The sequence below is a fragment of the Papaver somniferum genome, chromosome 5 (assembly GCF_003573695.1).
Source record: "Papaver somniferum cultivar HN1 chromosome 5, ASM357369v1, whole genome shotgun sequence".
Lineage (NCBI taxonomy): Eukaryota > Viridiplantae > Streptophyta > Magnoliopsida > Ranunculales > Papaveraceae > Papaver > Papaver somniferum.
The window spans coordinates 76,855,237-76,927,325 of record NC_039362.1 but is presented as its reverse complement, the minus strand read 5'-3'; the positions used below and the strand labels follow the sequence as shown (position 1 = coordinate 76,927,325).

At 36.3% G+C, this 72,089-nt stretch overlaps 2 protein-coding genes across 2 annotated transcripts; one reads left to right on the top strand and one right to left on the bottom strand.

Moving 5' to 3' along the window:
- The first annotated feature begins 34,317 nt into the window (after positions 1–34,317).
- On the top strand, positions 34,318–37,087 carry LOC113277552 (cytokinin hydroxylase-like). The gene is made up of 5 exons (XM_026526617.1): positions 34,318–34,703; positions 34,803–35,032; positions 35,165–35,418; positions 35,712–36,099; positions 36,511–37,087. The coding sequence occupies exons 1-5, from the start codon at positions 34,427–34,429 to the stop codon at positions 36,931–36,933; spliced, it is 1,572 nt and encodes a 523-aa protein (XP_026382402.1). The 5' UTR covers positions 34,318–34,426; the 3' UTR covers positions 36,934–37,087.
- Positions 37,088–44,314: 7,227 nt separating this feature from the next.
- Positions 44,315–45,160, bottom strand: LOC113279206. The gene has a single exon (XM_026527907.1). It carries the CDS (start codon positions 45,158–45,160, stop codon positions 44,315–44,317), a length of 846 nt encoding a protein of 281 aa, XP_026383692.1.
- Between the last annotated feature and the right edge of the window lie 26,929 nt (positions 45,161–72,089).

The window sequence follows — 72,089 nt, the reverse complement described above, 5'->3', positions numbered from 1 at the left end:
TAACAATTTTTGCAAAAATACTTCCTATCCCTTTTCTCTTTCAGGACAGTTAAGGTATAATCTTACAAGTCCTACTACATGGGCTATCCGTGACTATCAAACTTTCAAGCTATATACATTTTTCAAGCTATATAAATATAAGGTGTAGGTATTGGATATTTTTACCTCAATTATACTAATGATTGCAATTAATTTATTTATTCACACCCATCTAATAACTAGTACTAGTCTACATACCTAGCTAACTTTAACTCCCTAGTGTTTTTTTTTGATGGATAAAAAAAATAGATTGATCAAAAAAGAGGGGTATAGAGGCTATACCACCCTCGACAAAAACAAAAACAAAAAAAAAAAACTCAAAGTAAGAAGGTGACAGGCTGCCAACTCAGTGAGGTTCAAACTTCAAAGTACAATTTGTTCCAGTCTGTCAATTACATCAACAGAGCTAAGGGAATCAATATCTTTGAGAACAAGAACCCAAGTAAACAAGCTGTAAATTGCTTTCTTAACCACAGCCTTTAGCCCACTAGACTAGGATACCATTATGTGCTTTTTCTTTCTATTTCAAAGATCTTTTTTATTTTTTTTCTGTTTACAACCTCAGCTTTTTGCCATGATTTAATCCCATCTCCCAATTTGAACCCTCGGGCCAAGCGTTATGGTGAAGGATTTCGGTTAGTTATATGGCTTATTTGAAGCCAAGGGACATGGGTATCAGGCCAACCTCTTTATAGCGCAACACCATCCCTTAGCTAAACAATTTTTGTGTAATAGTACCAAACAGAAACTCAGTGTGGATTTTTTTTCAGTTTTATTTCACGGATTTAGATAAATATTATTTATGGGTTGAAAAAGTTTTAAGAGAAAAGAATAGAGATATAACAGGGAAAAAAGAATTTTAGTGAGATAAAAGAGTTAAAAGTGAAAAATAAAAAGTAAAATTGAAAATTCCCAAACGGATGTTAAGTATCCAATGAAAATCGCACGGAAACTGAGTTTTCCGTAAAGTAGTTTTTCCACAGAAACTCAATTTCCGTGTGATTTCCCTGAGCTACAACCTGCATCATATCTGATCAACTTTAAAGTGTAGCTAAGCGATATCGTTACATTTAAACGACTCGGAAGACCATCATAGTCGGATTTCGCTACAATTAAGCTACATCGAAGCGAAATCGTTTATCGTAATGCTTGGCCTCACAAAACCTAGTTTGAGGGGAAACAAAATAGAATTTAAAATATAAGCACAACATACGAGATAGGTAGATAATTAGAAGTATAATAGATAACTGGTAATTACTAATTTACTATCGTACCCAACCAAAATATAATGTTTGAATTAGAAAAATCATTAGAATCATTAAATAAAAAAATTAAAAAAAAAACATATTCAAGCCGAGTTTCATAAAAATACTAAACAGACAATCACATATACTCGTTCAAGTTTAGAACCTAAGGCATTCCTATGTTATTGTTGGTGGTGGTGGTCCTGAGACTATCTTTAATTTTGACATGCCTATGAACTTGGTTGTGAAGTTAAAGCTTCCTAAGATCCATATAAATATTGATTCTATGATGGTGTATGTTAAATCGTAAAAAGTCTAAGTCTATCTGAAGTATGATGCATTTGCGGAGGAAGATTAATAAGTTAAGAAGGAAGTCTAGAAGAATGGTGTTTTCTCATTGTACAAAGAAATTAATACGATAGTTGATTTGGTTTCTGCAATTCATCTTAGAGAGTTGTTATTCAGATCGACTCAGGAGACTTCATTGATTAGTTGATTCTGCGTTTTTTTTTTTGGTTGGGATCTTACGGAAGTTTAACATTCCTCATAAGGTGAGTTTTATTCTCTGGGATAGTTTTCACAATTGTCTCCCAAATAGGGATATGCTGAGCTACAGGGGTGTTGAAATCGAGAGTGAACAATGCGTTCTTTGTCATTCTGCCAGAGAGACAACATATCACATGTTTATGCACTGTACTTTCTCTTTTGAAATTTGGGATTATTTCATCAAGGATTTCAAGATTTCTTGGCCACTACCATAGACTTTGCTTCAGCTGTTTGATGCTTGGGCGTTCACTATGCCATCTGTTGGGCTATTTGGAACCAGAGAAATGGTAAAGTGTTTGGTGCAAGACTGAAGTGTGTTAATGAAATCATTGATCATGTCAAATATTTGGTTGTTTTGTGGTCTTGTGATACAAACATTTTCAAGTTTGTAAACTCGAGTAAAATCCGGAGTCATTGAGAGACTATGATGCATATGTAACTTTTTTTACCGTGTGTACATTTTTTTTCTTTTTTTTAATATAACCTTTCTTCGGGAAAAAAAAACTCTACGGATTGTTCAAAAAATAAAAAATGTTTAGAGTTGAAAATTGGAGGAACAACTTAGAAAAATAACTATGCGGATTGTTTCAAAAAAAAACAATGTTTAGAGCTCAAAGTTGGAGGAACAACTTAGAAAAATTGGAACATAAAAATAAGTTGTTTTTTTTTTGATAAACAAAAGAATCTATTCATTAATGTAAATTCTAGGTTACAATGAGTTTAAGATCGAAAACAAGAGAATACAAAGTAACAAGAACATACCGTAAAAGTACAATACCGAGAAATCCAACAAGAGAAAGAGAAGGATTACCGGAGTAAGACAAATACAAGCAAGTATGAATAAGATCCGGCTAAATCGGAAGAAGGATGGTTTTTCTCGGAATTAAATTCCAACCATTTAGTTTGTTTTTCTTCTTTAAAAAGATGTGCTCCCAAAATAAGAGTGATTTGCTCATATCTCTTGTAACTAGTGATGAAGCTTCCGTCGTCAAAAGCACCATCAATGAAGTTTCCGTCGCCATATAAGTTGATGATGAAGATTTCGTCGTTGGAGAGCATCACTATTGATCTTAAAACCCAACCCGATAACCAAGAATCGCCATTAAAACGAAGATAAACCTCAAGAGAGTAGATAAAACCACCATAACTGTGTAGATAAATAGAAAACATAATAACAACTATACTAAACTACTAATTAACCTAGAAAACAAAAACTATACTAAACTACTAATAAAAGCCCAGCTTGTTGCTAGGCTACCAGCACGCACCGTGTAATTATTGAATCGTTTCTCTTCTTTTAATAAAATCCCTCGGTGGCATCTTTAACTACTAATGATTTCATCGTCGGAGTTAACAAAGTAAAATAATGAACAAAAAATAAAAATAAGTAATATAAGGGATTTTCTCTTTTTCGGAAGCAAAATAATTTAAGGTTTTATTAAACACCCACATCATAAATATAAATATAAAAAGGAAAAATTATTTATTTTTGGTCGGTAAAGAATATGATCTCGATGAGTTTCGAACTCGAATTCAAATTACTGGTATAATTTATCTTTTGTGAATTGCTCGGGGACTAGGTATATAAAGAAAAAAAAAGGAAAAAAAGCATAATAACTCGATTGATTTTTTCATATGGCTGGCAAACTGGCCAGTCATGCATACTCGTGAAGAACTCAATCGAGTTAGTCGAGTTTAGCTATTTTACCCATGATTACAATGATTCTAAAGCAAATTACTAATTCTATGAACAACTAATCTATCTCTAAACATATTTTAAGTAGATTCTAAAGCAAATTACTAATTCTATGAATAACCAATCTATCTCTAAACATATTTTAAGTAGTTTCCTCTTGAAAGAAAACTAAAATATCTGATCGTGAAAGGATTAATTCTCTCCAATCTTAGACCCTTTAACAAAGAGATGACATATTATTTGTGCGAACAAAGAAATTATATAAGAGGAGATAATGTGGTCAACCTCCTTAGAGGTCAAACGAATATGATGCCATACAAATCAATGTTTTCTCCCAAATTAGTATTATTTCACATAAGAAAATTAGGAAATAAGCAGTCGGTTCATAACATTATAATCTCATTGCATTGTGAAATGAACAAAGGAATTAGACAGATCTTATTACAAAAAAGTAGCCAACCCAAATCCAAATTTGGTACCCAATTCTCTTTAGAGAAAAAATTAAATTTGGTGGTAATGGGATTAATTAAACTAATTAATCCTTCGAGTTATGCTCTTCTTTTGGGAGCTTTTTCTTTTATTTTTGCATCTAATTAAATTCCTTCCGTACAAGTATGATTGGCTCCACCTCCAAATACTAAGTTCACTTCATACAAACTTGACTTTCGAATCTCTCTTTAGTTTTGGTGCCCGCAAGTTTTTCAAAATACCAAGAAAAAAGTGTTGTTCTTGAGAAAGCTTGATTCTTGATTCTCCGTTAACAGACATCTTGCAAGAATCCATACTTTAAGGTCGAAAGTAAGTAACAAAAATAGTTTATCTTAAAGGTCCCATGTTTAGTTAGGACATCCTCTTGCCCCTTGAACATGGCCTTTGCGGATAGTCTTGTGATCAAAGTTCTCTTGTCCTAGTTTCAAAGGCCATTTTTTCATATCTTTTTTCTCTTCCTTTTATTGTATTTTATGAGTATAAGTGGTGTAGCTTTGTCTAAATGTTCTGCTAAACTTTGTGTTAAAGAACGTAAGTATAATTTATATATAAAGATTATGTGTGTTGGATACCCTAAGGCTTTGTTTGGCAAAATTTAGGATTATCTATTTATGATTATCTATAATCATAAATAGATAAATAATTTTGGTATAATCATTTTAAAAATAAATTATTCCAAACACTTTTTTCAAATAATTAATTATTTTAAAATGATGATCTCGAAAAGGAGAAGAAAGAATAATGATCTAGGATTTTTTTATAGTCATATGTTGTTCTTTTACCTCTCTCGTGATAGTTTAGAGAAAATAAAAAGAAAAAAATTCAATTTGAGTTTGCTAGAAAAATAATTGATTATAATAAATTTTCAAAACAACTTTTTCTTGTTTATGGAAATAATGGATTTTTTCAATTATGATTAAAATAAACAATTATTATAATGGTTACCAAACGCATATAAAATCCATTATAATCTGCATAATGGATTATGAGTTGATAATCCATTAAAATAATGGTTACTAAATAGCCCCTAAGAGCAAATGCTATGAGGTGAGAGTTCTTATTCAATATGAATGAGTTTGATCAAATTAGGTGTTATATATTACGGGATGATAATACTTACTCATTCAGCCAAACTCTTTGTCCAACAGTCGAGACTAAGAGGCTCATCATCAGTTGCTCAAGAAAAAACTCCTTAAGTGGCACATGTTCAGCCTCCTAAGGTTTTTTCTTCAGTTTTTTAATTATTTTAAATTCTTATTTCACGGGTCCCATAGTATTCTTATTATTAAAATGAAATAAAGGATAAATTTGGGAGGCAAATGTTCAGCCGCTTGGAGAGTTAATAGCCCTTAGAACACCTAATGATATTATTCTAAAAATATCTTTAAAAGATCTTCGTTCCAACTAGAGCTGGCAAACAAGCCGAAACCCGTGGATAAACCCGTAACCGACCCGTGAAAACCCTAACCCGGCTTGGCTGGATTATAAACAAGCTGGGCGCGGGTTGGAGAAATGACGGCTTGTGAGAAAACGGGTTAGCCCGTCCCGGCCCGTAAACCCGCGGGTTAAACCCGTAACCCGCCTACAGTAATAAGTTGTACTTAATTTCCACCGTCAGATTATATAGGATTGATCTCATTCGTTCGTTTAGGATTTAAAACCCAAAAAACTCTAGAGAAGGTGTCATTTTCTCCTCCTATTTTCTTCTTCTCCACTTTCTCTCTCTGTCACATACTCACAGATTAAAGTAACGTCTTCCATTCTCTTTTTTAACGAGAAGAATCCAATTATTAGTGTGTGATTGGATCAAAATCATCTCCAGAAAGTTAAACAAAAGATTCTATTTTGTACAAATCTCAGATCTGTTTTAGGTCGGCTTCTTCTTTGAAGGTGAATAATTAACCAAACCCATAATTCTCTTTACATCTTCTCGATAAATATGTTTTTGTTTTTTGTTTATTCAATTTGTTTGATGCGGAGATTTTAATTGTTTTTGATGATTTTCATGTTCAGTTGGATTTCTCCCAAATTTACAGGTGAACCAACTGTAAATCTCCATCACTTTTATGATCTCAATTTGGGGTTTGTAAAATCTTTATCTAGGGTTGTTCAAAGTACCCTGTATGCAAAAAGAAGAAAAACCCCTTGTTTAATTCATGATCATCTAAGGTTGTTCAAGTTTCCTGTATCTGTAATGGTGGTTAGGGTTTGTGTTGATTTCTAATTTGGGGGTTTCTATGATTTCTTATTACACCACAGATTCATTTTCTATTTGGTTTTTTTTATTTTGTGTTGATTATGATTTTTTTTGACCTTTTGGCTACCTGATTGATTTATTGCTCATTTTTTAGGAACATGGCTTCTCCGAGTGCTTATGGGTGTTGTGTGGTTCTGGAAAGAAATGGGAGCTATGACATTTGAGGTGTTTAATGATGTATAAATGGTCTTACAGTCTTACTGATGCTGCTATGAGTCTTAGTTTGAGCAGAGAACACAAATGTGTATGGAATTCTTGCTGCGATTGAAGATATAATCTGTACTCATTTTAGATTAACCTTGTCTTCCATTGTTGTCTTCCGTTAAAATTAAGCTTTAATTTCGATTAGACGAATGATTAGATGTTGCAAAAAGATATAATTTGTACTCATTTTATTTTCAATTTAAATTAAGCTTTAATTTTGTTTTTAATTAAACAAGCCGGGTAAACCCGTGAACCCGCAAGCTTTATCCGTTACGGACGCGGGTTGAAGAAATGACCACCCGTGAAGAACATCGACCCGCATATTTTGGCCCGTGTTAACCCGAACCCGTGTAACCCGCAACAAGCCAGCCCCGACCCGCCCGTTTTCCAGCTCTATTCCAACCTTATGTTGACTAGAGAGTGCCGGGACAATCCAAGCTAGTACCCTTAGAGCAAGGCTATGGAATGAGAGTCAGAAACATTCACTCAGTGCCAAATTGAGTGAGTGACTAGTTTGAAGAGTGAATTTCTTCCGTGGGCAAGTAAGTTGAGAGACTAAGATGCATATTCTCTCCAAGCGGCTGAACATTTGCCTTCCAAGTTTATCCTTTATTTTCACACATTAACCATGAATTTAATCTTACCACTAGCACTTCATTAGTTTAACTAATTAAATTCATTATCACAATTTTCATTATAAAAAAATATAAGGACAAAGGGGTAGTAACATTAATACTTCATGAAATCTGACAACACTTGATTCATGTGTTTTTTAAAATTTTTGAATCACCTACGGGGGAAATTCAAGAGGAACCCGGCCCCAAAATCCCACTTACGGCTTTGGATTTATCATTTTGCAGTCGTAAATGAAAATTTTCAGAGTCACTACGGTTGTGAATTCATTTTTTATCCAATCGTAAGTGAAAAATTTCGTGGTCACTACGTTTGAGAGATCATTTTCTTTTACCTGTAATGAAAAATTAAATCTAACTTACGACAGAGTGTTCTTTTTCTGCCACCCGTAGATGGCGAAATTTAGACAAATGGCAAAATTATAATTTCAAGATCAGGGATAAAACGGTAATTTCATAATTGGGCGTTGAGTCATCATTCTGAGCCAATAGTTATCTTCAAAGTTCAACGAAATTAAAATAAGCGGGAATAAAGCGCGAAAAGGGACCTTTGAAGACAAGTTTAATCCTCATCGCCAAAAAACAAGCTCAACCCCATAAGCCAATAACTCAACTCTCACGGGAGAGTCAAAGCCCTTGGTCCTCTAGGCACTAATAGCTATTATATCTAGCATACATCCCCGCGAGACACTGCTGGTCTTGATGCCATGATTCCTAGCACACTGTTAGTTATGTAGGCTCTGTAGATGCGTAAAAACGTTCTAGGGGACTAATGACCCTGAGCAGAGACATTTATGTTCCTGGTAAGTACGAATTGTCCCTATTTGAGACCAAGGACTGACTCCTGGTACATCACTACGAGATACACTAGTCACGTCTACTCTGGGGCTCGACTCGACTTACTGAAGCTTTCTAAATAATTCTCAGTACATCCCTGCGAGATACACTGGTTGTTTTACCTCAGGGCCCTTTCGAAAAATTCCTATTATATCCTCACGAGATACATTTATCATGTCCACCCCACTATGCAAAGATAATCGTAATAAACTTCTAGCAAACATCTGCAAGATACGCTGATTAAGTACGAGTGACTTCAAAGTCTCGCAGAAACGTTATTATGCATGCACGACTCTCTTCGTCTCAAATATGCCCAACGAACTCTAAAGAGACTCAATCTCATGCGCCAAGCGTCAAACAGACTTATGCTAATCCACTGAACCAACTCGTCTGATGAGTCTCGTATAAACATAATACTCAGTCACAAGCCTCACTTAGGAAACATGTCTATTTCATAGTATCTCAAACAAACTCATGGCTAGTGAATTGAGCCCTGAATTGTGCATGTTTATCCATAAACGTGGATTAACTCCCTTGAGCTCCTGATACTCAACAAAGGGACCCGCGGGAAACAATACGGCTTTCACATGACTTGTGTGACCTAATATCAACTCCTCTCATGTTTTACACGCAATCTCTGAGGCATTCTTTGCCTTTTCACGTGACCCATCCTAGTCATGTTGCAAATTAGCGAATATCTCTCTATCTTGGACAATGTTGCCTAAAGAGAATATTTTTTTCTCTCAGTACATCATCGCAAAGGTTGACTCAGTCACACACAAATGAGGGGATATCAATTAGAGTTTTTTTCTGGAGTTCTACGGCATGTATGAGAAATACACGGCCTAGACGGGGAAAGTGCTCCACACAGTAAGTAATCCCTATCTTCACCGACATGAGATTAGAGAATTCAACTATAAATAGGTCATCTATTTCTCAAGATAACACACAACTTTCTCACAAACGTACTCTCAGCAATAACTCTGATCTCTCTCTCTCTCTCTCTCTTCATCTCTGATTCCCTCCCTAAGACCGACCCTAATCTCTCATGTGACTGAAGTAATCTTTAAAAAATCATTGTGCATGGTTTAGGGCAAAGACTGTTCGTGCTGAACCTCCCTTAACTCATTTTTGAAACCATAGAATCCCACTTTTATCCTCTCACTGATTTTAGGTAACTACACCAACGTATACAATTATCTAGCCTACGACTAGAAGTTCATAAATTCCAAGCCGTAATTTGTTATTTACGGTTGGGAGTTCATCAACTCATATCCTAAATAATTTATGAAACTGAAACTTGAAATTGAATCTCGAACAATCTAAAGAAACAAAAATAACGGTTTTTTTTTTATTCATACATAATAGAAGTCATGTCGATTGATGATTCGTCATTTGAAAAAAGAATGACAGGGAGGGAAAAATAAAAATAGATGAAGAATAGGATTTAGATTTAATTATGGGTTATTTAACGTTTGGTACCCAACAAATGTCCAAAACTTAGCTTTGGTACCTAACATTTGAAATATTATCGGTCGGTATCTTGACCCGTCAAGTCAAACCATTGACTTAACAGTAGGTTACGTAAATAATTATAATTAGTAATAAATATAAATACTTAACGGTGTTAAGTTACTGTTAGTATCCGATTTCATCTTATGGTCAGAAATGAATTGATCTGATGTCTAAAATGAATTTAATCAATCAATAAATAAATACACCTCTCTACCACCATTTTATTTATAAGAAGCAGAACTCTCAAGCTTATGTTCATTCCTCTGTTTCAAAAATAAAATCAAATTAAAGCCCAGATCTAAAAATCAACGAACAAATTAAGGGGTCTTAAGGTTCTATTCGAAATTTAAATTTTTATGATAATCTACAGATTCAATTGGTTGTGATCAAATGGAGATACACCGTAATAAACACCATCAGAAAAAGACCCTTCATTATCAATCATGTTGATAACTGACCGAAATTGGTGTTCGAGAATAAGAAGAGAGAGCTAATCCAGCTTACTAGCTTAGATAGAAACAAAAGAAAACAAGGATTATAAAAGAAACGATAATGAATAATGAAGATTTGGATAACTAAAATTGATTCCGTCTCCATCTACACCAACATTTGATGCTCACGTCACAACTATTATTGCTACTACCCCTACTTAAACCAGTACTACTTGATCCATACAAAAATACTAAATTAAATCTCAGTTTCATCTCCATATCCAAATCTGTGTTAGTCATTTTCACAAACACTCGCTCAGTGTTCCCAATTGCTATCACTATACACACAAAAAAAAAATCACTATACTTGCGAACATTTCTTTCTCATGCCAAGAACCATGGTCGCATATACACGAAATAAAAAATTGAATTTCCCCAAACCAAAAACAAGGATAGAATTGAATTTCAATCACAATTAAATGTTCAAAAGAAACCCCAGACTTATCTCCTTTCGATTAATCCTGAAAAAAACCACTGCCAACGCTAAATCAAAATCAATATACATTCAGATTTAAAAAGGAAAAATACGTTGAAATGAAATCGAAGGAATTAACAGACGAAAACAAATAAAGAGGAAGTAAAGGGAAAGAAGACAAAGGTTTTCCATAATAGGTAAATATATAAATTCGATTTTTTTTTAATTGATTTTAAATATTCAAGTAACATTTTGTTAAGTCAACGGTTTCATTTGACGTTTTCTAACTGGCCAAGGTACCAACCGATAATATTTTAAATTTTGGGTACCAAAACTAGGTGTTGGACATTTGCTGGGTACCAAACGTTAAATAACCCTTTAATTATAGATTAAGATTGATTTAATCAAAGGGTATTTTTGACTTTTACTACATATTAGGTCCCTTATCCTTCGGATCATTTGAATCATATATGGCTATGAAAAACTTCCCTACTACAACCATCATAATACGATTCTTTTTTGTGCATGCTTTGGGAGGGAATAAAGTAAGTAGATACCTAGTGGGTCGTGCAGATACGTTTTGTGAAACACAAGAACACGTTTAAGTTTTTTTTTGAAATCTATGTTACGAAACAGAAAAATTAGTTGTGTAACTGGAGAGTTCAAAAAAATCATAAATGCAAAAAGTACACAACATCTTACTTAACATAATCACTTCGAAATTAGGTAAGTACAAAGTCAAACAAAGCTCGACTATAATACAACTCAATAGGTGGAAAACTAATAAGTAATAACAACTTGTAATTCTCAAAGCGTAGTAAAGAGTACAATTAAAGTATATTCCAGTAATCCAGTATTTCAGCCATTTAATTGCTGCTTCAGATTTTTAACTAAAAGGATTTCATCTCATCTACTTATTTTTCGACATATATAGTTTTTTTTGAAGGAAAGATTTGAATCTCTGTAGCTCTTTAAGATCACAAATGAAGCTTTATTAAAGAAAAAAAATCCAAATATAGATAGCTCTTTAAGATAAAAGAATTTGAACAAGGTAGCTCTTTAAAAGAAAAAATCTTAATGTAAATTGATCTTGAGAGCGAAAAAGTAAATTAAAATAGCTGTTAAATCTTCCGGACCTCAACATCTTGCTGCTCATGGTGTTTTCACGATCAAATTGAAAAGTAGTAGAATGTGTGAGACCACATATTAGATCACTACATAAAGGGACTGCGAAACTAATAGAGTACAAAAGTTATCTTCAAGCTTTACCTTATTATGATCATTCAGATGGTGATCGCAGAGTCACTAAATAATGCATTCCATTTATTTCGGAGGTGCTTACCCCGCAGCGAGGTAAAGATGATTAAGTGGCATATTATATGTTAGAGCATAGTTCGGTCGACTTCGCATGCGTTGCTATACCAAGCATGTTTGTCAATGTTAGTGATCAAAACTATGAGTCTTGATTTCTAGTCTACTATAGCTAAGTCTCGGACTAGGATAGAAAAGTGTAGTTGAGCTCAAGGATTTCATGGTGATTCATCATACAACGACGAAGATCTACTCAAGGAACCGTGGAACTTCATCAACAAAAAGGTATGTGGAGACTTGAACTTATCTATCACTCAAAAGTCTATCTATTCTATCTCCTACTTCTTATGAGACAAAAAGTCGTATGCTATATAGACTGGATCATACACATTTGACATTTCGAGCTGAGTAGTCACTACTTATCTTTTTCTCGAAATCGTGTGTTGGTAAAGCGTTCCGCTTTGATCAAGTTTATCTTCACCTAGTGACGAAAGTCATGAAAAGTTTCAATTACTTTGAGAATTGCTCTGACGTGAAACGGTCTGTGAATAACAGGTATATAACGTCCTATGATAATGTCTCAATGATTGTAATGAGAGTTTAGATTACATAACCATGTATTCCTTAATCCGAAGTTTTCTAACTTTGTTGATTGAGAAAAACCGGAGGAATTGGTTTTGCCAAGTCCGCAAACCCAGTTTGCGAACTCAGTCCGCTAACTGTCTGAAGTTCTTGTACCGAGAATTTCTGCTGGGATTCCAAATTCGTTCGAGAAGTTCAAGCCGCGAACCTAGTCCGCGAACTGGCGGAAGTCTCTTTGTCAATATTTTCTGCTGAGTTTGGAAAACTCTGCCGGTTACCTTAAGTCCGCGAACTTGTTTGTGAGCTTAAGTGGTTATGATTTAAAGATGTGCTCTGAACATGAAAGTTAAATTACTAATGAATATTTTATGCAAACCGTGACTATAAAGTTCATGAGCCGATTCAATCGAATCGAATCATCTTTGTTTCAATTGTGTTTTGTGTAGTTACATAAGATCTCATAGCAATTGAAAAACTTTCTAACTAGTTCATTTGAGTCAGTTGAACTAGTTAAGGTGAAGAAGAACTAGGTTAATATGAATTTCTCATATGGTTAACCTTTCGGGTTACTATGTTGAACCAACATACACGTACACGTTTGAGCATGGTTTTCACAGACCCAGTAAACGTCTACCCAAGTGTGTGTGACAAGCTAAGTTTTCAATCTAACGGTTGAGAAATATTAGCTTGAATCTAAATCAGGTTTTCATCTAACGGTGAATATGGATTTTTTTGTAACTAAGGCATAACCCTGATTTGAAGGCTATATAAAGGAGACATCTAGCATTGTGCAAAACTAATCCCCACACGTCTTTGTGATACTAGTGCGCTCGCTAGAGTCGATTCTCCTTTAACCTTTGGTTTTCTTCTATAAAACCAGGTTAACGACTTAAAGACTTCATTGGGATTGTGAAGACAGACTGACTATTATCGTAATTGTGTGATCTGATCTTGCATCTTCTATCGTACGAGTACAATCTTTGATTGGCTTGAGATCGTGAGAGTTTTCTGATAGGCAAGATAAAGAAGTCACAAACATCTTCGTCTCACTGTTTGTGATTCCTCGACAAACCGCGGTAGTCAAGAAGGATTGTTGAGAGGTGATTGATTAATCTAGGCTGTTCATCGGACATATAAGACCGGATTATCAATTGGTTCATGTTCACCTTGATTTTATTTCTTAAGACGGAACAAAAACTAAGGGTTTTTCTGTGGGAGACAGATTTATCCTTTGATAGACTTTTCTGTGTGAGAAAAATTTGTTTATTATCAAGTCTGCGATTTTGGGTTGCAGCAACTCTTGGTTGTGGGTGAGATCATCTAAGGGAATCATGTGCGCGATATCCTGTTGGGATCAGAGGCGTAGGAGTATAACTGTACCTTGAATCCGTAGGAGACTGATTGGGGTTCAACTATAGTCCAGTCCGAAGTTAGCTTGTAGTAGGCTAGTGTCTGTAGCGGCTTAATACAGTGTGTATTCAATCTGGACTAGGTCCCGGGGTTTTTCTGCATTTGCGGTTTCCTAGTTAACAAAACTTCTGGTGGCTGTATTATTTCTTTTCCGCATTATATTTTTATATAATTGAAATAATACAGGTTGTGCGTTAAGATCATCAATTGGAAATCCAACCTTTGGTTGTTGATTAATATTGATTGATCCTTGGATATTGGTCTTTGGTACCGTCCAACTTATTCCTTGTATTTGATAAAGACTCGCTATTGTTTTTAGCTTGAGTAAAAATCAAATCAAGCGAGAGATATTAACTCTTTGAGATACTTTAATCTAGATTGAGTCTGACTGTCTAGTTGATTCTCTAGTAAAGTATTTGGAGTTAGTCCATACAGATTGCTAAGAGAAATATTGGGCGGTGCTGTTAGACCCCACTTTTTCAATTGGTATCAGAGTAGACAAACACTTTTAAAGACCTCAAAAGTCTGTGTTTGTGGCGATATGACTATATGGACCACAAAGTCTCAACTGACGCTTCACCAGGTTTAAAAAACAACTGTAGGAAAAGGTTTGATAAACTGGTTACTCTTCAAAAGAGATTGGAAGAACAAATCCGGATCTATTCTGGTCTTGTTGCATAAATTGCAACTCTTAAGGATTTGATATCTAGTAAGAGTCTCTCATTAAATCTGAGAGAATCCAGTTGTTTCTTTCTAAAGATTTGTCACCATTAAGATAATGTTCAACAATCTCCTGTTGAGAAAACTGATGTGACTGGGAACCACTCAGACAAATGTCAGGAGTCTGGCTTATTTGGATGCTCATACGATCATCCTCAACAAGCCTGTATGTCTTCTTTAAGGAGTCTGGAGGCTGAAAGTAATACTTGCAAGTATACTTTGCAAACTTGTGTTACTTAAAAAGGACATACAATTCCTTCAGGAAATTCCAAACAGAAAAGTACTGATAATATGAGTAATCTTGCCTTGTACTCTACCTCTTCCTTTCAATGGTGTAGTGACAGTCGTTGTGGTCTTTTTCTACATGTGCTAGGCGATTCTCCACCATGTGTGTGGTCTATCGTTTCTAAAAGAGGAGTAGACTCTACAATCAGAACAAAAGGAGAACTTCCGATTGGTTGTTATTCTTCTCAATTAGAACCAGAAAATATGGATACAACTTTAAACAACCTTTCTTGGAAAAAGGCAATGGATGATGAGTTAGAACAAATTCATAGACAAGTTGTGTGGAATCTTGTACCGAACAAGTCCAAAGTCGATAATATTGGTTCTAAATGTGTTTTTAGGAATAAGTGAGATTATTTAGACAGTTTCAGAGATAATCTCAGGCTCATTCCTCAAGGACACTCACAATTTGAAGAATTTGAGTCCAAAGAGACGTTTGTTACTACGGAATGCTCCTTGTCCTTTCAACCTTCTTATATCGGTAGCAAGTCTTATGTCACAAGCACTTCCAGGAACAAAATAAGAAGAACCTCTGCTTATGTGTCTTACCTTAGAAAGTCACTGTGGGATAAACAAGGGGAGCCTTTTGGTCCCATCATTTCCACCTAACCCTAGACGTTCGCGTCCCCGTGTTTGTCTTGAGAAAATGGGGATTTGCGTCTTTTTGTCTCAAGGAGTGTATTTTTGGTTATTGTTTTGTTTTTATCTATATATATATATCTCTAAAAAAGCTTTTGTTTGTCCAGGGTTTTAGTCGTTCGCAAACGGAGAATCTCAAAAATTTCTGTTCCATGGCACTTGTTACTAGATGCAGCACAAGCAGGAACGTAACTCTGGCAGCTAACGTACGTCGGTGTACTGGGATTCCCTCCACAAGTTTGAAGAAAGTGAAGACTACAATTAATGGTAAAAATCCTTCCTTAAACTGGTTCTTGTCTTCTTATCAAAGTGATGAAAATTTCAGGAATCTGGTAAAAGATTTCATCAGCAAAAGAAACATCTTAAAATCTCGGATCGCTGCATTCTTAGATGATATAATTCACTATGAACGAATGTTGTCTCAATCTACAAACACTGTACGAAAACTAGAAAAGGAACTTAGTAAATTGACAGTGTTTTCAAAAGATTTGGAGGAGTTAAATGATCCCTTTGTCAATGGACATTTCAATAACGAGAGGGAGTTCTCTGAAGAAACTTTGGAAAAGTTCATTAATAGCTAGTACGTCTTCTTTTTGGTTTAGTTGGAAGAATAACTAGAGCTTTGAATAGCGAAGATTGTGACTACACATAGTTATTTTTATTTTCATCTTCTTATGTTTATTTTTTAGATTTATTGGTTTTTAAATTCTAAAAATATTTGGAGGATGATATTATTGCAGTATTAATCTGTTTTGAAGTATTGCAATATTTTTATGGGATATGTATTGTTTGCGTCCGCGAACTTGAAGGTCCCATATTGTGTCGAAAGTAAAGTCGTTCATAAATTGATATTTGTATTCATGAAAGAAAGAATGGACTTTTGACAATTACAAAAGTTATGCCTATGCAGTCATTTATTTGATGGAAAATAAGATGAAATCTTTTGTTTGACAAGGATATAAAGTCTATTATGTCGTTATGCAAATAGTGATGCAAAATAGAATAGATCCTTGTATGTTATCCACGGTATTGATCTTCATTGATCCATTTTGTTATGTTTTACCGTGAAGGCTCCATTGTGTATCTTATGTTGAGCACCTTACAACTATGTCGATTAATATTAGCCTTGTTGGTTGTTCCATGAGATGCTATATGTTGAGCATTCTTGAACTAAATTAATCATCTTGATTAGTTATTTAGTTATTTGCTCCGAAAGTCTTCTTTTGTCGAGCAAAATCTTTTGATAATTAAATTGATTGCTTCTGTAATTAGTTTGGTTGTGTATTCCAATTAGATTAATTATAGGTTCTCTTGTAATTAATCTAGTTGAGTCTTTCATATATTCCACAAGTTCTTGTGTTAAGTATATGAACAGCTATACTAATCATGTTCTATTGGTTGATGTAGTCGTATATTCCGTAAGGTTTTCCTTATGTTGAGTATTTGAACGATTAAGGTAGTCATCTCCGTGTGGTTATCTTAGTCGTAGCTCCGTAAGTTTACTTATGTTGAGCACAATCAATTAAATTGATCACTTTTGTGGTTTGATTTAGTTGCGTATTCCAATTAAATCAATCATGGGTTCACTTGTGATTAATTTGGTTGAGTTTTGGATATAAAAAATCATTTCCATGGTTTTTGGTGTCCAATTAAAAAATCCTTCTTTTCTTTCGAAATTAAGGTCGCTCTTGTTGTTCTTTCGGGAATGATATCTAACGGGGGAGAGTTATTTTGAACTTGTGCTTAATGGTAATATCTTGCGGGGTGTGCGGCTGTGGAATTTTATAGGGGTTATCTTGTATCTTAAAACTCCTTGATGAATGCATTTAGCTTCGGCTTTATGATTGCATCTAAATTAAGTTGGTATGTATTTTTTTCTTTTAGTCTATGAAATGTCTCTTGTGGAAATTTCATTATGATCCCGTTCTTTTACCTTTGCAAATTTTATTGACAAAAAGGGGGAGAAATAGTGTAGTTCGCACTACAAATACATATGGTTTTCGGATAATTGTGTAAGGGTGAGTGGTTTCCATGATCGAGATGGAGTATTGACTAAGGGGGAGTGATACATATCACCATAGTATTGTTGTTAAAGTCTTGATGCAATTGGACTTTGATGTTACATAATGATACTATGACACTGTATAATAATGATCGAGAATCTCGATTTCTCTCATTGTTATAGCTACGGATCTTCAACAACGGTGGTGCTAAACTTACAACCTTTGGGATCATTGGAGTACTTGGAAGGACGAAGATTTCAAGGAACGTTGAAGATTAGACTATGGAATATGAGCCACTAAAGTTTATCTTTTTTGTATTCCATATGTATTAATAGTTTTGTCACTAAAATTGACAAAGGGGGAGAGTTGACCTTGCATGTGTTGCTATATCAAGCATGTTTGTCAATGTTAGTGATCAAAACTATGAGTCTTAATTTCTAGTCTACTATATCCAAGTCTCGGACTAGGATAGAAAAGTGTAGTTGAGCTCAAGGATGTCGTGGTGATTCATCATACAACGACGAAGATCTACTCAAGGAACCATGGAACTTTATCAACAGAAAGGTATGTGGAGACTTGAACTTATCTATCACTCAAAAGTCTATCTATTTTATCTCCTACTTCTTATGAGACAAAAATTCGTATGCTATATAGACTGGATCATACACATTTGACATTTCGAGCTGAGTAGTCACTACTTATCTTTTTCTCGAAATCGTGTGTTGGTAAAGAGTTTCGCTTTGATCAAGTTTATCTTCACCTAGTGACGAAAGTCATGAAAAGTTTCAATTACTTTGAGAATTGCTCTGACGTGAAACGGTCTGTGAATAATGACTATATAACGTCCTCTGAGAATGTCTGAATGATTGGAATTAGAGTTTAGATTACATAACCATGTATTACTTAATCTGATTTTTTCGAACTTTGTTGATTGAGAGAAACCGGAGGAATTGGCTTTGCCAAGTACGCGAACCCAGTTTGCGAACTCAGTCCGCGAACTGTCGGAAGTTCTTGTACCGAGAATTTCTGCTGGGATTCCAAATTCGTTCGTGAAGTTCAAGTCCGCGAACCTAGTCCGCGAACTGGCGGAAGTCTCTTTGCCGAGATTTTCTGCGGAGCTTGGAAAACTCTGCCGGTTACCTTAAGTCCGCGAACTTTTTTGTGAGCTTAAGTGGTTATGATCTAAAGATGTGCTCTGAACATGAAACTTAAATTACTAAGGAATGCTTTATGCAAACCGTGGATATAAAGTTCATGAGCCGATTTAATCGAATCGAATCATCTTTGTTTCAATTGTATCTTGTGTAGTTACATAAGATCTCATAGAAATTGAACAACTCTCTAACTAGTTCATTTGAGTCAATTTAACTAGTTATGGTGAAGAAGAACTAGGTTAATATGAATTTCTCATATGGTTAACCTTTTGGGTTACTATGTTGAACCAACATAAACGTACACGTTTGGGCATGGTTTTCACAAACCCAATATACGTCTACTCAAGTGTGTGTGACAAGCTAAGTTTTCGATCTAACGGTTGATAAATATTAGCTTGAATCTAAATCAGGTTTTTATCTAACGGTGAATATGGATTGCTTTGTAACTAAGGCAAAACCTTGATTTGAAGGATATATAAAGGAGACATCTAGAATTGTGCAAAACTAATCCCCACACGTCTGTGTGATACTAGTGCGCTCGCTAGAGTCGATTCTCCTTTAACCTTTGGTTTTCTTCTCTAAAACCAGGTTAACGACTTAAAGACTTCATTGGGATTGTTAAGCTAGACCGATACTACTTTTATCGTAGTTGTGTGATCTGATCTTGCATCTTCTATCGTACGAGTACAATCTTTGATTGGCTTGAGATCGTGAGAGTTCTCCGATAGGCAAGATAAAGAAGTCACAAACATCTTCGTCTCACTGTTTGTGATTCCTCGACAAACCGCTTGTGTAGTCAAGAAGGATTATTGAGAGGTGATTGTTTAATCTATGTATATCTTCGGGAATATAAGACCGGATTATTAATTGGTTCCTGTTCACCTTGATTTTATATCTTAAGACGGAACAAAAACCTAGGGTTTTTCTGTGGGAGACAGATTTATCCTTTGATAGACTTTTCTGTCTGAGACAGATTTGTTTATTATCAAGTCTACGATTTTGGGTTGCAGCAACTCTTGGTTGTGGGTGAGATCAGCTAAGGGAACCAAGTGCGCAGTATCCTGCTGGGATCAGAGGCGTAGGAGTACAACTGTACCTTGAATTGGTGGGAGAATGATTGGGTTTCAACTATAGTCCAGTCCGAAGTTAGCTTGTAGTAGGCTAGTGTCTGTAGCGGCTTAATACAATGTGTATCAATCTGGACTAGGTCCCGGGATTTTTCTGCATTTCCGGTTTTCTCGTTAACAATACTTCTGGTGTATGTGTTATTTCTTTTCCGCATTATATTTTTATATAATTGAAATAATATAGGTTGTGCGTTAAGATCATCAATTGGAAATCCAACCTTTGGTTGTTGATTGATATTGATTGATCCTTAGATATTGGTCTTTGGTACCGTCCAAGTTATTCCTTATATTTGATAAAGACTCGCTATTGTTTTTGGCTTGAGTAAAAATCAAATCAAGAGAGAGATATTAACTCTTTGAGATACTTTAATCTTGATTGAGCCTGACTGTCTAGTTGATTCTCTAGCAAAGTATTTCGGAGTTAGTCCATACAGATTGCTAAGAGAAATATTGGGTGGTGTTGTTAGACCCCGCTTTTTCAATTGGTATCAGAGCATGCAAACACTTTTAAAGACCTCAAAAGTCTGTGTTTGTGGCGATATGACTATATGGACCACAAAGTCTCAACCGACTCATCACCAGGTTTAAAAAACAACCGTAGGAAAAGGTCTGATAAACTGGTTACTCTTCAAAAGAGATTGGAAGAACAAATCTGGATCTATTCTGGCCTTGTTGCAGAAATTGCAACTCTTAAGGATTTGATATCTAGTAAGAGTCTCTCATTAAATCTGAGAGAATCCAGTTGTTCCTTTCTAAATATTTGTCACCATTCATATAATGTTCAACAATCGCCTGTTGAGAAAAATGATGTGACTGGGAACCACTCAGAAAAATGTCAAGAGTCTGGCTTATATGGATGCTCATATGATCATCCTCAACAAGCCTGTATGTCTTCTTTACGGAGTCTGGAGGCTGAAAGTAATCCTTGCAAGAATACTTTTCAAATTTGTGTTACTCAAAAAGGACATACAATTCTGTCAGGAAATTCCAAACAGAAAAATACTGATAATATGAGTAATCTTGCCTTTTACTCTACCTCTTCCCTTCAATGGCGTAGTGACAGTCATTGTGGTCTTTTTCTACATGTGCTAGGCGATTCTCCACTGTGTGTGCGGTTTATCGTTTCTAAAAGAGGAGTAGACTCTACAATAAGAACAAAAGGAGAACTTCCGATTGGTTGTTTTTCTTCTCAATTAGAACCAGAAAATATTGATACAACTCTAAACAACCTCTCTTGGAAAAAGACAATGGATGATGAGTTAGATCAACTTCATAGACAAGTTATGTGGAATCTTGTACCGAAAGAGTCCAAAGTATATATTATTGGTTCTAAATATGTTTCCAGGAATAAGGGAGATTATTTAGACAGTTTCAGAGATAATCTCAGGCTCATTCCTCAAGGACACTCACAAGTTGAAGAATTTGAGTCCAAAGAGACGTTTGTTACTACGGAATGCTCCTTGTTCTTTAAACCTTCTTATATCGGTAGCAAGTCCTATGTGACAAGCACTTCCAGGAACAAAATAAGAAGAACCTCTTCTCATGTGTCTTACCTTAGAAAGTCGTTGTGGGATAAACAAGGGGAGACTTTTTTTCCATCGTTTCCATCTAACCCTAGTCGTTCGCGTCACCGTGTTTGTCTTGAGAAAATTGGGATTTGCGTCTTTTTGGCTCAAGGAGTGTCTTTTTGGTTATTGTTTTGTTTTTATCTATATATATCTCCACAAAATCTTTTGTTTGTCCAGGGTTTTAGTCGTTCGCAAACAAAGAATCTCAAAAATTTCTGTTCCATGGCACCTATTACTAGATGCAGCACAAGTAGGAACGTAACTCTGGAAGCTAACGTACATTGGTGTACTGGGATTCCCTCCACAAGTTTGAAGAAAGTTAAGACTACAATTAATGGTAAAAATCCTTCCTTAAACTGGTTCTTGTCTTCTTATCAAAGTGATGAAAATTTCAGGAATCTGGTAAAAGATTTCATCAACAAAAGAAACAGCTTAAAATCTCGGATCGCTGCATCCTTAGAGGATATAATTCACTACGAACGAATGTTGTCTCAATCTACAAACACTGTACGAAAACTAGAAAAGGAACTTAGTAAATTGACAGTTTTTTCAAAAGATTTGGAGGAGTTAAATGATCCCTTTGTCAATGGACTTTTCAATAACGAGAAGGAGTTCTCTGAAGAAACTTCGGAAAAGTTCATTAATGCCTAGTACGTCTTCTTTTTGGTTTAGTTGGAAGAATAACTAGATATTTGAATACCGAAGATTGTGACTACACATAGCTATTTTTGTTTTCATCTTCTTATGTTTATTTTTTAGGTTTATTGGTTTTTAAATTCTAAAAATATTTGGAAGATGAAATTATTGCAGTATTAATCTGTTTTGAAGTATTGCAATATTTTTATGGGATATGTATTGTTTGCGTCCGTGAACTTGAAGGTCCCATATTGTGCCAAAAGTAAAGTCGTTCATAAATTGATATTCGTATTGATGAAAAGACGAATCGACTTTTGACAATTACAAAAGTTATTCCCATGCAGTCATTTATTTGATGGAAAATAAGATGAAATCTTTTGTTTGACAAGGATAAAGTCTATTATGTCGTTATGCAAATAGTGATGGTAAAGCGTTTCGAACTGAGTAGTCGCTACTTATCTTTTTCTCTAAATCGTGTGTTGGTAAAGCGTTTCACTTTGATCAAGTTTATCTTCACCTAGTGACGTAAGTCATGAAAAGTTTCAATTAATTTGAGAATTGCTCTGACGTGAAACGGTCTGTGAATAACATGTAAATAACGTCCTATGAGAATGTCTCAATGATTGTAATGAGAGTTTAGATTACATAACCATGTATTCCTTAATCCGAATTTTCGAACTTTGTTGATTGAGAGAAACCGGAGGAATTGGCTTTGCCAAGTCCGCGAACCCAGTTTGCGAAGTCAGTCCGCGAACCCAGTTTGCGAACTCAGTCCGTGAACTGTCGGAAGTTCTTGTACCGAGAATTTCTGCTGGGATTCCAAATTCGTTCGTGAAGTTCAAGTCCGCGAACTCAGTCCGCGAACTGGCGGAAGTCTCTTTGCCGAGATTTTCTGCGGAGTTTGGAAAACTCTGCCGGTTACCTTAAGTCCGCGAACTTGTTTGTGAGCTTAAGTGGTTATGATCTAAAGATGTGCTCTGAACATGAAACTTAAATTACTAAGGAATGCTTTATGTAAACCGTGGCTATAAAGTTCGTGAGCCGATTCAATCGAATCGAATCATCTTTGTTTCAATTGTGTCTTGTGTAGTTGCATAAAATCTTATAGCAATTGAACAACTCTCTAACTAGTTTATTTGAGTCAATTGAACTAGTTATGGTGAAGAAGAACTAGGTTAATATGAATTGCTCATATGGTTAACCTTTTGGGTTACTATGTTGAACCAACATACACGTACACGTTTGAGCATGGTTTTCACAAACTCAGTAAACGTCTACCTAAGTGTGTGTGACAAGCTAAGTTTTTGATCTAACGGTTGAGAAATATTAGCTTGAACCTAAATCAGGTTTTCACCTAATGGTGAATATGGATTGCTTTGTAACTAAGGTAAAACCCTGATTTGAAGGATATATAAAGGAGACATCTAGCATTGTGCAAAACTAATCCCCACACGTCTGCGTGATACTAGTGCGCTCGCTAGAGTCGATTCTCCTTTAACCTTTGGTTTTCTTCTCTAAAACCAGGTTAACGACTTAAAGACTTCATTGAGATTGTGAAGCCAGACCGATACTACTTTTATCGTAGTTGTGTGATCTGATCTTGCATCTTCTATCGTCCGAGTACAATCTTTGATTGGATTGAGATCGTGAGAGTTCTCCGATAGGCAGGATAAAGAAGTCACAAACATCTTCGTCTCACTGTTTGTGATTCCTCGAAAAACCGCTTGTGTAGTCAAGAAGGATTGTTGAGAAGTGATTGATTAATCTAGGCTGTTCATCGTGAATATAAGACCGGATTATCAATTGGTTCCTGTTCACCTTGATTTTATATCTTAAGACGGAACAAAAACCTAGGGTTTTTTTGTGGGAGACATATTTATCCTTTGATAGACTTTTCTGTGTGAGACAAATTTGTTTATTATCAAGTCTGCGATTTTGGGTTGCAGCAACTCTTGGTTGTGGGTGAGATCAGCTAAGGGAATCAAGTGCGCAGTATCCTGCTGGGATCAGAGGCGTAGGAGTACAACTGTACCTTGAATCGGTGGGAGACTGATTTGGGTTCAACTATAGTCCAGTCCGAAGTTAGCTTGTAGTAGGCTAATGTCTGTAGCGGCTTAATACAGTGTGTATTCAATCTGGACTAGGTCCCGGAGTTTTTGTGCATTTGCGGTTTCCTCGTTAACAAAACTTCTGGTGTCTGTGTTATTTCTTTTCCGCATTATATTTTTATATAATTGAAATAATACAGGTTGTGCATTAAGATCATCAATTGGAAATCCAACCTTTGGTTGTTGATTCATATTGATTGATCCTTGGATATTGGTCTTTGGTACCGTCCAAGTTATTCCTTGTATTTGATAAAGACTCGCTATTGTTTTTAGCTTGAGTAAAAATCAAATCAAGAGAGAGATATTAACTCTTTGAGATACTTTAATCTAGATTGAGTCTGACTGTCTAGTTGATTTTCTAGCAAAGTATTTCAGAATTAGTCCATACAGATTCCTAAGAGAAATATTGGGTGGTGTTGTTAGACCCCCGCTTTTTCATTATATATGATGAAGACAACATCCTATCTTAGAGGGAGATAAGAGGAGGAATTAAGGACCAACTAAGAATACACTAGCGTATCTATAACTACATCCTCAAGATAAAGTCAAACAGGGGAATGAATGCGAGATGCCAGAAAAATAATCGGTCCGACGGAGGATAAGGATGCTTTATTACTCTTCACCTACATATATTCCATCACCAAAATTGGTAAATGCCTCCTCTCATATCCTTGCACCTATGTACGAGTCCACTCTCTTTTCATTCGAGTATACGCAAGTTAATAATTCATATATCCTACATCTAAGGGCCTTGTAACACAAGAAAGCCAATAAACTTTTCACTACGTTTTCCTCTTCCCTAGGTCGGGCCCTAAAGGTCCTTGTGTCCCAAAAAATGAGTGAACTGGAGAACACTCTTTTAAAGCAACAATTGAAACTCAATTACTCTCTATAAGCAGAAAATGAATCAAAATAGCTCTGCGGAGAAAAAATATGAACCTCAATGGCTATTCAAAATCAGAAATTGAATCAAAATAGATCTTTACTGGCCAAAGTTGAATCTGTGTAGCTCGTTAAAAAAAATGAATCGAAATAGCTCTTTAGGAGCATCAATTGAATCAAAATAGCTCATTAAAATAAAAAAAATTAAGTGAACAGGGATAACTCTTAAAGAGCAGCAATCAAAACTGGTTCTGTAAGGGCAAGCATTTGTTTCAAAATAGCTCTTTAACGCCAATAATTATATTTTTTTAATTTTTTTAGGAGCAACGATTAAACCAGAATGGCTCTTTTAAGAGTGTTATCTTAAATAGCTCTTTAGGAGCCATACTGAATAAATAATAGCATTCCTAATAGCATTATAAAAAATAACTTTCTTAAGATAAATTAGCTATCTAATATAGCTTTATAAGCTAAACGGGGTATTTCACGATCATTACCACAAACAACTTTTCAAACTAAAATAATCTCTTTTAAAAGCATCGCCTAAAGTAGCTCTTCCAAGGGAAACATCTGCATAGCTCTTTCAAGAGTGTAACTTGAAATAATCCTTTCAGGACTATCATGGGAATAGCTCTCTCGAGCAACATCAGAAATTTAATAACTCTTTCAAAAGCAACATCAATATCCGAATAACTCTCTTACACTTACAACAATAACATATTGAAGAGTAATATACCAAGATGACTTATAGTTACAACAATAGCAGATACCTAGAACACACTCTACCCGTTAGGTATCTAACTACTAGAATTTTAAAGAGCAATATAAGAAAAGAAAAAAAAAATTGCGATAACATGTTCATGTTTTCTCTTAAACCCAAAGGAATAATAATAATGTAGGCATCAAGCTGAGTCCAAGTTTATGAATACTCTAAATGTATGTTACTTAAGAATAATACTCCCATGAGGAGTATTGGATCGTTGATGAGGTGTATCCTTAAGTCTATAAATATGTAATCTTGGCCTCAAATCCAAGGACCTCAATTCGAAGATTATATCAATGAAGTGCAAGTTCTTTCTCTTATATATATTTAGTTGTATTGTATTTTAGCGTAATAATGAGTTTATCTCTACTTGCTTGTAATAATGAGTTTATTTTAGCGTAATAATGAGTTTATCTCAATTCGAAGATTATATCAATGAAGTGCAAGTTCTTTCTCTTATATATATTTAGTTGTATTGTATTTTAGCGTAATAATGAGTTTATCTCTACTTGCTTGTGGTTTTTAACTTTTTAGGAATTGCAACTATTGCACCATCAAAAGTTTAAACAAGGTCTAGTACATAATTTGGGGGAAATTGCAAATACATACTAGATGACTGCTACAACAGTGAGAGAGGGGGGTTGACCAAGAAAAAACCCTACAATACAACCACCATTATGAAAAATGGCGTAGATAACATCTTCCGTCGTACCCGTACTCGGGATTTGGAGTAAAGAGCAAGTACAGTGTTCAGCTTGACTCTGCGATTCTTCTTCTCCGAAATATTTGAAATGTGAACGCTGAATAGATTTTACACCATCGTGTAAAACAACTATAGTAGAAGGTACAGTGTAACAGTGGCATAAGAAATACAAACATTAATCTCAAGCAAGGTCTGCATAAGTTTTAGTGTGGAAATTTCGAAGTCCAATTCTTTGATATACGATATCCTTTAATGCTTCCAATCAATTGAAAGGAAAGGAGAATGAGCTCAACCAACCTATTTAAAAAATAAGAAGTAGAGGTGCAAACCTGGTCAACTGCCAGTCGTACTGGAGTTTGGGTCTCTAGTGGGGGTCTTGTAGCTTTTCGAGCTATTAAACCTATTATAAATTCCTTCAATGCCTATTTTTGAGAATGTTCCGATATATGAAATTTTTGACCGGGGAAGAAGGACTCACATGGTTAATAATGCCTGACACCGTGAAACAGAACTCATGCAAAGGATTGAGTCCAGTTTTGAACTACTAGCATGGGGTTTTTCTACAAAAGAACACAATTGGTAGCTGATAATTTGACAAAGAATACATCTTAAATAAATAAATATAGAACTACCAACTATACATCTTTACTTACTGATCTAACATCCAATATACTCTCCTAAAAAGATTCGTATTATGCACTCGTTGTGCATAATAAAAACTTAGAACTTCAACTCCAACCAACACCACTTGAAGCACCTATACAAGTACAAACGCATGAAGTTCTATATGAACCAATACCGTTCAAATTCTATGAATCAATAAAACCCAACCAAGATCTCCTTTAAACAACCAATATACTTGGTTTTTTTAGGGAATTTCACCACTTACCGGTAGCAATTGCATTTCGATTTACTTCATAGAAAAACCCAAATAGAAAATATCAACTCTATTCCCAACCATTTTTTGTTTTTTTCTTTCTTTTTTCTTTCCCAGATTTGAGTTTCTTAAAATTAACTTAATTTTGAGATATAATCTATAGAACTTGAAACTCTTTAGTATGTTTTTTGTATAAAATTGAAGTGTAAATTGTTTTAGATCGAATGAATTTGATCAAAGCAAACAACAGATAATTTTTTTTTATTTCGAACAAAATTGAAATAGTAATTGTTGTATTTAGATGAAATCATTGGAAATTGATGTCAAATTAGGGTAAAGTCGTTGCCCGATTAGAAGAATATGGAGAAAAAAATTGAAGAAAATTTATTAACATTTAAGATGGAGAAAAAAAATGGACCATGAAAGTGTGATAGACAAACTACGGTAGAGTCACCATAGAAAGCCTCCTAAAATCGGTTAATGAATAAGCCCTGAACTATAACTCATAACTCTTGAAAGCTGAGAAAGTTATATTGAGTGACATAAGAACTCTCAAAAGCTAAAAAGTTGAGAAATGCAAAAATCTAATAATTTGAAACTCTCAAATTTAAAGAAAAAAACTGAAAGATTAAAATCTCAGCATCTAATTAAAACTCTCAAAAACTTAAAAGTTGAAGAAAAAAAAATACTAGTTTTTGCAAATATCTAACAAGAAGTGATTGAATTAAATTGCTAGACACTGGGTGCAAATTCAGGATCTCCAAAAGGAAAATATTATAGATATCTACAACATTTGATGACATCCACAAGCTGTAAATAACCAAAAATCCTGAAAAGGATCTCAAACGAAGAACACTATTGGCTTAATCCCTAATAGGGTGTGCAGGAAATCACTTTAATGATGTAGCTATATCTTTCTAAAAGTCCCGAATTTTTGTAAAAACTAACACCTAGGATATATTGTCTCGTTATTTAGGTATTACATTTATCAAGGTACCTTAACTAACACACCAACTACATAAGCTACCCCAGTTAACACCCCTTTAAATATGACGTCGTTGCCAGGAGTCGTGGTAATTATTTTTTATTTATTTTTAGCTTTTTTTTGGTAGTTTTAAAACCTTTTTATGTGTTTTTTTTAGTTTTTTTAGGTTGTACGCAATGTTTAAAAACTCAGTTAGTGATATTCGTCTTCTGACAGAAGCAGGAGGTAAGTTCCTAAAAACAAGTTATATACACCCCTTTGCTTTTGTTTTATATTTTAAGTTATATTTTTATTTTGCTTGTATTGTCGTCAGGTTTATTTTCGGAGAAAAATGTACACTTCACCACATCATATAAATACTAATTGAAATTATCATACATACTATCAACCTTTTGGTTATCTGAGTAAACTATCACGATACTGATCTGAAATGACGAGGGTACCAAATAAGTACAACACAATCTTTTCGATATCAATATATATGACAGATTCCTTGCGTGATATAATACATACAGAGTCTATCAAGAATATATAAACAAAAATGTATACACTTGGTACATAGTATAATCCGAAGATGATCCTAACTATAGAGATCAACCCCAAGTGTTTTGATTAACATACAAGTGTATTTACTTTAAAGACAAGCTAAATAATGCGAAAATAACGTAAATAACACAATATAAGATTTTGTTAACGAGGAGACCGCAAATGCAGAAAACCCACGGGACCTAGTCTAGTTTTGAATACTCTCAGAATTAAGTCGCTATACAAAGACCACTACCAACTTTGTATAGTTGAGACCAAATACACTACCCATAGTTACCTAGTTTCTTCAGTATCCCTGCGCTTACAAACAATCTGACCAACACACGTGAATCCTAAGATATAATCTACTCTCTTAATAAGTTACTTCACAAGTCCTGAAGACTTCTTGCACTCAACTTCTTTGGATCGTATTTCGAAAAAGTAACAAACTAAAATGTATTCGGTAATTGATTTCTCAATCTCAAGAAGTAAATAAGAGATTTGTATTGAGTCAAACAAAGGCTCTTCCATTTAATCTAATAAAATCCTTTGTTTGGTTAGATCTACCAAGATGTAGATTATCAAGATAATCAGATATAAGCATACAAACAATCAAATTTGTATCCTGAAAAAGACCACCAAATGATAGCTTGTTGATATATACAACTAGCAATATGTTACCTATCAAAATATAAACAAATCTAAGTCAGATCCTAGCTGATCAAGTAAACCACAAAGATATGAAACCAATAAGAATCTTTTTGTCTTTAAATCTTCAATGTCTTTTATGTGCTTGCACAAATAAACTTGACTCCACTTATGATCGATCACACACATAACGGAGTCTGTTAACAATGGATAATCACAAGCCTATAGTCAGATCTATAAACAAATATGAACTAAAATCTTGATATAGTTTTAGTGACCTTATGTCAGAAAATAAGGCTCTCAGAATAATCAAACCAGGTGCAATCAAGATCTAACAACCGTTAGTCAATCAGACCAATAATCGAAAACTAAAATAACAATGCAAATTATAATTTCTCCCCAATGATACTATCTAGATGCTTCTTGATACCACATAAGTCTTTAATCTAGCAGACTTATGATATTCGTGTAATTAGGTTACTCTCCTCTCCAAATAGTATTACAAGTAATACTATTAGTCGGCTACAACAATGACTACAAAATAAAGTGATGATTCAGGATAAGTTTGTAAGAAGAAAAAACTTGGTTATTTATGGACCAAGGTAGATTGAACACTAAGGAATTTTCATAAACTAAAATATTCTAAACATATGCTATAAACATCAATTTTCGGTTTTGTATAATTCCAACCAATATCCAACTGTTATACCGAAATACCTCATGGTCGACAACTCAATATTAGCTGGTATACGAGTATACTTTACTAATATATCTTCCAGAGATATATTTTACTTGCTGGAAAACTAAAACATATATATTCTAAAATCTTAATAGAAGATTCTCAAACATTTTGGTTTGGGATCTCACCTTGAGTATCAAGGAATATCTCTTAATAGAAGATTCTTGCACATTTAGGTTTTGGATCTCACATTGTGTATCAAGGAATATCTTTGAACCATAAAAAAATGATTTTAAACATATTCAATTACTCACTATGTCGATATCTTGAACTTTTCTAAATGACAAAACATCTGAAAATCACACAAACCTTAAAAAGTACGTGAAACCGGAAATATAACTTTGCTATGTGGATCGCTTCTGCTAGAGATCCCCAATAGGGATCGGTCATGCTATAGATCCCCAATAACAATCTGATCACCAATCCCATTGATTCCTTTTAACTATGAAACAAGTTTCGCAAGTCTACTTCCTTAAACTCATGCCATTAGACATAGTTTTCTAGGCATGCAATCAATCCTATATTCATTGCACAATATGGTAACAAGTTACAAAGAATGTGTCTATGTCGCAATTACGAGTTCAAAAGATAAGCGTTATACTTCGTAATTTAATATATCAAAGTTGTGATACAACTTGTATATTCTTCCTTGACATTTTGATCATAATAAGATGATCAAGTCTCTAATACTAGATTTTCATATACATAACTTCGTATGTGATGTTTTCAATCTGAACGACTTGTAAATAATGTAGGTAGTTACTTGAGATTAATGACGAAGGGATTTTCAAAACAATCACTAGTATGATATAAATCGTGGCTACACAAACCGAGAGTACAAGTTTGTGACTATGTTTAGCTTTTTGCATGGATCTTAATGCATTTGCTATAATATATCTAGAGAGCTTATTCTGGGTAGTGTAGTGAATAGAACTTAGGTGAGGAACTTCGTTTGCCTTATAATATAAGAAACGATATAGGTAATTGAGCTTCCGGATATCTTTTAGTTGTTGATAATAGAGAGTTAGATAAAGACAATTGTATTTGTTAACTGATTGAATAAGTAACATAATGAGTCCTCAATTCCAGTTTTATAGTTTTCTTTGTAGTATTTTCTTAATCAATTTAATTCTTATGTTGGTTGCTTTTAACTAATTGAAATGACATCTTCACCACAATATTTATTGAGGACTCGAACCAGACTAACTAGTACACCATAAATCAGTGATTTACGCTTAGAAATTTATCTTGATTGGTTTAACACCTTACCATCATTTCCCCTATCATTAATTTTTAGCTTGATAAGTCCCCTGCAAGGCATGGATTCACGAAAACAATTAAAAACTCTACAGGAAACAATCAAATAATTTCTTAGATTAAATATATAATCACAGTTGGTTAAAAGGGTGAATTCATGGACAATCTTATATGGATATTATCTTACAAGATTTGTACCAATTTTTTTTAAGAGTCCACACCATAATGAAGTTGTAGCTAATATTTTGATGATACGTTCTCTTATTAAACTCTAGATTCCTATAAAAGTAAAAAAATAATGCAGTTTTTCTAATATAAGTATATATACTTCTTCTGTTTATGAAAAAGAAAAAATAGACCAAATAAAAAAATAAAAAAATAATAATAATAATTCTTTCCCAAAAACGGAGATAATATACATTTTCTAATCGTTGATGTGAACATATATATTAACATTTGTGAAACTAGTCATTGGAGTAAGCTTTCATGTAAATCAGTAAATGCGCTTTCGAAAGTATTTAACAACACTACTTCTTAAATGAGTAGTTGTATTTCAGAGCAGTCTGAAATCAACTTTGCCTCTTGTAAAAGTAAGTTTCCAAAAACACTTTCCTTAGTTATCGGTTTTTAGGAAAGAAACTTTATGTTGGAAGTTCTTCCAAAAGAAATGAAATTTTAGAAAAGAAACGTTCGTTGAAAGTTTTCCCAAAAAAATAGAAAAAAATTAATCGTGACGTAAATATAGTCCCGGCCGGAGCCAAAACCTAAAAGAGTGCTTAATTGGATATCTTGTAGGCTGAAATCAACTTTGTCTCTTGTAAAAGTAAGTTTCCAAAAACACTTTCCTTAGTTATCGAACTTTAGGAAAGAAACGTTATGTTGAAAGTTCTTCCAAAAGAAATGAAATTTTAGGAAAGAAACGTTTCGTTGGAAGTTTTCCCAAAAAAATAGAAAAAAAGTAATCGTGACGTAAATATAGCCCCGGCCGGAGCCAAAACCTAAAAAAGTGCTTAATTGGATATCTTGTAGGTGGACAAAATTCAAATTTACTCTTGCTTTTTTCTTTTTTACTCGGTAAAAGAAATATATTGAAAAAGCTTACGAGTAATAAGCTGAGAAAGGAGAAAGGCCACAGCCCAAAGGGGAGGAAAGGGGGAGGAAGAACAGGCTCAACCTCCCCAAACTCAGCAAAACCTAAACATCTTAGAGAGAACTCAAGTATAGAAACCTACAATACAAAAAGAAAAGAATCCAACTAGCAATTACTTGATCTAGAGAGACCCATGTTATAGAGTCCAAGTTTTTACACCAGAAGAAAGTTTGAGTTTTTATTTTTGCTATAAAATTCGTAAAGCTCGCCATCCCGTTGTTGAAAATGATGTCGTTCCCGCAATTTCAAAATTGCTCTTGCTTTAATGATCTGATTTGATGATCTTTATTTATATTCTCTGTCGACTCTTTCGTTTATACAAGAAATCTGTAAATCACCAATAAGTGGATGAGGGTCCATAAATTTAACAGATCAAAAGCTCAGTGATGCACTGAAAATGGAATGCCACGTCTCAAGCTTACAACAAATAATGACAAATCGGGCAATGTACTAATACAGTTACACAGTTGGTTGTCACTTTGGTGCCTGCCTTTATAAATTAATTAAACCTGTAGGCAGGAGTAGTTGTTTGTTGCTGTTTTTGTTTAAAAGAAGGTGCGGGTAGTGAATGACGGTGCTGTTCGCAGTTTGATTTCCCAAGTAAAATGTTTCCAGAACTAGTCAGTGAGTGTTTAAGTTTAGAGTTTTCAATCTCATCCTTCTTCTCTCTGTAAATTCCTGTTTCATCCTTGCTGTAAATTTCTTTTACATTAATATACAAAAAGCAATCGTTATAACTTACTATTACCAGATAAAAAGTAATTTTTCGACTTAATTAAATCGAAAGGCCGAACGTTGGGTTGAACTTTAAAATGACTTTCTAGAAACAAAAGAAAATAATTTTTGTATAGCAAATATTTTTATTTCTACCACAGTAAAGTTACTTATATTCTTGAAAAATAGAAACACTTTCATTTTATGTTGCCAAACACCCTGTTAAGAGTCAAAAAGAAAAAGCCTAAAACTCAGTGAGATCTTCATGAGAAAGTGACTATATCCACGAAAATATAAGTCAACTCTAAGGTGTTGATATCTCCATGTTATTTCAAAAGTCTAAATCATAGTCATCACTCAAAACCTTTGTTGGAATGGATCACTGCTTGAATCTTTATAAATGTGAAATTATTTCAAATTTACAATGATACATATAGTGTTTCTAAGGATGCAAGGTTCACTGCTTATTATAGATATAGGTTAGCATGTTATAATGGGGAAAACGTCATAATTTGGAGCTGATTGGAGATTGCATTAACCCTTCAAAATAACAGATACATAAAGAAGAAAAAAAAGTCAAACCTTTGATAATAAAACGCACGGAAAATTATACCATGAAGGCATCAATTCTACTAGATAGATTGTTTTTCATCAGCAAAGAATTTGGTGCTAATGAGTTTTGAACCGTAGTCATTATACTTAGTCAGTATAATAATGTTATACCATGAAGGCGTCGGTATAATAATTAGTTCTCATTATACTGTAGTCAAGACAGATTGTGACGTGATGCAGAGCGTGCAACAGAGAAATTTTATATGCAAACTCTTTCGGTGCATTTAATTTTTTTTATCTATTGCTGTTTGTTCTACTATAAGATAAACATTCGTTCTATTATTTTAGTTTATTCACTCACAAATAGAAGGAGCTTGATAATATTCTTGAGGAGTACATATGACTAGTAACTTTTGTTGCAATATACGCAAATGGAAAGTAAAATATAACTTGTTAGATAGATCATCTCAGAGCGCCAAAATGAATAGAGTGAATTTCAAAAATAAAATAAAAAAAGACACTAGAATAGAGCATACGATTCTCATATGTCAAACTCAAAAACGATTGGTATAAATAGAGGCTACGAGGAGTTCATAATTAAGAGCAATAAACCATCCCTCTCACTCTTTCTTCTCACTAGCTTAGCTGCCAGTAGCTAGAGGGATCCAACAATTACTTTGTTAATACAAACTTGGTTATTGCTGCTTGGGATCTTTAGTTGCTATGGCAGTGTTATTGTTTGTCGTCTTACTTGTTTGTGTCATCATTTCTAGAGTTGCATATGTAACCATCTCATGTTATTGTTTAAACCCGAGACGTATTAAAAAGATCATGGAGAAACAAGGTGTTCATGGTCCTAAACCGAAGTTTCTTGTCGGAAATCTCGCTGACGTGTCTTCCTTCGTCTCGAAAGCTACTGCTAATGATATGGAATCCATTCATGATCATAATACCGTTCCTCGCCTTCTACCACATTTCCTTCACTGGTCTAAAGAATACGGTATTCTAATATAAACATATAGACACTTCAAATTTGAATCCTTTAGATCGTTTGCGTTTTGTTTTTACTTTTTGTTGATTGAAATATTCTGTATTACAGGTAAAAGATTTATATACTGGGTAGGGAGTGAACCAAGGATGTGTTTAACTGATATGGATATGATAAAAGAATTACTTTCATCAAAATACAGTAAAGTTACAGGGAAATCATGGTTACAAAGACAAGGATGTAAACATTTTATTGGTCGAGGTTTGTTAATGGCGAATGGAGAAGACTGGTACCACCAAAGACATATAGTCGCCCCAGCTTTCATGGCTGATAAACTTAAGGTAATATGATTGATTATAGTATTTATAATACTGAACAGAGGAATTCTCTTTCTCTATGCTTATCTTCGTCCATGTATAATCTATCTTGCTCGAAAAATCATAATGACTGGTGGATTAATTATCATCCAACAGTGTCATGTGGGATACATGTTGGAGTGCACTAAAAGAATGATCCAATCACTGCAACAAGTCGTAGTCGAATCATCGACAAATGAAAACGTTGAGATCGACATTGGTGACTATATGAGTCGACTCACTGGTGATATCATATCAAGAACGGAGTTCGACAGTAGTTACGATAAAGGAAAACGCATATTTCATCTTCTAACATCTTTACAGCATCTTTGTGCTCAATCAAGCCGGCATTTATGCCTTCCTGGTAGCCGGTAAGTACGCGTGTACCGTCTTAGAAGTTAGTGTTATTATGATTCTTCCTTTCACTGATTCTATGACTACAAATTATCAGCCTACTTTTCTTTAGTGTTCCATTAACTTTAGAATTCCATTTTAGTATAAATTCACATGAATTTTTTTTAACATAAATCAAATTCTCTTTCACTTTCAACGAGTTCATTCGAATGTCTTTTGACATCAACATTTTTGACCATTGTTAGATTCTTCATTCAACTAGTTCATTCCATCATCCTAAGCTTTTTTTTTTTTGTGTAATGGGGAACAGATTCTTTCCAAGCAAATTCAATAGAGAGATCAAGTCATTGAAAACGGAAGTAGAGAGATTACTAATGGAGATTATTCAAAGTAGAAAAGATAGCTTAGATATCGGTCGGAGTACGTCTTATGGAAATGACTTATTAGGAATGTTACTAGCTGAAACTCAAAAAAAGAGAGTACAAAACGGAAACGGATTCAGTTTCAATCTACAATTACTCATGGATGAATGTAAAACATTCTTTTTCACCGGGCATGAGACAACCGCACTACTTCTAACATGGACTGTAATGCTTCTTGCTACCAACCCCTCTTGGCAAGATAAAGTTCGCGCCGAAGTTTTGCAAGTTTTAAACAATGAAGACCCCTCTCCTGAAAAGCTTTCCAAGCTAACCTTGGTAAGTACTGGTCTAATGTGCATTTTGATGACACCTTATATTTGGGCCGCATTTTATATGTGACGTCCTAATAAAAGAAAGAAAACAAGCCAAGAAAACATGTTCGGTTAAGTCGTTTTCGGTTAGAACTATCAAAACAGCCTAGATCCGGAAACACGAATGTCATTTTCGAGTTTTTCCAATGAAATCGTACTTTTATTTGTTTGCAAAGTTTTGTGCATGTTTTAGAGATTTTTAAAACCAATTAGAGTATATTTACGAAATGTATCCTAGTATTAACTTTTTGAAGGAAAAAAGAAAGTTCTAGAACAAATTCAGCAGTCTTTTCTTTTCTTTTTTTGAGTGCATAGTAAGCAGAGTACATTATAATATGTTAAGATTTGAATTTAACTAAATGTTTTATGAATACAGTTAAATATGGTGATCATGGAGTCTCTCAGGCTGTACCCACCAGCATCACTTCTCCCTCGGATGGTTTTTGAAGATATCAAGTTGGGTGACTTAGAAATTCCTAAAGGATTATCAATTTGGATACCTGTTCTTGCCATCCATCATAGTAAAGAATTGTGGGGTGAGGATGCAAATGAATTCAAGCCAGAAAGATTCGCAGGGAAAGCATTTGCACCGGGACGACATTTCATGCCTTTCTCAACTGGACCACGCAACTGTGTCGGTCAGGCATTTGCGATGATGGAAGCTAAGATTATATTGTCTATGTTAATATCAAAATTTAGCTTCAAAATTGCAGATAATTATCGACATGCCCCGGTTATCGTCCTCACTCTGAAACCAAAATATGGGGTTCAAGTCTACTTGACACCCCTTGCCCAATGATTATGAGATCGTACGTATATGAGTTTCTTGAGTTTTGATTGTTTTGTTGAGAATAGAGAGAATGTCGAGGCTTTTATTTTTTGTTTTTATTATTCCGAAGAGTCATATAAAGAATATATATATATATGTTTAATCATGCTTGTAATACAAAATCATTGATAAAAAGAAACAGTAATTGAGTGACTTAAACACTGTTAAGTGGTTTGCTTTTCTTCTTCTTTTGTGCTTTTGAGTTATCATCAATTCATAAGAATCATATTAAGGTGATAAGATATATCATTTTAATCACCTTTTGATATCTGGTTAATGGTGGTTATGGAATCTAACTAGAAATATATTTGATTAATTAAGGGAAAGCATGATCATAATGAGAGGCATGGAAGAAGAGATAAGTCATTCTAGGGCCACAAAAAAAGGCAAAAGCCACATAAAGAAGAAGAGCAAAGAAAAAAAAAAGAAGAAGGAGGTTTTGATTTGTGTGGGTTGATTCATAAAAGAACTTAAAAGGAACCATTTTTTAGGGACCACGGTTTTTTGGGACCATGATCTTATTAGGCCAACCTCCCTATACTTATAAGGGGTGTCTTAAAGTTAGGCAGGTACACATTTACTCTTTATTTTAATTTAAATTAAAACTAACCTAATAACTATATAAATCTAATCATATATATCTAATCTAAATGAATCTATTAACCAAAATCAAAAACAAAAATAGGGGGGAATCGAAAATTTTTAATTTTGAAAAAAAAATTATCCTCTTCTTCTTCTCTCTTTGCTTGGCGTTCCTCGTTCGATTGAAAAATGAGTATTAACCATCAAAATGAGTTGAAAATGGAAGTTGCAGAGAGAAGTTCGGTTAGGAATTATGTGAAAAACTTTGTCGAACTAACCGAACCTAATGGAAATGATGAATATGAAGAACAATTTGGCTATTTCGCAAAAAAAAATTCCCAACCGAACCTAAGTTCGGTTAGTAGCAAAACATATTTCCCAACCGAAGCCTAATAGTTCGGTTAGTTGCAAAAACATTTCCCAACCGAACCTTAGTTCGGTTAGTAGCAAAAAACATTTCCCAACCGAACCCTAATAGTTCGGTTAGTTGCAAAAAACATTTCCCAACCGAACTTTAGTTCGGTTACGTCGCAAAAAATGTTTCTTAACCGAACTTTAAGTTCGGTTTGATCGTAAAAAGTTTTAAATTTTTTTATAACCGAACTATTTAATGGTCACACCAAATATAGAGTTCGGTTTGATCGCAAGGAAAAATTTCAAATTTTTGTAACCGAACTTCTTACTGGTAACTAATCATACTAATCATTACTAATCACGCTAATCACTAATCATTAAGTTCGTTTTTGGTCATAAATTTGGGTAACCGAACTTAATCGCAAAAAAAAATTAAAATTTCTCGCAAATTGTTTTTTCAATTTTCTGTAATAGAACTTCGTAATGGTAACTAATCATATTAATCACTAATCATTACTAATCATACTAATCATTAACTAATAACTAATTAATCATTAAACTAACACATTTAATTAAGGAGGGTAATTTTGGTATTAAGGAAAACATTTAGATAAGAAATGACTTAGGATTACTTATAATCGTCTTGCCTAAAATAGAATCATGATCCCCACAAAAAAAAATTGTGGTCCCCGAAAAATGGTTCCTTAAAAGATCGTTTGATTCCTTGGCCCAACTGAAGGGCGATTAGTGGGACGGATTACTGATATTGGGGGATCAATTAAGGGAGCTGGATATCAGCAAAACCCTTTGTTATACGGAAACATGCTATTAAGGGAGCTGGATGAAATGTCAGACGACTTAAGGAAAGCGTCGGGTGAGTTGAAATTACTAGTGTGTTTGGCTACCATACAAAAAGTTACTTTCAGACTTAAAAGATAATCGGAAACACTTTAGAAGGAATCTTCAAACTTACAAAGTATTAGAAACAACTTAATGATTTAAGTAAGTAGAAAAATCAGAAGTTAGGTTGAGAACCAAATTTCGAAATGACTTTTAGAAGCATTTTATGAAGTAGATATATTTTTGTTGATGACTTCTCAAACTATCTCTACTTATAGTTGCCAAAAATGCTATTAATTGAGTCGAAATACCAAAAGTTAGTTTGAGAAGACAACTTTAAAGCATGGTTGAATACCAGAAACATAAATGCTTATGACTTTAAAAGTTTTGCTTCACAAAAAAAATATTAAGAGAATTTTCTAGGAATCATTTTATGTTATGTAATGAAACTAACTTTTTGTTTTTTGACTTTTAGAACGGTGTATTTGAACACCCTATTAGTGAAGCAGTTCTTTTGGTTTTTCTGTTTTCGACTTCTGAGAGTCACTTGTATTTATTGAGAGGCAGATTTTCCATCTTGATAAGCAGAAGGACTTCTACTTTCGGTTTCCAAATACCTAAGTTCTAAATTCTACAAAGTTAAATCGTTGCCTTAAGTTTTAAGAAATACTAGTAAGAACAGATATTGTTATACGCATGCTTTGCATGTTGTACTCTTTTAACATTACACATTTTCAAGATAATGAAACTATTCGCTGAATAATGAAAGTTTAATGTTCACATTTAAACTCAAGACGTAGATATTTCAAAAAGTTTCTCAATTACTAAGGATCAATGCGATTTCCAACATAAGGAAAATATTTTCGGCAACCTCTGCTTCTACTGCTCAGATCGGCTTTGATCTAAGCAATACCAATCTCCAATCCCTATTAATAGCTTAGAATGATTAATTAGGAAACTTCTAGAGAAGAAAGTGGAAAACAAACCCTTAATATTACCTTACTTTCACCACCGACATCAAAATGCTAATCAACCACAATGGATTTAGCAGATCTCATCGTCTAAATCCTCTATTCACTAGACTTAAGCTTTCAATTAGGCCTTTATTTCTTTTAAAGTGATACCCACCTTTACTCATGAGGATTTTATCCTAATTTTTCTTTATGTTCTTGCTTAGATTTGGAATTTCTATAGAGGTTTCTCTAGGATCTGGTCTTCAACAACAATCATTTCCGAACCTAATCTCCAACTGCTCTTCACTATTGCAAATTTGAAGTAAATCTCAGTTTGATTCTTCCTCAACCTCCTCTGATAAATATCAGTTTGACTCTTCCTCAACCTCCTCTGGTCTGAAAAGTAGGAGAAAAAATTTATGTTGATACACGTACACAAGTTTTTTCATTCTAATGGTGTTGGATCTTATCTTCTTGCTTTCTTTTAACCCTATGAATCCCCCTTGTTTTCCTGAACTACCTCTTTGAAAACTCAATGTTTATCTATTAAAATCCTTTAGACCTAGGACTGGTCTTTAAAACCTTAATTGTATTGGATCTTCAATCTCAACAACCTCTTTGCCGATTCTTTGTATTTTGTAAACCTTTTATCATCTGCGTCTGACTCCTAAAGTTTTTCAGAGCTAGTGAAGCCCCGTGATAAGCCTTCTGATTACCTCTTTGAACCTCTTTTTGGAAGTTGAAAGGTAATTCTCTATAAACCCACCAGTGTAGTTTCAGCTAGAAGTATTGTTTTGGTATTGTTAGGGATTTCCCTCTTGTTGTTCTTCATCTCTTACCTTGTTTATCCATTGATTAGTGTTGCAAAGTTTTCTTATGGTTTTTACCATATTTTTCTGGAATTGAGACTTTTCTTAGGTTTGTTTGGGCTCTTTTTGGTTCGTTAGTCTTGTTTTCCAAGGATCTCGAATTATCCTCGGAGTTGTATTTGATCACGATTTCAACCTTGATTTTGTTTTAACCAAATTATTCCTTAAGGAAACAATATTGAGTTATAACCTGGGTATCCAAGGGAAATAAAATCATCATTTTTTTATTCTTCATCACTTGTGCATACACTAATGATGAAACATGAAGAAAGACGTACTAGAAGCCTAGTAACCTTGTTCCTCTAAGAAAATCTTAGATTTAACTGCAATGTCTTGACCAAGGAGAAATATATTTCAGAACACGCGACATAACAACTTCCCTGCATGAAGGAAACCATGAATATTGATTCTCATAATTATATCACAACTATAGAATTACCTTTTATCATAACGGCCGCAGCAACAACATGCACAAAACTTAATTTTGTGCGAATGGACCGTGAACTCGACTCTTTTACTCACATTTAGTCTCAGTTTCATTGCAGTTTACTTTTAAGCAAAAAAAAATTTCCCCCTTTTACTTACATTAGTGTGTTAATCTAGTTTGATTATGTATTTCATGTTGCTTTTATATTTCAGTCTCTAGTATGTTTTTAATGACATTATTAGTAGTAATCGTTGTCTTTCCTAGTAAACATTACATGATGGATCAAGAAGGAGATAAAGGAGAAAAAACAATTAATATTCGGGCAGTACACCTAGCATATGGACGCAATTGCCTAACCATCACTTTGAATCAAGCACATGAACACCCTTACCATCAAATAAATTCTTATGAACTCAGTTTGTCCATTAAAAGTACAGCTTTTCTTGTGGAAAATATTGAAAGAAGATCTTCGACTCCAACATCTCCGTGATGCAACTCTGATCTAAAAACCGTTTCTGACGCGCTGCTTCATTGTTTTGCTTCTTTATATTCATGGCATACCATTCTAAATGTAAACGAATCTTTGGGTACCATATATCCTCGTGTAACATCCTTTTAAGTAGTTTAATAAATTTCACGTTTCAAAAAAAATAAAGTATATAAGGATTGAAAGTTTAATTATTTTTATTTTTAAAAATGCAAAAATAAAATTAATTTACATTTTTACCCTCAAAAGTAAATGTAGTGTTAGTTGTCATGGGTTGATGATGTTGGAGGTCATATCTGTAATCTCAGGATTTTGACCAAATTTTATGACAACTAAAAATCTCCCTTCTTTTTACTTTTACTTTTATTTTATTTTTGATAAAAACTTCTATTTTCCATTAATAATCTCAAATAAAGATTACATAAAGATCAAGTACATTAAGAAATAGAAAATTACAAGAACAATATACTTGAGGTGGTACACATTCGAATAATCGAACAAGGAATAGAGAGAGGGAAAATTAAAAGAACAACCTAAAACAAGTATGATAGACTCAATTAAATGGGAAAATGGATGGTCTTCAAGGGATAATTTGACGGTTTGAAAAAAAATAACATACTTCTTGACTATGAATTGCTCCATTGAAACAAGAGTAACATACTCAACATGCAGACCAATCATTTGAAGATCATAATGCCCGAAATTGTACCTTCTTTGAAATATTCACGAATTAAAAACCATTATCATGAAATAGAATCACCAGCAGGGTGAAGGAAAAAATCACCATTAACGAGAAAGATTGTGAGCACTTAAATTGCAGACAATAAAAATGAACCCTAAATATTTGAAAACCCTAATAAAATTAGTTAGGCTTTCCTTTATAATAGTTAGGTTTTTGTTTTGTTCGGCGACAAATGAAATTAGCATCAATCAAAACACAAACTTTTACAACAAAATCAATTTCAATCTCTAACCTAACATCTTTGTTCATCCTCAAATTATTGATAAAGTTAGGTACGCAGAAAGATAAAGAATAACTTGTTATTTTTGTTAGGGTAACCATATTTTGGCGATTGATGGAATTGTACCAAGTACCCTTCATTTTCCTCATCTTTCAAAAAATATCATCAAGGAGTATTATTAAATTTTAAAAATTAACATTTATTCATATATGACATTGTATTAAGTCGATTTAATCCAACATATGAAGTAGGTTTACTTTACGTTTTTATGCGTTTAAAAATGCTAGTTATATTTCGTGCTTCAAAAAACTATTGCTAATTAACCTTTATAAAAATTCAAACATAAACCTCAAAAAATTTTACAAAAAAATAAAAATAATTAATGCTTCTACTTGTCTTCGCCTTGTCCTCCACATATCAATAGTTCTCCTCCCTATATCAACTCTTTCATTACAAAGTGATTGAGCTTTTAAAATGTAAATGCAACCAACTTTCTGGTTTTAAATACTTCAAAAGAATAATACACTCCTTATCGTCAGCCCATCATTTGTTAATTCGCCTCATGAGTGTATCTTTCCTGTGGTCTTTCAAGGCTTAAAGTCTCAAACATTTCTTTTCTTTTTTCTAATAAGGAAAAAGTTGTTGATTACTACACTAAATGAACATTAATGAAGCCAAATATAGCCGTGGTGCACTTTTGGTGACCACACTACTCTCTTGAATCTCTTGACCACCCTTTTGATAACCCTTAGAGGCCAATGTTAATTAAAGAAAGAAAAAAAATGGTTAATCTGTTCTTTCTGTCATTTTTGTCCCTATATTTTAAGAAAAATAAATAAAAGCATTGGCTCAGAGGAAACTTCAAACAAACAAAAAAAAGTTAGATTGAAAAATAAATTATGCCGTGCAGCACGGCATGGCATACACTTAGGTTTTGTATTTTTGTTCAAATCATTAGCCTATACCACATATAGTATCTGCAAAGCCGTCATATTGTCTTCAAATCCAATATGAGGTTTATGCCACCACTAATCAATGTCAGCCTGAGGCCGTAGTCCACCCGCTCTTCCCACTGAAAATAAATCTTTTGAAGTTTACAGCCATGATCTGCTGTTTTTGATATATCAATCGAGTCATGCTTTATATGATTAAAGAAAGAAGCAAAAGTTGGGTTTTGTTTTTATTTTGAGTAATCGATTCCCTGATATTTCTTTTGTATAGAAAAGACTCGAGTGGATTCCCCACTTACTTATTTTGATCCTCTTCGTGCAACTTATAATTAAGAAATGGTACCTGTAACAACCTTTGTGAAAGAAGCACTACCATCAAATCCTCGTGCAACCATAGTATTCCGCTTAAAGAAATGACATTTTCTGTCACACAAAAAAGCAGGAGTTTTGTGGAATGAGTTTGGTATTCCGACGAAAAGATTTTTCACAGAGAATAATATCTTAATCACATAAATTAATCATTGGATTTACTTATTCTCAGAATAACTTAGGTCAATCAAAAGAGTCCACCAGCCAAGGGCTGGATAGCACTAAGCCACTAAGTAGTAGTACTCTCTCTTTTGGGTCTCTGGAATCCCGGGGATTCATCCGTTGAGCTATTCTGCCAAATTCTTGCCGGGAAATCCCGGTTTGTCCCAAGGCTATGCGTGCCCAAAGAGGGTTAATTTCATGCTTCCGTGAGTGGTAAAGTGATATTAGCAAGGGTACAGATTACCGACTTAATCCCATGCACAACCACATATAGTTGTTGAAATAGGGGCGATTATGACAGGGATTGGACCGGTTTTAGCCTCGTCCATATCCCATCCAATACATATCTTTCTTTTTTTTTGGTAGGAAAAATTGATCTTATTAAAATTAAGAGAATTACATTTTAGAGTTGAGAAAATCAGGGACATTTCCCATCCATTCTCCTGAGGTTCTAGTCCTCCCACTAAACTTAGCTGCTTGATCAGCTAGAATTATATGGTCTCTTTTAAGAAATTCAAACTTAACCAAATGAACACAAGAACTAATTGTTTTACAGTCTTCTAAGACTGATTTATTATACCAAAATATTTGATTGCTAGTGGAATTAAAAGCATCTATTACTGTCTTAGCATCACTGATAACACACACTTTCTCAAGTCTTTTAGCTTTTGCCCATGTGACTGCCTCTAGTAATGCTAGACTTTCAGCTTCTTCCGCATTCCTCACTGAGCCAGCTTTGAGTTTGCATCCGATGAAGGAACCTGCAATATTTAACATAATCAAACCAATACCTGACAAGTTAGTATTTTTATCATATGCAGCATCACTGAAAACAAGCACACAATCGTCTGGCAAGGAATTAGTGATCATGGAAAGATTTTTCTCTTCAGTAGAGACTGCAAGGACATACTCTTGTGAGATAACATTATCCAAAAAGGTCTCAGTGTCTGTGACCAGTTTCACTGCTAGTCTAGCTGTAACATGGTGGTTTAAAGATTTTCCTTGGAAGACACAAGAACATCTGTCTTTCCAAATACTCCAAGCAATAGTGAAAACAACAACAACCTTATCTTTCAATCTGTTGTCAGAAATCCATTTGACAACCCAATCTTGTAGGTTGATTAAAGAGTTACTATCATGCTCAATAATGTCAGCATATGGGGTTAGAGACCTAACAGATTTGGCAAACTGACAGTGCAAGAGAATATGCTCAGGAGTTTCAAGAGAATCAGAGTTACACATACTGCAAGAATTGTTATGCCTATCAACAAACCTAGCAAGCACTGAGTTGGCAGGGAGGATGTTTTCATGGCACTTCTAAAAAAGCGGGGGTCTAACAACACCACCCAATATTTCGCTTAGCAATCTGTATGGACTAACTCCGAAATACTTTACTAGAGAATCAACTAGACAGTCAGACTCAATCTAGATAAAAGTATCTCAAGGAGTTAATATCTCTCTCTTGATTTGATTTTTACTCAAGCTAAAAACAATAGCGAGTCTTTATCAAATAAAAGGAATAACTTGGACGGTACCAAAGACCAATGTCCAAGGATCAATCAATATCAATCAACAACCAAAGGTTGGATTTCCAATTGATGATCACGAATGCACAACCTGTATTATTTCAATTATATAAAATATAATGCGGAAAAGAAATAACACAGACACCAGAAATTTTGTTAACGAGGAAACCGCAAATGCAGAAAAACCCCGGGACCTAGTCCAGATTGAATACACACTGTATTAAGCCGCTACAAACACTAGCCTACTGCAAAGTAACTTCGGACTGGATTATAGTTGAACCCCAATCAGTCACCCACCGATCCAAGGTACAGTTGTACTCCTACGCCTCTGATCCCAGCAGGATACTGCGCACTTGATTCCCTTAGCTGATCTCACCACAACCAAGAGTTGCTGCAACCCAAAATCACATACTTGATAATAAACAGTTTTGTCTCACAGAGAAAAGTCTATCGAAGGATAAATATGTCTCCCACAGATAAACCCTAGGTTTTGTTTCGTCTTAAGATATAAAAACAAGGTGAACATGAACCAATTGATAATCCGGTCTTATATTCCCGAAGAACAACCTAGATCAATCAATCACCTCTCTACAATCCTTCCTGACTACACAAGCGGATTGTCGAGGAATCACAAACAGTGAGACGAAGATGTTTGTGACTTCTTTATCTTGCCTATCGGAGAACTCTCACGATCTCAAGCCAATCAATCGATTGTACTCGTACGATAGAAGATGCAAGATCATATCACACAACTACGATAAAAGTAGTATCGGTCTGGCTTCACAATCCCAATGAATTCTTTAAGTCGTTAACCTGGTTTTAGAGAAGAAAACCAAAGGTTAATGGAGATCGACTCTAGCGGGCGCACTAGCAGCACACAAACATGTGGGGATTAGTTTTGTACAATGCTAGATGTCTCCTTTATATAGTCTTCAAATCAGGGTTTTGCCTTAGTTACAAAGCAATCCATATTCACCGTTAGATGAAAACCTGATTTAGATTCAAGCTAATATTTCTCAACCGTTAGATCGAAAACTTAGCTTGTCACACACACTTGGGTAAACATTTACTGGGTTTGTGAAAACCATGTCCAAACGTGTACGTGTATGTTGGTTCAACATAGTAACCCAAAAAGGTCAACCATATGAGCATTTCATATTAAGCTTGTTTTTCTTCACCATAACTAGTTCAATTGACTCAAATGAACTAGTTAAAGAGTTGTTCAATTGCTATGAGATCTTATGTAACTACACAAGACACAATTGAAACGAAGATGATTCGATTCGATTGAATCGGCTCATGAACATTATAGCCAAGGTTTGCATAAAGCATTCCTTAGTAATTTAATGTTTCATGTTCAGAGCACATCTTTAGATCATAACCTCTTAAGTTCACAAACAAGTTCGTGGACTTAAGTTAATCGGTTTTGTTTTCCAAACTCAGCAGAAATTCTCGAAAAGAGAACTTCCGCCAGTTCGCGGACTGGGTTCGCGGATTAAGTTCGCGTACTTAGCACACAAACGAGTTTTGGAAAATCCAGCAGAAATTCTCGGTCGAGAACTTCCGACAGTTCGCGGACTGAGTCTGCGGACTGGGTTCGCGGACTTGGCAAGCCAATTCCACAATCCTCTCGATTTCTCTTGATCAACAAAGTTCGAAAACTTTGGTTCAAGGAATACATGGTTATGTAATCTAAACTCTCATTTCAATCATTGAGATATTCTCAGAGGACGCTATGTAGCCGTTATTCATAGACCGATTCACGTCAGAGCAATTCTCAAAGTGATTGAAACTTTTCATGACTTTTGTCACTAGGTGAAGATAAACTTGATCAAAGCGAAACGCTTTACCAACACACGATTTCGAGATAAAAGATAAGCAATAAATGCTCAACTCGAAATGTCAAATGTGTATGATCTAGTCTATATAGCATACGACTTTTGTCTCATAAGAAGTAGGAGATAGAATAGATAGACTTTTGAGTGATAGATAAGTTCAAGTCTCCACATACCTTTTTGTTGATGAAGTTCCACGATTCCTTGTATAGATCTTCTTCGTTGTATGATGAATCGCCATGAAGTCCTTGAGCTCAACTACACTTTTCTATCCTAGTCCGAGACTTAGCTATGTAGGCTAGAAATCAAGACTCATAGTTTTGATCACTAACATTGACAAACATGCTTGAGATAACAACGTATGCGAGGTTGACCGAGCTATGCTCTAACAATCTCCCCCTTTGTCAATTTTAGTGACAAACTATTAATACATATGAAATACAAAAAGGATAAACTTTAGTGGCTCCTATTCCATAGTCTAATCTTCAACGTTCCCTGAAATCTTCGTCCTTCCAAGTACTCCAATGATCCCAAAGCTTGTAAGTTTAGCATCACCGTTGTTGAAGATCCGTATCTATAACAATGAGAGAAATCGAGATTCTCGATCATTATTATACAGTGTCATAGTATTATTATGTAATATCAAAGTCCAATTGTATCACGACTTTAACAATAATACTATGGTGATATGTATCACTCCCCTTAGTCAATACTCCATCTCGATCATGGAAACCACTCCCCTTACACAATGATCCGAAAACCATGTATTTGTAGTGTGAACTACATTATTTCTCCCCCTTTTTGTCAATAAAATTGGCAAAGGTACAAGAACGGGATCATAATGAAATTTCCACAAGAGACATTTCATAGACTAAAAGAAAAATACATACCAACTTAATTTAGATGCAATCATAAAGCCGAAGCTAAATGCATTCATCAAGGAGTTTTAAGATACAAGATAACCCCTATAAATTCCACAGCCGCACCCGCAAGATATTACCATTAAGCACAAGTTCAAAAGAACTCTCCCCATTTGATGTCATTCCCGAAAGAACAACAAGAGCGACCTTAATTTCGAAGAAAAAAGAAGGATTTTTTAATTGGACACCAAAAACCATAGGAATGATTTTCTATATCCAAAGCTCAACCAAATTAATCACAAGTAAACCCATGATTAATTCAATTGAAAACGCAACTAAATCAAACCACAAAAGTGATCAATTTAATTGAAAGTGCTCAACATAAGTAAACTTACGGAGCTACGACTAAGGTAATCATACGGAGATGACTAACTTAATCGTTCACATACTCAACATAAGGAAAACCTTACGGAATATACGACTACATTAACCAATAGAACATGATTAGTATAGCCGTTCATATACTCAACACAAGAATTTGTGGAATATATGAAAACTCAACTAGATTAATTACAAGAGAACCTATAATTAATCTAATTGGAATACAAACAACCAAACTAATCACCGAAGTAATCAATTTAATTATTTTGGGCTCAACATAAGAGAACTTATGGAACCCCGACTAAGTTCATCATAGAATATGACAACCTTAACCGTACATGTACTCGACATAAGAAAGAAAACTTATGGAGTACAAACTAAATAACCAAACTGGTTGATTAATTTAGTTCCTAATGCTCGACATATAACATCTTATGAAACAACTAACAAAGTCAAGGTAAATCGACTTAGTTGTAAGGTACTCAACATAAGACACACAATGGAGCCTTCACGGTAAAATATAATAAAATGGATCAATGAAGATCAATACCGTGGATAACATACAAAGATCTATTCTATTTTTCATCATAACGATATAATAGACTTTATCCTTGTCAAACAAAAGATATCATCCTATTTTCCATCAAATACATGACTGCATAGGCATAACTTTTTTAATTTTCAAAAGTCCATTCTTCCTTTCATCTATACGAATACTAATTCATGAACGACTTTACTTTTGACCGCAATATGGGACCTTCAAGTTCACGGACGTAAACAATACATATCCCATAAACAAATTGCAATATCACAAAATCATAAAGATCAATAATGCAATAACATCATCCTCCAAATATTTTTAGAATTTAATACCAATAAACTTAAAAAATAATATAAGAAGATGAAAACAAAAATAGCTATGTGTAGTCACAATCATCGCTATTCAAAGCACTAGTTATTCTTCCAACTAATCCAAAGAGAAGACATACTAGGCAAATAAGAAGATGCATTACTCATCACCTTCATCATCAGACAATTTCCAAGTAGCTTGAATTGAATCCAACTCTTCCTTGATCTCGGGACACTTGGTTCCAATTAATGACACTTGATCTTTTAATCACTTCACTCTTGAATTTACCTTGCACACACCCTTGCAAACTCTTTGAATAAGCCTCAAGGTGGTAGGGTCTTCAACATTAAGAGGAGTACCTCTTTGTCGCTTGCGAGCATTTTCCCTTATACGCCGAAAAGTACATGGACGAACAAGTTTGGGAACCCCAAGAGAATTTCCAATAAAATCAAGTACACGATCACGACAAATTTGGATAATCAAACAAAGATAGCCTAACATCTTGATGTGAGAAGTCAACATTATCATTTGAAAGATGATAAAGCCACAAATATCAAGATCTGTATTGTCGGATGCAAGGAAGAAGACCAATTCCGCAAACTCATAACTCCACCAAGAATTCTCAATTATGGAGGGACAAAGGCTAAAGATACCGAGTTTTCCAAACGCCATTAAATCAATACTAAGATCATTAGTAGGAAACTTTCCTTGACTCCAAACAACCTTATTTCCACAAAGTACAATAAAGATATCATCATATGAAGGACGTTCATCACTTGGTCTAGGTAACCGTACGTTTCCCAACGGTATTTTGGTGACCCTTGAAATTAACTCTCTATTAACAAGAAACCTTTCTCTATTTATCATGGATTTGAATTCCATCTTCTTAAAATCAACATCATGAATGTCGGCATAGAAAATCCTTGTTAGTGAATCAAAACCTTCACCGAGGCCATTAAAGATATTCCCAAGATTGAACTTTTTGAAGCAAGCTAAATCCTCTTCATATCCACTAAAGGTTTCCAATTTCTTTTCTAGAATAAAACCTTTGGAAGCAATCATATCAAAAGTTCTAGCACAAGAATCATTCACAAACCTAATTCTAAGAGAATTTTGATCACAAGGAGGATTCAAGCTAGAGGATTTTGAGCTTTTAGAACTCCTTTTCATGCTTCTAGAAATCATCATAAAGAGATACTCAAGAGGAGATTACTTACTTGAAGAGAACCTCAAACACCCTTCCTTTTGATTTCTTCAAAGAAGCTTTAATGGTGGAGAAGCACAAACCCTAGTTCACGTACGCGGACGGAAGATGAGAAAGGAGAAGGTTCGCGGACCACCAACATATATATATCCCTCATTCATGTGCTTGGGCTGTACACGAACCGTGATCCACAAGACTTAAGGAAAAATCTTAGCCCTTTCCACATAAGTGGTAAACAACCAACAAAAAAGTGGAAGAAAACAGAGGTAATAGAAAGTTAACCAAACAACAACACAACTGTACACAACTCAAGCCATTTCTTGCCCCACATCAAGATATTTACAAATGGGGAAAATCCAGTCTTGTTACCAAGAGGCATAATGCGTAGAGGAATTCTCATGCGACACATCTTGTTGATAGGTGTGAACAGTCCCTGTGGTATAATCAAAATAATGATGATAGTCAGGGCAGCTGGAGCTTTCTATCCTTTGTTGGTTCGGGCTAGAAGAAGGATATTTCCGATATCTGGGTTGTTCAGTATTAACAGTTTTAACACGACCAACACCCTTTCCGGAAAGATTCTTAGACTTAACAGAATTAAGTTTTTCTAAGAATTTAAAAACTCCTTTGAACGCTTTAAACAGATCTTTATCAATTGATCCATCACGATAGTATTCCTCATAGAGATCTAGAGTTAATCTAGTGAGGTTCCATATCCTTGAGCGTATTGAACGTTTTCCCAATTTTTCTTTCCTTTTATTTTTTCCTTCAGATTGCTTCTTAACATCTAAATCTCCACTTTTAGATGAAGTAAGATTATCATGAGAACCCAAAGGTTTTAACCATAACAATCTTTGAACAATCTTTAAGGAATTCTGGTGTGCGTTACAGATGCCAGGAGCAAATTTCCCAAAGAAATTTCTCATAGGACAATTTATATGGAACGAACAAACACAAACTTATTAGGTTTACCGTGTTTGCCTGCTCTGATATCAATTGAAAAAGCAGGGGTCTAACAACACCACCCAATATTTCGCTTATAAATCTGTATGGACTAACTCCGAAATACTTTACTAGAGAATCAACTAGACAGTCAGACTCAATCTAGATAAAAGTATCTCAAGGAGTTAATATCTCTCTCTTGATTTGATTTTTACTCAAGCTAAAAACAATAGCGAGTCTTTATCAAATACAAGGAATAACTTGGACGGTACCAAAGACCAATGTCCAAGGATCAATCAATATCAATCAACAACCAAAGGTTGGATTTCCAATTGATGATCACAAACGCACAACCTGTATTATTTCAATTATATAAAATATAATGCGGAAAAGAAATAACACAGACACCTGAAATTTTGTTAACGAGGAAACCGCAAATGCAAAATAACCCCGGGACCTAGTCCAGATTGAATACACACTGTATTAAGACGCTACAGACACTAGCCTACTGCAAAGTAACTTCAGACTGGACTATAGTTGAACCCCAATCAGTCACCCACCGATCCAAGGTACAGTTGTACTCCTAAGCCTCTGATCCCAGCAGGATACTGCGCACTTGATTCCCTTAGCTGATCTCACCCACAACCAAGAGTTGCTGCAACCCAAAATCACAGACTTGATAATAAACAGTTCTGTCTCACACAGAAAAGTCTATCGAAGGATAAATCTGTCTCCCACAGATAAACCCTAGGTTTTGTTCCGTCTTAAGATATAAAATCAAGGTGAACAGGAACCAATTGATAATCCGGTCTTATATTCCCGAAGAACAGCCTAGATCAATCAATCACCTCTCTACAATCCTTCCTGACTATACAAGCGGATTGTCGAGGAATCACAAACAGTGAGACAAAGATGCTTGTGACTTTTTTATCTTGCCTATCGGAGAACTCTCACGATCTCAAGCCAATCAATCGATTGTACTCGTACGATAGAAGATGCAAGATCAGATCACACAACTACGATAAAAGTATAATCGGTCTGTCTTCACAATCCCAATGAATTATTTAAGTCGTTAACCTGGTTTTAGAGAAGAAAACCAAAGGTTAATGGAGATCGACTCTAGCGGGCGCACTAGTAGCACACAAACGTGTGGTGATTAGTTTTGCACAATGCTAGATGTTTCCTTTAAATAGACTTCAAATCAGGGTTTTGCCTTAGTTACAAAACAATCCATATTCACCGTTAGATGAAAACCTGATTTAGATTCAAGCTAATATTTCTCAACCGTTAGATCGAAAACTTAGCTTGTCACACACACTTGGGTAAACGTTTACTGGGTTTGTGAAAACCATTCCCAAACGTGTACGTGTATGTTGATTCAACATAGTAACCCAAAAAGTTCAACCATATGAGCATTTGATATTAACCTTGTTCTTCTTCACCATAACTAGTTCAATTGACTCAAATGAACTAGTTAAAGAGTTGTTCAATTGCTATGAGATCTTATGTAACTACACAAGACACAATTGAAACGAAGATGATTCGATTGAATCGGCTCATGAACATTATAGCCACGGTTTTCATAAAGCATTCCTTAGTAATTTAATGTTTCATGTTCAGAGCACATCTTTAGATCATAACCTCTTAAGTTCAAAAACAATTTCGCGGACTTAAGTTAATCGGTTGAGTTTTCCAAACTCAACAGAAATTCTCGGAAAGAGAACTTCCGCCAGTTCGTGGACTGGGTTCGCGGACTTAGCACACAAACGAGTTTTGGAAAATCCAGCAGAAATTCTCGGTCGAGAACTTCCGACCGTTCGTGGACTGAGTCTGCGGACTGGGTTCGCGGACTTGCCAAGCCAATTCCACAATCCTCCCGATTTCTCTTGATCAACAAAGTTCGAAAACTTCGGTTCAAGGAATACATGGTTATGTAATCTAAACTCTCATTTCAAACATGAGACATTCTCAGAGGACGCTATGCAGCTGTTTTTCACAGAACGATTCACGTCAGAGCAATTCTCAAAGTGATAGAAACTTTTCATGACTTTCGTCACTAGGTGAAGATAAACTTGATCAAAGCGAAACGCTTTACCAACACACGATTTCGAGATAAAAGATAAGAAATGAATGCTCAACACGAAATGTCAAATGTGTATGATCTAGTCTATATAGCATACGACTTTTGTCTCATAAGAAGTAGGAGATAGAATAGATAGACTTTTGAGTGATAGATAAGTTCAAGTCTCCACATACCTTTTTGTTGATGAAGTTCCACGATTCCTTGTATAGATCTTCGTTGTTGTATGATGAATCGCCATGAAGTCCTTGAGCTCAACTACAGTTTTCTATCCTAGTCTGAGACTTAGCTATGTAGGATAGAAATCAAGACTCATAATTTTGATCACTAACATTGAAAAACATGCTTGAGATAGCAACGCATGCGAGGTTGACCGAGCTATGCTCTAACAACTTCCATATGAATATCTGAACTTTAGGGAGGCATGAGAGTTTCCAAAGGGCTTTATAGAAAGGATTACTTCTTTGAACATTATTCATGTAACCAATATGACCAGAAATGACTTTATAAGCAGACTTAACAGTGAAAATGTCATTTTTAGAATGAGGCCAAATAAGTCTATCACATCCTGAAAGAGGGATCCTAGAATTAAGGAAATTCTTAGCATTGTTAGGAGTAAAAAAAGCTCTAACAAGCTCAGGGTACCAAGATTTAGTGTCATTATCTACGAAATCAGAGACAACAAGGTTAGGATTGGGATTAGTAACCAACAAAGGCTCACAAGAATCAGGAATCTATTTATCTCTAAAGTCAGAAATACTCTTACCATCCTTAACTTCCCAAACAGAATGTTTCAAAATGAAATTATACCACGACTAATACTCCTCCAAGCCAGGAACAATCATCATTCTTAGAGTAGTGAAGAGGGTGACAATTTTTAAAGTATTTGCATTTAATAATGACCACTCACAGAGCATTGGGATTGTGAATCAACTTCCAAGTAGTTTTAGATAAAAGTGATAAGTTAACATGCTTAAGATTTCTAAAGCCTAACTCACCTTGATATTTATGAGAACAAATTCTAGGCCAAGATCTAAAGTAAATACCTTCAGTTCTAGACTTACCCCACCAGAAATCTCGTTGGGAAGCTTCCATACTATTAATAATATTGTCAGGAATTGTGAAGGTATTCATGTGATAGATTGGAGAAGATTTTAGCACATTTTGGACCATGACAGATCTACCAGCCTGGTTAAAATACTTACGTTTCCACTTAGCAACCCTTTTATCAAAATGATCATTAAGAAAATTGAAAGAATCAGTTATAGACCTAGTTATAAAAAGGGGAAGGCCTAGATATTTTTCATTCAAAACAATTTTCTTTACTTTTAAATCATTGATAAGAGAGACAACATGATCAGGATGAACATTATTACTAAAAAAACATCCAGATTTTTGAAGATTAATCACTTGACCAGAAGCCATACGAAAAACTTAATTAATCCCAACATATTGTTAGTTTCAGCATGAGAGGCTTTAGCAAAAATAAGGCAATCATCGGCAAAGAGAAGATGACTCATGCTAGGGGCATTTTTTCTAACTTTTATGCCATGGATAAGGTTATTCTCCTCAGCATGTATGAGATATCTGGAAAAAGATTCCATGCAAATTATGAAAAGGTATGGAGACAAGGGATCTCCTTGTCTCAGACCCCTAGTTGGTCTATAGGTTTTGCATGGAGATCCATTTAACATAATGGATATGCTAGTGGTGCTAATGCACTGATGTATTAAGTCACACCAATGCTCAGAAAAACCAAAAGCAATAAAAATATCTCTTAGGAAAAACCATTCGACTTTGTCAAAGGCCTTAGACATGTCAAGTTTAAGGCCCATGACACCCGATTTATCTTTTAATTCTTCCTTTTCATTGTGTGAACCAGTTCATGAGCAATGATGACATTGTATTGAATATTCATATTAGGGACATATGCAGCCTGGTAAGGGCTTATCATTTTTCTCAGTAAAGGTCTCATTCTGTTTACAATAATCTTAGAGATGATTTTGTAATTAGAATTACACAATGAAATGGGTTTAAAATCAGAGGGACTAGAAGGATTATCAATTTTTGGAATCAAGGAAAAGAAAGTATGGTTCATCTCCTTTAATAGATGTTTAGAATCGAAGAAACTATTGATTGTTTGCCAAACATCATCTATTAGGAGGTCTATATTTTCCTTACAGAACCCAGGTGGAAAACCATCGGGCCTTGGGGCAGTCCAAAGGGTCATTTGGTTTATGGTATCAATAATTTTCTGCTTAGTAACAGGTCTAAGCAAAGTCAAATTATCAATATCAGAGATACAAGGGTCTATGCAATTAAGAATTTCAGTATTTCTATAGGGATTAGAAGTAGTCCCTATAGAACTGAAATGATTCACCAAGAGGGTTTCAAGATCAACTCTGTCATTAACCCACTGCCCATTATCATTTTTGAGATCACCAATATGGTTAAAGTGCTTTCTTCTATTGGCATAATTATGATAGAATCCAGTATTTCTATCAAAAGATTTGAAGTACTCTTGTCTAGATTTCTGGGCATAGAAGTTGAAAAAGCGGGGGTACAACAACCACACCCAATATTTCGCTTAGCAATCTGTATGGACAAACTCCAATATATTTTCTAGAGAATCAACTAGACATTCAGACTCAATCTAGATAAAAAGTATATCAAAGAGTTTATATCTCAATCTCTCGATTTGATATATACTCAAGCAAATAGAAATCTGCGAGTCTTTATCAAATACTAGAGATATAACTTGGATGGTACCAAAGACCAATATCCAAGTGTCAATTAATTTAAATCAACAACCAAAAGGTCGAATATTCTAATTGATTGAACAACGCACAACCTGTGATATTTCAATAATATAACAAAATATAATGCGAAAAAGAAATAACACAGACACCAGAATTTTGTTAACGAGGAAACAACAAATGCAGAAAAACCCCGGGACCTAGTCCAGATTGAACACACACTGTATTAAGCCGCTACAGACACTAGCCTACTCCAAATTAACTTCGGTCTGGACTGTAGTTGAACCCCAATCAATCTCACACTGATCCAAGGTACAGTTATGGTCCTACGTCTATGATCCCAGCAGGATGCTACGTACTTGATTCCCTTAGATGATCTCACCCACAACTAAGAGTTGCTATGATCCAAAGTCGAAGAATTTAATAAAAAAATCTGTATCACACAAAAAAGTCTACGGTAATAGATAAATCCGTCTCCCATGAATATACCTATTAGTTTTGTTCCGTCTTTTGATAAATCAAGGTGAACAGGAACCAATTGATAAACCGAACTTATATTCCCGAAGAACAGCCTAGTATTATCAATCACCTCACAATAATCCTAATCGACGCAGCGAAAAAAGATATTGTGTAATCTCAAGCCAATTATTACAATTGTACTCGTACGATAGAAACATCAAGATCAGATCACACAACTACGAGAAAGTAGTATCGGTCTGGCTTCACAATCCCAATGAAGTCCTTAAGTCGTTAACCTGGTTTAGAAGAAGAAACCAAAGGTTAAAGGAGAATCGAATGTAGCTTAGCACAACTAGTATCACACAAAAGGTGTGGGTATTAGGTTTCCCAGTTGCTAGAGTTCTCCCTTATATAGTCTTTCAAATCAGAGTTTGCAATCAATGCTAGCTTGGTAACAAAGCATTCAATATTCACCGTTAGATAAAAACCTGATTTAGATTCAAGCTAATATATTTCAACCGTTAGATTGAAAACTAGCTTGTTACACACAAATTAAATGCATGTTTCTAGGCTTGTGTAACCGTACCCAAACTTGTACATTTGTTGGTTCAACAATAGTCAACCAAATGGTTATCCATATGATCACTTTCATATCAACCATATTCTTCTTCATCATAACTAGTTCAAACGACTCAAATGAACTAGTTATAGAATTGTTCAATTGCAAGGAAATCTTATGTAACTATACAAGACACAATCGAAGCAAAAACGATTTGATTCACTCGAATCGGTTCATGAACTATACAACCACGGTTTGCAATTTTCATTCCTTAGTTTATATAAGAATAAGTTCACAAACATCGTTTTTAGATATAACCTACTCAAGTTCGCGGACTTAAATTCCCGGACAGAGTTCACAAACTCCATCAAAAATTCTCGGGACGAGAACTTACGCCAGTTCGCGGACTGAGTTCGCTCCCCATGCCGGTTCTCTTGATCAACAAAGTTCGCAAACTTCGGTTCAAGGAATAAGGACTTATACATATATATGTTTCCACAACAATGCTTATATCCTCCAATGGTTACATAATCTAAACTCTCATTTCAATCATTGAAACATTCTTAGAGGACGTTGATATTCTATAGTTGTTATTCACAAACTATTTTTCGTCAAAGTAAGCAATTTGTAAAGTGATTGAAACTTGTCATGACTTTCGTCACTAGGTAAAGATGAACTTGGCTAAAGCGAAAGCTTACCAACACATATTTCGATAAATAGATAGGCTAGATAAACTCGGCTCGAAATAGCAAATGTGTATAATCTAAGTCTATATAGCAAAACGACTTTTGTCTCAAGATAGGAGATAAATAGACTTTTGAGTGATAGATAAGTTCAAGTCTCCACATACCTTTTAGTCGATGAAGATCCACCGGTTCCTTGAGTAGTCCTTCTTCTTGTATGATGATTGTCTTGGAGTTCTTGAGCTCAACTACACTTTATATCCTAGTCCGATACCTTAGCTATAGCAGACTAGAAATCAATACTTATAGTTTTGATCACTAACATTGACAAACATGCTTGACATAGCAACGCATGCGAGTTCCACCTAGCAATCCTCTAACAATCTCCCCCTTTGTAAATTTTAGTGACAAAACTATCAATACATGTGAAATAAAAAAAAAAAAAAAATTTGTAGCTCCTATTCCATACGCCTAATCTTCAACATTACTCGAAATCTTCGTCACTTCCAAGTACTCAATGATCCCAAAGGTTGTAAGTTCAGCATCATCGTTGTTGAAAATCCGTAGCTATAACAATGAGAAAACAAGAGTTCTCAATCATTGTTATACAGTGTCATAGTATCATTACACAGCGTCAAAGTTCAATTGTATCACAACTTCAACAACAATACTATGGTGATATGTATCACTCCCCCTTAGTCAATGCTCCATCTCACATGGAAACCACTCCCCCTTACTTAATAATCCGAAAACCATATGTATTTGTAGTGTGAACTATATATTAATTCTCCCCTTTTTTGTCAATAAAATTGGCAAAGGTACAAGAACAGGATTTTAATGAAATTTCCGAAAGAGACATTTCTTGACCAAAAGAAAGCAAAAAATATATCATCTTATTTAGATGCAATCATTAAGCCGAAGCTAAATGCATTCATCAAGGAGGTTATAAAGATACAAGATAACCCCTATAATATTCCACAGCCGCACTCCCCACAAAAATTTGGCAATTAAGCACAAGTTCAATTAAGAACTCTCCCCCATAAAATGTCATTCCCGAAAGAACAACAAGAGCGACCTTAATTTCGAAAGAAAAGAAGGATTTCTTTGGACATACCAAATCTCATACAAGTATGAATTTGAATCAAAAATACTCAATTAAACTAACCATAAGAGAACCCATGAGTAATTTAATCGAAAAATGCTCAAACATAAGTGAACTTATGGAGACTCAAAAATATACAATTAGATTAATCACAAGAGAACCCATAATTAATCTAATTGAAATACACAACCAAACTAATCACAAAAGTAATCAATTTAATTGGTCATGCTCGACATAAGAAAAATTACGGAGCAACAACTAAATAACCAAACAAGATGATTAATTTAGTTGAATATGCTCGACATAAAGTACCTCACGGAACAACAACATAGCTAATCATAAAAATAATCAAATTGGTCGTTTAATGCTCAACATAAGACACTTTACGGAGCCTCACAGTAATACATAAAATATGGATCAGGGAAGATCAATACTGCGGAATACACAAGGATTCATTCTATTTTCCATCACTATTCGTATAACGATATTCAATGGACATAATCCTTGCAAACAAAAGATTTTAATCTATCTTCCATCAATATTTTGACATAATAGGCTTAACTTTTGTATTTGTCAAAAGTCTATCCATTCTTTCATCAATACATGCATATCTACATATGAAAGACTTTACTTTTGACAAGATATGGGACAGTCTAAGTTCACGGACGTAAACACACATATCCCATAACAATATTGCAATATATAAAACCATAAAGATTAATACTGCAAAAATAATCTTCCAAACAAATTTAAAATTTAAACCAATAAATCCAAAAACATGAAGATGAAAACGTTGGACATAGCTATGTGTCATCACAATAATGGCTATTCCAAACTCTAGTTATTCTTCTAATAGAAAACAAGAAAATAGAAGATTTACTAGGCAAACAAAGGAGAGAACCAAAGTTCGTTGAGAACCTCATATCTTTCAATGAATCCATCAAAGAAGGTATCACTGATTTCTTTTCTTCTCTTGACTGTAGACACACCATGTTCATGAGTTAGAACACTAACTTTGCGATCAACAACCCGAGCAAGCTGTCTAGCCTTGGTGCAGTCAATGGAGAACTTCTTTTGATTCCGTATCAGAATATTCTGATTAGCAAGGATTCTGTCCTGACCATCCAATAGTTGGTTTATTTGCAGTTGAAGATTTGCAAACTCGACCTTTGAATCGTTGTGAACACGAATTAATTAAATCCTTGACAGAATTATCAATCCAGGAGTTGTGGCCCTTTCTTTCAAGCATCTTTTTTAGAATCAGCTCTTGAATTGACTTACGTCCTTGAGCGTCTTCCTCCATATCAAGATGCACAATCTTTTGAGATTTTGCAGAGTTCTCCATATAATTTTTGTTAGGGATGGAGAGACAAAATATAGAGTAATATATATGTGTATGTAAACAAGAGAAGGAAACTCTTGTTTTTAGAAACCCTAAGAACTCTCAAGAGGAGGACGCGGAAGTTCGTGGACCCTCAGCACACAAAAAACAACAAAAATACAAACTGAAATAATATATACAACATACTTGAGTGTTTCTCAATAAATTTCCTTGCACCTCTCAAGTTAGAAACAAGAAAAAGAATACCTGGAGTCAGATGGTAGAGTGGAAATTAATCCCACTGTGATCATCGAGAAATGATTTGTATATATCATCTGACAGTTTGATCTTCGTGTTCTTCGCCTTTCTTCGGTTTCTTTCATCCCAGAAGAGTAAGACACGGTGTGTTTATCATATCCGTCAGAAGGCTTTCTCTGAGGACTAAATCTAGGACCTCTTGCAACTGGTTCAAGAGGATCATGATATAGAGGAATCCATCTTCTAGACTTAGATTTACCAGAAACAGTCTAATAAACACAGGGAATGATTTTATCAGCAGCACAAGAATTTATACCACTAGTATGCATTTGAAACCTGTGATGAGTTCTAGGAAAGAGATCATACTTATAAGGTTTCTGTTTTTCTGTGGGCATGCGATTCACTGCAGTAGTCGACCGACTATTTGTTCCATTGACAGTGGAAAGAAGCAAATTATGAAGTTTAGAAATTTGTTTCCTCCTTGTTTATGGGTGAAAACTGTTTCTGCGGTTTTTGGTAAATGTGGGTGTGTGGATGAGAAACGAATCTAAACCCTAAACAAATGCACTGCACGGGAGTGCTTTTGTTTCGAGAAATCAATCTGTACAATTCTGGCCTAAACCAAGAAATGGCTGTTCCAGACTTGCTTCGGTCACACAGTGAAGGAGATGGGGTTGATCTTAGGGAGAGAAGCGAAGAAGGTGTTGGCTGTGTATGACTTGTATCAGAAAGCTGAACTGGCTTGCAGAATGTAAGCTATCAGTTCTGGTGTTTGGATATGTTTGTATCAACACTTGGTTTCTGCTGTCTTGTCTTGTTTGAAAATAGGGAGGAGAACCTATTTATACAAGTCATTGAGCCTAACACACGTCTCTCATGGGAAGTGGATAAAGTGGAGTGATGTAGTAGTGGATTTGCGTGTGTTAGTGTTACACAATCAGTCTTGCCCACTTCTCCCATCATCACTAACCGTCCATGACTTCCTGACACGTTCTTGTGATGCCGCGTTGTGCGCTGCACGCTGTAAACCGCCAGACTAATACCGCAATATGTATCCCCCAGTTTGTGACATGATTGATGTCTCGAATATGCGGATCGTGGTACCCACAAAAGGAAGCATGTAATGCTAGGTTAAATAACTAAGTTATTTGGGAATTTGATACTTGTAAAATATCACGTGAATTCTATGTGTGTAATGCATCGAATATATTCAGCATGTATGAAGCATCGCTGTTGAGCGTCTTAAAATAACATCATGTCCAGCCTACTTCATGTGATGGTTTGGAGGCTGCGCAAGCAATTCCTTTCTTGGACGACCACATGGTGTGGTAGAGTGGCGGATGGTAATCATCACGACACCTCATTGACCAACTAACTCTTGACCAGGGCTGTATAACCAAGCAGGTGAAGTTGAACGGACGAGATGATCTTTGAGACACTCATCTGCGACCGTTAGTGGAATTAGGGTTTATGAAGAGGTGCGCAAGCATCACCCTTCAGCTTGGTCGAATCCAATCTTGGGACACGATTTTGGCAAGGCCGATTGAGCATGCGTGTAGACGGCATGCCGGTGTACATGCCCATACCTCATTGTCTCATGAAAGTGTAATCTAGATCGCTCAATTTGTCCGGCAAAGAGGGGCGACTAGGATTGATTTACGATAGAGATTTTGTGCCGCAAAGGCCGCGCATCATGCCAACTTTGGACGCGCTTTTCGAGGCAACCAAGCCTGGTCGGTCTTGTCCGATTAGTCTGGTGTGCAGACGACGGGCTGATGTACATGCATGTATTTCATTGTCCCATATAAACATGATCTAAGCCACTCAATTTGTCCGGAAAAGTTGTGTGGTCGAGATTAGTTTGCAATTAGGAGGTATGACCACGCCTAGTTTGGGCGTGCGAATCGAGGATACCACGCATGATATGCCTTGGTCAATCGGGTGTGGATATAGATGGGCCCACAATGATCATGTTGATACGCACCGGACCTGCCTAGTCTATTTATGGACCCTTCATTCGTGCAGGAGAAAACGGACGCTCGTGATGTTCAAACCCTAATTAGGGTTTCACCGGCCGTGGGTCATGCCTTGTTTGGGTGCACGAACTGGAACGACCAACTATAGTTGGTCCTGACCGATTGGTCATGTATGTAGGCGGGCCCACGATAATTGTGTTGACATGCTCTGGGCCCTTTGAATCTACATCTACACCCTCCATTTATGCCTGCGAAGATGGATGGTTGAGACTACTTTGCGATACATGTAATGTGTCGCAAACCCTAATTTAGAGTTTCTCGTCCACGCTGTTTTGGCTGGACGTATTGGCAAGCCATGCTACCCTTTTGGGGAGGCCGACCATGCGGGTCCGCATTGAGCCGGTGGTGAATACTCCAATACCTGCTTGGGGGTTATGGATTCGATCTGAGACATCCAATCATGCTGGTGAAGTTGGATGGTCGTGATCGTTTTTGAGACTGATATGGACAGTCTAGATGCTCAATCGGGCTAGTATAACACTCCGAGAGTTATAGCATGTACGGGTATTTCGTACATGCTTCATTATTAATGCTTGGAGATTCGTGTTGCTCTGCTGAGAGCAACACTCAGTCGTCATGCCGCACCAATGATAAGAGTGGAGTAGTACAGGAAATACAAGGTTGGTCATACATTAATAATGTTATAAATTCACAAGGTATATGGGATTGTTGCTACATGCTCCATTTTAGGTGAATTAGTAAAGTGCAGAAGTATTCATCACTTATCAGTTATCCTTTGCACGATGTCAGCGCATAAATTTGGTTTTACAATTTTAGCCTTGAACTAAAATCCACCATCAACATTAAGTCCCCTGCCTAGATCAAAATGGTTGCATTATTATGGGGTAAGCATGAGATGGTGACAGTTAAAGATAAAACTTATGAGACAAAGTTAGATGTTACCAGGAGAGATGGGTCGTCTTGTCCTTGGAGCATGTCACGTTAAAGAGGCGTCCAGGCGAGCGTTCCCCTAGCATGATGTCGGTCTTGCCAGCTTCGATCGACCTTGCTATGCCTGCTTCGGTCGAGGGGATATTGCGCCTGCTTGATCGAACGTGGGCTTGATGTGCCTAATCGACGGACTGTTGCGCCTGCTTCATTCGTGGGAGTACGCTAGGTGTGACGACCTTGGTGGGAACGGTTTCCTCCTTCAGATATTTGAGCCAAGAAGGGAATAGAACTTGTATGTTCCTTTTCCCATAGACAACCGTGCATGTAACCCTGAACGGATGTGGACCCCACCATGTATATGCTTCGACCAAACGTTACCCTGTTGCACCTGTTTGATAGGCATGTGGGCCCGCCTACTTCGCTCAACCGTGGGACTCATCATGCGTCTGCTTGATCGAACGTGGGCTTGTTGTGCCTACTTCGGTTAAACGTGGGTCCACTGTGTGCCTTCTTTGGTCGAACATGGGACCCGATGTAAGCATGCTTGATTCGAACATGGGCAGATGTGCATGCTTCAATTAAACACGGGTCCACAGTGTACATGCTTCAAACGTCGGCCCCGTGCTTTGACTGAAAACCGGCCCTGCTGTGTGCGCCTATTTCATTCGAACACCAGCCTTATGATCTTGATAAACTCCGGCTTCGTGGACTCGACCAACACCGGCCTTGTTTGCTGACGTGGCCCAATACCAGCCTTACTTGCTGACGTGGCCCAATACTAGCCTTGTGACCTTGATCGGCTCCGGCTTCGTGGACTCAACCAACACCGGCCTTGTTTGCTGACGTGGCCCAATACCAGCCTTACTTGTTGACGTGGCCCAATACCAGCCTTGTGACCTTGATCGGCTCCGTCTTCGTGGACTCGACCAACACCGGCCTTGTGTGCTGGCGTGGCCCAATACCAGCCTTACTTGTTGACGTGGCCCAATACCAGCCTTGTGACCTTGATCGGCCTTGACCAATACCGGCCTGATGTGACCCCATCCTACTTGCGTGACGTGATATCAGTCTTGCTTGCATGCCGGGATATTAGCCTTGTGATCTCGACCAATACCAGCTTCGCGGACTTGGGCAACACCGGCCTCGTTTGCTGACGTGGCTCAATACCAGCCTTGCTTGCTTTTCCCGAACGTGGGACCCGTCGCGTGCCTGCTTTGCTTGGGGCCGACTATTGCCTCACCCAACACCAGACTTGCTCCTTGACCAACACCGGCCTTGCCTTGACGAACACCGGCATTGCTGACGGAGATCGCTTCCTCGACCGACACCGTCCTTGCTGTCTTGTTTCGTTCGAACACCGGACTTATCTCGTATACCAGCTTTGTTACTTCTACCAACACCGGCCTTGCTGTTGTGACCAACACCGGTCTTGCTGACTAACACCGGTCTTGCTAACCAACATCGGTCTTCCCTTTGCTCGAACGTGGCACCCAGGCGTGCTTGCTTTGCCCAAACGTGAACCTTGTATGTTCGAACGTGGTGTGGGTCCCGCTGAGAGCGTTGAAGCAGCTTCTGGAGCGAGCAGGTCCTGGAGAGCGTTGAAACAACTTCTGGTGGAGGGAGCGTTGAAGCGGCTTCTGCTGGAGATAGTGTTGAAGCGGCTTCTGCTGGAGATAGTGTTGAAGCGGCTTCTGCTGGAGAGAGTGTTGAAGCAGCTTCTTCAGGAAAGAGCGTTGAAGAAAGCTTCCTCTTCAGTTTGATTTACACTTGCGAATTACATGCTTCTGGATTGACCGTGTTGAAGAAGTCCCTAACTGACGGTGAAGGAACTTCATGCTGAGCCTCATCCCCCAAGCGTGATTTACATGGTTCTATCTTGTATGGTCGGTGGGTTTACCATAATAAAGATATCGCCATCTCTCCTCCGTGACTCTACTACTTCTCTGTGGGAAAATAAAATATGCAGAAGTTTGGATTACCTCTGTCCGTAGTGGTTGTTGCTACTGTGAAGCTTGAAAAACGGTTCTCAACCGCAGCTGCGATCAGAAGAGACTGGGAGGAAGATGGCGCGAACTTGGCGGTCTTCATATAGTGGTAGAGATCGTCTCGTTATTAGAGGGATAAGCTAATGATGAAACCGATGGCTTCTTGATGTTGCCTCATGGAATGAAGAAGAGGGGGACAGTCCCCTGCCCACGAGTATCCATTGAGACTTTGACTTGATAGATGATGCCATGCTGGGTTCATGAGACCGTCTTTACGCCTGCGTTGCGCTTCACAGACGTCCAGGAATATCACCGGCCTTTGACAATACTTCTGCACTCTTGAGTATATATTTGTCTTTGGACATCTTGGAACGATAGCGTGCTTACATCTCTCTAAATTCACCATCTTTGAGATGGGCAGTGCTAAGTGTCATAATCCTTTGCCATTATCATATTCGGATAGTGTCTTTGAGGAGTAGGGAATCTCCTTCATGAGAATTACTTAACTAATGATGAAGCTCTTGACATGGAGAATATGTATGTACCTCTTAAGACCCAGGTGCAATCTCCTTTGGTAACACATCTACTTCTTCTACGAGAGACGAAATTCTGAAAGCGTCTCTCATTGATGTTGTTGTCGTCGATCCAAACATGGAATATCTTGGACGTTGTTTCATCATTGTGGCGGTCGTGCATGTGCTATTGGAGTTGGCGATCTTGGACGCGCAGGATGTTGTATCTCGGTGGTTTTCCTCTTACTGCTTCAGCGGAACTTCTTACAAAGGCTGAAGATTGTATTGCCCGTTGGTGAAATATATGTTTCCACGAACATTGCGAGGCTCTTCATTACTGGCAGGCTTGTTGTTTCCAGCAGAGCAGGTGTTATCGTAATTGCACCATGCTCATACATCCTTATCTGGTTGTAGCCGCTACATCCATCCATGGAGGAAAAATGCCGTGTTCGCTGGTAGCATCTACCAACATGTATGATGTTAGGTAGAGGAAATCGTCATTGGGGCATCATTCGTTCAAGTCTCTGGAATCCATGTAACACATGATCTCGCGCCTGAATTTCCTCGGAGATTGTTTGAACGGCTTGGATCGGAGATTGTATGAATGCTTACACAAGGTCGAGATGATGGAGATATGCCTAGGAGATTCCTCATCGTCGATCTCATCAGTTGTGGAGTTGGTACTATCTTGCAGCTGTCGTGGAGCATCCAGCACCTCTTCCTATGGATCGTTGTTGTTGTAGCATTCCGTTGGGCGGAGAGACTGGGTAATAGTCTTCCCTGCTAATTGCTAACATAGGCGTCGGTATACAGTTTTCCATTTCTGGTTACGGCTTGCCACGAAACATGGGTTGTGGCTTCACCGGATGAATAGGAATGCCTTGTCAGCAAAGGTGCGTCGTGGGGATTATCCCTCAATGATGCAAGTCGGTCCTCCTCCTGGATTGACTCCCACGTGGATAGTGGGATGCAATGGACTTTGTCTGATCCTTCCCGCGGAGCTTCCCTCAGTTCGAACAGTTCTACCCCGCATATTGGTGCGTAAGGAGACAATGATGCAGGAATACGAACGACTTCTTTATCCAGCATAGTCTTCAGGCGTTGGTGATACGTTGAAGGGACGATCCCGTATGTGATGGTCTGGTTTCCTTCAAAGTCTGTCATTGTGGTAGGATGCCATACGATCTTTCCTGAGCGAACCTTGGACATCCTGAGGGTCTTGAGAGTAATCACATTCGAAGACGCTCCTGTGTCGATGAGGTCCCTATTGAACTCTGATTCCTTGATGCGTGCAATAACGTGTTGGACCCGGTTGTGACCTTCTTCTGGTTGATTGCAGCAAAACGTCTCTGCCCGTTGATTCTTAGAGAGGTGTAAAAGTTCGCATAAACTTTCCACTAGAGAAACCACTTCCTGATCCACCGGCCTCCGGCTCATAGCGAGACTATTAACTCGAGGAGGATAGTTGTGAGGATCAGTCCCCAGTGTAGGAATCTCCATGACAGGACCGTTCATATCTGATGTGGCTTCTTTGATCAGGTCCGCGCTGCTGAAGTACCTTCTCCGGGTGCGTTGAATGTGTTCCTTGTTGGCTTCGGGGGATGTCGCGGCTCTTGTGGCAATCGATCAGTTAATGTCTTAAGAAAAGTGAGTACCTCTTTCTGAGTTGCAGCCATATCCGTTTGAGTCTTAGCAAGGACTTCCTGCCTATCCATGCGATGGTATTGGGGAGATGGTCCTCCTCTTTCTCCTCCAGCTCCTCATTATGATGAAGGGGTGGAAGTTGTTGTTCTGGTGACGCCGGAGGCGTTACACTTTGAGGAGATGCCGGGATTTGCGGCTGCTCTGGCTCTGGTGATGGGAGGTGTTACACTTACTGGAACATCTCCTGCTCCGCTGGTGCTGGTAGTAGAGGAAGCAATTCCACGAGATACATTGATGGTATTGACTGGCTGCACGGTGACACCTGAGATATCAACACCGAGAGTGTTGTCAACGCTAGTCCCGTTAGGATTGTTCGCTGATCCATACCTAAGATCCACCATTTTCGAAATCAGTAAAATTAAATTGGTATTGAAGAAATTGACTTCAAAACCGAGAGATTAATCTCCCGCTGTGGTCGCCAATTGTTTATGGGTGAAAACTGTTTCTGCGGTTTTTGGTAAATGTGGGTGTGTGGATGAGAAACGAATCTAAACCCTAAACAAATGCACTACACGGGAGTGCTTTTGATTCGAGAAATCAATCTGTACAATTCTGGCCTAAACCAAGAAATGGCCGTTCCAAACTTGCTTCGGTCACAAAGTGAAGTAGATGGGGTTGATCTTAGGGAGGGAAGCGAAGAAGGTGTTGAGATTGTGAAGGTGTTGGTTGTGTATGACTTGTATCAGAAAGCTGAACTGGCTTGCAGAATGTAAGCTATCTGTTCCGGTGTTTGGATATGGTTGTATCAACACTTGGTTTCTGTTGTCTTGTCTTGTTTGAAAATAGGGAGGAGAACCTATTTATACAAGTCATTGAGCCTAACCCACGTCTCTCATGGGAAGTGGAGAAAGTGGAGTGATGGAGTAGTGGAGTTGCGTGTGCTAGTGTTACACGATCAGTCTTTCCCACTTCTCCCATCATCACTAACCGTCCATGACTTCCTGACACGTTCTTGTGATGGCGCATTTTGCGCTGCACGCTGTAAACCGCCAGACCAATACCCCAGTATGTATCCCCCAGTTTGTGACTTGATTGATGTCTCGATTGTGCGTATCGTGGGACCCACAAAAGGTAGCATGTAATGCTAGGTTAAATAAATAAGTTATTTGGGAATTTGATACTTGTAATATATCACGTGAATTATATGCGTGTAATGCATCGAATATATTCAGCATGTATGAAGCATCACTGCTGAGCGTCTTAAAATAGCATCATGTCCAGCCTACTTCATGTGATGGTTTGGAGGCTGCGCAAGCAAGTCCTCTCTTGGCCGACCACATGGTGTGGTAGAGTGGCGGATGGTAATCACCACGGCACCTCATTGACCAACTAACTCCTAAACAGGGATGTATAACCAAGCAGGTGAAGTTGAACGGACGAGATGATCTTTGAGACACTCATCTGCGACCGTTAGTGGAATTAGGGTTTATGAAGAGGTGCACAAGCATCACTCTTCAGCTTGGTCGAATCCAAGCTTGGGACAAGATTTTTGCAAGGCCGATTGGGAATGCGTGTAGACGGCATGCCAATGTACATGCCCATACCTCATTGTCTCGTGAAAGTGTAATCTAGATCGCTCAATTTGTCCGGCAAAGAGGAGCGGCTAGGATTGATTTGCGATAGAGATTTTGTGCCACAAAGGCCGCGCGTCATGCCAACTTTGGGCGTGCGTTTCGAGGCGACCAAGCCTGGTCGGTCTTGGCCGATTAGTCTGGTGTGCACACGACGGGCTGATGTACACGCCTGTATTTCATTGTCCCATAGAAACGTGATCTAAGCCACTCAATTTGTCCGGAAAAGTTGTGCGGTCGAGATTAGTTTGCAATTAGGAGGTATGACCACGCCTAGTTTGGGCGTGCGAATCGAGGAAAACAGTCATGATATGCCTTGGCCGATCGGGTGTGGAGATAGATGGGCCTACGATGATCATGTTGATGCGCACCGGACCTGCCTAGTCTATTCCTGGACCCTTCATTCGTGCAGGAGAAAATGGACGCTCGTGATGTTCAAACCCTAATTATGGTTTCACCAGTCGTGCGTTATGCCTTGTTTGGGCGCACGAACTGGAACGACCAACTATAGTTGGTCCTGACCGATAGATCATGTATGTAGGCGGGCCCACGGTGATTGTGTGGACATGCTCTGGGCCCTTTGAATCTACATTTATACCCTTCATCTATGCCTGCGAAGATGGATGGTTGAGACTACTTTACGATACATGTAATGTGTCGCAAACCCTAATTTAGAGTTTCTCGTCCACGCTGTTTTGGCTGGACGTATTGGCAAGCCATGCTGCCCTTTTAGGGAGGCCGACCATGCGGGTCCGCATTGGGCCGATGGTGAATACTCCAATACCTGCTTGGGGGTTATGGATTCGATCTGAGCCATCCAATCATGCTGGTGAAGTTGTATGGTCGTGATCGTTTCTGAGACTGATATGGACAGTCCAGATGCTCAATCGGGCTAGTATAACACTCCGAGAGTTATAGCATGTACGGGTATTTCGTACATGCTTCATTATTAATGCTTGGAGATTCGTGTTGCTCTGCTGAGAGCAACACTCAGTCGTCATGCCGCACCAATGATAAGAGTAGAGAAGTACAGGAAATACAAGGCTGGACATACATTAATAATGTTATAAATTCACAAGGTATATGGGATTGTTGCTACATGCTCCATTTTAGGTGAATTAGTAAAGTGGAGAAGTATTCATCACTTATCAGTGACTTTATCCTTTGCAGGATGTCAGCGCATAAATTTAGTTTTACAATTTTAGCCCTGAACTAAAATCCACCATCAACACTCCTAGAAAAACAATGGATAGCATAGTGATTCCTTTTTCCGCAGAAAGTACAGGTTTGTGGAGGAGAAGCAATAAACGACACCTGTTTTAACTTCATAGCCATATGAGAAGATTGCAAGTAGTGTAAACCTTTCTTGTCACAACCTTCTTCTGGAAGAACCTTCATGTACTGCAATCCATGAGAATTAGTTTGTACAGAAGAATTTCTCCTTGAGACGGAGTTTTTCTTTTCCAAGGATCTGCATTGTTCATCGGTTAGAGTAAGGGATGCTTCTAGTTTCTCTTTTTCGACACGAGTCTTCCTTAACAATATCTTCAAGAACACTAATATTTTCACGTTGTAGAGCAGTGTCATGGATAAGTTTTTCAATATTCTTAGAGAAGGACTCAATGATGCTATAGAGTTCATGTTCTCGATCAAGAGACTTTTCAAATTCATCAATAACCTGATCATGATCCTGAAAATCAATAATCTCAGCAGAGTTTTTTGAGATTCTGGTGAACTTCATTTCAGCTTTTGCCATAGTGCCCAATGTCTCATCAGATAGAAATATGTCATCACGAGATGAACCAATCCTCTTACCTCGGGATTCGGAAGAATCAGCTAAGGAGTAATCCTTTGAGGTATTCCCAAGACATTTGGCATAGTTAAAAGCTTTAGAAGACATCTTGGTATGCGTATATGTCAGAGATTCTGTCCTCAAACTCAGATTTCCACAAACACAGACTTGTAAGGTCTTTTAAACGTGTTTTCCTGCTCTGATACCAATTGAAAAAGCGGGGAAAAACTTAAATTTGCTTTCTAGAGAATCAACTAGACAGTCAGACTCAATCTAGATAAAAAAGTATATCAAAGAGTTTATATCTCAATCTCTCGATAGTCTTTCAAATCAGGGTTTGCAATCAATGTTAGATTGGTAACAAAGCATTCAATATTCACCGTTAGATGAAAACCTAATTTAGATTCAAGTTAATATATTTCAACCGTTAGATCGAAAACTAGCTTGTTACACACAAATGAAATGCATGTTTCTAGGCTTGTGTAACCGTACCCAAACTTGTACATTTGTTGGTTCAACAATAGTCAACCAAATGGTTAGCCATATGATCACTTTCATATAAACCATATTCTTCTTCATCATAACTAATTCAAATGACTCAAATGAACTAGTTAGAGAATTGTTCAATTGCAAGGAAATCTTATGTAACTACACAAGACACAATCGAAGCAAAAACGATTTGATTAACTCGAATAGGTTCATGAACTAAATAGCCACGGTTTGCAATTTGCATTCCTTAGTTTATATAAGAATAAGTTCACAAACATCGTTTTTAGTTCGCGGACTGGGTTCGTGGACTTAAGTTACCAGACGGAGTTCACAAACTCCAGCAGAAATTCTCGGGACGAGAACTTCCGCCAGTTC

Bases quoted from the DNA above. Each gene is read 5' to 3' on its own strand.
- LOC113277552 (XM_026526617.1), top strand. From the start codon at position 34,427: ATGGCAGTGTTATTGTTTGTCGTCTTACTTGTTTGTGTCATCATTTCT. The intron at 35,419-35,711 runs GTAAGTACGCGT...AATGGGGAACAG, and splicing joins TTATGCCTTCCTGGTAGCCG to ATTCTTTCCAAGCAAATTCA. The intron at 36,100-36,510 runs GTAAGTACTGGT...TTATGAATACAG, and splicing joins AGCTTTCCAAGCTAACCTTG to TTAAATATGGTGATCATGGA.
- LOC113279206 (XM_026527907.1), bottom strand. From the start codon at position 45,160: ATGTGTAACTCTGATTCTCTTGAAACTCCTGAGCATATTCTCTTGCAC.